This window comes from Euphorbia lathyris, chromosome 5, assembly GCF_963576675.1.
Source record: "Euphorbia lathyris chromosome 5, ddEupLath1.1, whole genome shotgun sequence".
NCBI lineage: Eukaryota > Viridiplantae > Streptophyta > Magnoliopsida > Malpighiales > Euphorbiaceae > Euphorbia > Euphorbia lathyris.
This window is the reverse complement of record NC_088914.1, coordinates 64,710,209-64,782,297: the sequence shown is the minus strand read 5'-3', so window position 1 is coordinate 64,782,297 and position 72,089 is coordinate 64,710,209. Positions and strand designations below refer to the sequence as shown.

Sequence of the window (72,089 nt, the reverse complement as noted above, 5' to 3'; positions counted from 1 at the left end):
AAATTGAATCTATACTACAACAATAATCAAAACAAGTATAGTTTGCTCTCTAGTGTGTAAATTGGTGTTAAATGAGGTTCAAGAGCTTTCTATTTATAAACATCAAGCAAGGGCAATGTTGTAACTTCTCAAAGCACAAGTATGGAGCAACATTATTTGGTGCAGAAATCCCATGATACGCCCCGCGTAAGGTGGTCTATGCCCCGCGTAAGTGCCCATTCCGTCAGAAATCTCTTGCATGTGGACCAATTCCATGTCTTGTTGTCTCAAGCACGCCCTGCGTAGCTAAAGTACGCCCCGCGTGTATGAGTCTCTGAGTTTTTATCATTGAGGAATTGCCTGGCACGCCCCGCGTGTATGGTGATACGCCTCGCGTACAAAGAGTTGACTCAAGGAGACAGTGCAGTCTGACTTTCAGGATTAGGCCAATTATTTCCGACATGTGTCATACGCCCCGCGTAGAGTGGCATACGTCCCGCGTATGCTGAGTCAATTCCACATGGCGTCTGCGGATAAGGCAATAATTGCTGACACCATGTTTCACGCCCCGCGTAAAGGCTGATACGCCCCGCGTATTTGAGTAGATTTTTGCTCCTTGCTCGTACCTGAAATACAAATCTTGTGAGCCGAGTTAGCTTGACGTTTTTATTTCCTAAATTAATCAAAAACACGGAAAATTAACTGAAAGTATGAAATTTATTTTTATTTCTTTATTTTATCAAAACGCTTTATTTTTGTAATTAAACTTATTTATTTTATCCAAAATCAACCCGTAAATCACGCTAAAAGATAGGGGTAAAATACCCCTATCAAACTTCCTCGGACTTTAAAGTTTTACTTGTCCTCAAGTAAAAGAAATCGAAAGACAAGGGATTGAGAAAATTAAGAAACAAACCGAAGGTTGGTTTTGCCAAGTGCGTGATTTCAAAGTTATGGTTTTATGCAAAGGTTTCGGTAAGTGCCTACGCAAACAATTGAGTACGAAACTTGTTTGAAACCTCCATGATCAAAATTAATAGGCAATATTAACGGGGGTTGATTATCTTTTGAGAACCCGATAGTACCTCACCAAGGGATTTCGCTCTTACGTCCAATTTTAGGTGGGTCGGTGTTTTAGCACTCTTCTTTGTACTTACTCGAGATCTTGTCGAATTTGTATTTTCATCCGGGTTTTTCCTCCTAAAATATGGTTAGGCAATATTAAAAATGAACCCGGAGGGGGGTTGTAATGTGGGTGGCTTCTTTAGTGGTTAGTTTAAAGAAACTCGAGTTCAAAAATACCGTTTTGTGTTTGCACCGTGTTTTTATTTATTTCGGCCTTGGCGATTTTTACAAAATATACTTCAAAATTGCTCGGGTGGAGCTTGAGAATGCCTTTTTATTTTTATCGTATCCTTTGTTTTGATAGAGGCACAAAAACAATATTTTGAAGGCTTATGGTGCTCGTTTGTTAAGGCCATGACTTTTTCCGAGTGATTTGGGTGCAAATTGATTTTGTCGGTATTCGAACAAGAGGAAAAAGGGTTAAATGTTAAAAGGGTATTAATAAAAAAAATGGTGGTTAATAGGCTCGAAGGGGTTTCCTAATGTTTGATGAAAACGAGAAAAATAAATTAAGAAAAATTAGCCTAAGTGGGTTCGGTTTATTATCTATTGCCTTTTTACCAAAAATAAGTGTACTTAACTCGGTATTGGATGCAAATTCTATGAGTCGAGTGAAGTCAAAGCTCTCGAAAAATTGTGAAGGAATTAGAGTTCTTGTATGAACTCTTTTAGGCTCAAAAATATCTCACAAAAGATTCGGGTTATATTGTGTACTATCGAGTCTTCGCTAAATTTTCAAACATCCCGTTTTTATTGCCTGATTAAGTTTCATTATGGAGATGACATGTGGGTTAGGACTCAATGCTCTTGTTTAGTATCACCTAGGCTTTGCATAAATTCTACCACTTCAAAATTAAGACTAAAATTTCTTACTAAAACCGATCCTTTGTGTCGACGTCTTTTTATTTTAACGACAAATAACGGAACTTTAGATAGTTTTCGAGGGAGGTAGTGTGTCGGAAAAATTTAAGAATTGATAAATTAGTTTAATTATTTTGTTGTTTATTTGATTTTTATTTTTGTTTTTGTTAGTGCAAAACAAACTGAAAGTGCGGGGTTGCACGACCCTCCGCGTTATTAAAATGACGTCTATTCCAAGGACGTCGCAAAAGAAAAGAAGACAAAAACAAAAATAGATTGAAATTAAATTTAGACCCTAGAAGGTTAGGTCTTACGCGAGGCGTGCCCAGGGGGCGCCCCGCGTAGGAGGTGCACTTTTAGCCATTTTTGGCCAGAGACTCAAATACGCGGGGCGCACGTAGAAGGACGCCCCGCGTGTTCTGAGCTCTGGGCCATTTTATATGGGACAAGGTGGGGCACGCGGGGCGTAAAAGGGATACTCCACGCGTGAACGTTATTAACTCACGCAAAAACAAAAATAATGAGCAGGGAAATGGAAAAGAAACGCAGCTGCGTGGGGCGTACTGGTGTGTACGCTCCGCGTGGTTTTTTTTGGATTAAAATGTGATTTGTTTTTCCGGTGATTTTTATTTAAAAGACACGGAATTGGAAAAGAAAATGCGGGAAATAAAAATTGGGGAAGAAAACTCCCTTATTCGAGCTTGGGTTGCCTCCCAAGAAGCGCTACGTTATAGTCGGTGAGCTCGACTTAGCATTTCCTCCTAGGTGTATGCTTCCATTCGCGTTAGAAATGCAAATTCTTGAATAAACAATCCGTACCTACAAAACGGATTGTTAGCTTCAAAAAAATTTAACAAAAACCAAAAACTATATTTACAGAAATTATTGAAGAGTTTAGTTTGCTCCCTCTTTGACTCCTTGGGTAGCTCAAAAAGAGTGAAATAACCCGAGGTAAAAGGAACCTCAAACTCTTCTAGTTGTGGATTTATTTCCATGGGCCCGCACACAACCGGCTCATCGATTAGGACTTCCGGTTCCTCACAGTTGAGACAACTTACATAGTTTAGGGACTCCTCTTGAGAGAACTCAATTAACTCGAGCTCTACATTTTGATCGACCGGATTGGCGTCTCTAATCGATTCGCCCGCGGTTGAATCGATATGAGACGTCAATCTAGCGATTTGATTTTCCAAATCCCTGCAATATGCCTCATTGTTAGATAATCTCACTTGAATATCTTTAAGCATAGAGATTACCGCATCGAATTGCGAGGTTGAATATTGGTACGAGCATCCGTCATCCTTGTGGTTGTTCCACAGATGACGAGTATATGGCATCATATCATGGAAAAAATCATTAGTAACGATGAAATAAATTATTCACAAAAATAGAAAATAATATTTACAAATGCTTAAACTAACAATAAAACGTTTTTGTCTAATATTGCAAGAAATTATAAATCCCCGGCAACGGCGCCAAAAACTTGATGCGTACCGTCTAGTGTAGTGGTTTTCTAAGGACGACTAAATGTGTATTGCGGTGAATGTGCTATGAATATGGATGTGATCTTTAAATGTTCTAACTCCACTAGACACTACGACTACTTAGGGGCAAGTGTACCCCGTCGTATCAAGTAATAATCCGGTTAAGACCGGGTATCGAATCCACGGGATTTATAATTACAAGTATTAGACGACTCGGTTTCGTATGTTATGTAAGCGGTGATTACTTTGGGGTAAAGTAAGACGCAACTACACACTATCCCTAACTATTGGCGACACAGATTTATGTAGCTAAAACCCTATGAAGTAGGATGAATAACGACAAGTTATAACCACGATAAATAACGACTCTAAATGTATACGGATAATAATTTACTCTTGTAAAGACGACTAAGTGTAGTAGGACCGACCCGTGAAGCACTTAGACTACGTGATTCCTAGTCAAGGCGTGTCTAATGTGGGGGAATTAGAAACTAGGGCCCGTAAGTTCCGTGGCTTGTCAATTCCTACGGTTTCCGGTTTGTCACTTCCGGTAAGGCAACACCTATATAACTCCCTAAGGATAGCCCGAATGGCGTCGGAAATCGCGTTCTCCTACACAATAATCAATTATCAATATCAAAACAAGTAGCAAACACTAACACGTAAAGGGAAATAGAGATTATAAATCATGAAATTATAAATATGGAATGTATATAAACGGAATACAACCAAGCCTAGTACATAGGAAGAGTACAAGCTAATTAGCACGTAAAAAGGGGAGAATCCGCCCTTGAAACTAGCTAACCGGACTCAAAGCCGTCTCCTAGGTCGTGGAGGTGGAACTCTCGAGCTTGGTGACGAATGGTGGAGCGAAACTTCGATGGAATGCTGGAGCAACCAAACAAGCTCTCGAGGTGGAGAGTTTAGCTACAAAAACTGAATCTATACTACAATAATAATCAAAACAAGTATAGTTTGCTCTCTAGTGTGTAAATTGGTGTTAAATGAGGTTCAAGAGCTTCCTATTTATAAACATCAAGCAAGGGCAATGTTGTAACTTCTCAAAGCACAAGTATGGAGCAACATTATTTGGCGCCCCGCGTAAGGTGGTCTACGCCCCGCGTAAGTGCCCATTCCGTCAGAAATCTCCTGCATGTGGGCCAATTCCATGTCTTGTTGTCTCAAACACGCCCTGCGTAGCTAAAGTACGCCCCGCGTGTTTGAGTCTCTGAGTTTTTATCATTGAGGAATTGCCTGGCACGCCCCGCGTGTATGGTGATACGCCTCGCGTACAAAGAGTTGACTCAAGGAGACAGTGCAGTCTGACTTTCAAGATTAGGCTAATTATTTCCGACATGTGTCATATGCCCCGCGTAGAGTGGCATACGCCCCGCGTATGCTGAGTCAATTCCACATGGCGTCTGCGGATAAGGCAATAATTGTTGACACCATGTTTCACGCCCCGCGTAAAGGCTGATATGCCCCGCGTATTTGAGTAGATTTTTGCTCCTTGCTCGTACCTGAAATACAAATCTTGCGAGCCGAGTTAGCTTGATGTTTTTATTTCCTAAATTAATCAAAAACACGGAAAATTAACTGAAAGTATGAAATTTATTTTTATTTCTTTATTTTATCAAAACGCTTTATTTTTGTAATTAAACTTATTTATTTTATCCAAAATCAACCCGTAAATCACGCTAAAAGATAGGGGTAAAATACCCCTATCAATTCCCATATTCCTAGCAATCCTAGGCATCTCAAAATCATTGAACAAGTCGCCATCACTATCACTATCGGCGTTTCGAATGATAACGGGGTTAGTGCGTCTTACCTTATAAACCCGTGGGTCCATTGGCTGCGGTGCATAGTTCCTTCTTAGTGGTGGTGTCGGGTGTCATTTGGGTTGGGGGTGAACTTGCTCCTCTTACCGTTGGTGAGGTTCTCCGGCTGTAAGACCTTGAGCATTTCGGTTTTCTAACTTGAGCCCTTCAATGGCGAGAAGGAGTTCTCAGGTGCTCGTTTGATGCCTTTCTTCCAACCCTCGTAAGGATTCTATTAGTTGCTTCAAGTTACCCTCTATCAACTCAAACCGTTGTTCATGGGATCCAGTGGCTTCGTTTGTGATACGTGGTTGAACCATTTCCGAGAAGAAGTCTCCTTGAAGGAAAACGACTCGGCTCTGATACCAACTGATATAGATTGAAGTCGGGTGAGAGTTTTAATCTTAAACTCACAAAGAATACTAATCTTCTCTAGCTAAACTAGAAGGTTGAATAAACCTAAGGATAGAAATCCCAAAGCTCCAATGGAGGCTATAGTGTTTCTTTCATCAAAGTTGTGGCTCAATACAAAAGAGGGAGTATTTATACCTTCCCTAAATTTAAACATAAAAGACTAAAAGACTAACCTAGGGTTTCTTAGGTAGTGTAACCACCAGGGGAATAATAGAGAACACATATTAAGGGTAATAATAATTTCAAAAAATGAGGACAAAATAGTCAATAGGAGAGAGATGGTCCCCCCTTCATCTAAATCATCAACTTGGGGAGGAAGCAACTTCTCGCCCAGACACACCCCGCGTGGGTTTTCTCACGCCCTGCATGAGTGAGCTTTTGATCCTGGGGACGTTGGCTGGTGAACTTCACGCTCTGTGTTTGGTAGGGGACGCCCCGCGTCTTCGACCTTCTAGAACTCGTTTGCCTCGAGAGCCCAATCCATGCTCCGTGCATAAGGCCACATGCTCCGCGTAGGTGACCCCCTGGACTCTTCTCCAGATTTTGACCCCTTCACACCCCGCGTACTGGAAAGCATGCTCCGCGTGTTCGGCTGGTCGTCATTGTTCTCTTTCTCTTTGGATGGCTCGCCACGATCCTCGTCTCTTGGCTTCGGCCTTATTGTGTCATGAGGGATGCCCTCATCAGAAAGGAATGACCTAACTCTCATAGCGATTACTAGCTTGCAACGAAGGACGACAACGACACTCTGAGCTGACAAGCACTTACCACGAACGGCGATCTAGGCTCTCCTTGCTAAGTATTGATTTTCTTCTCACTCAGGAAAGTTCGAAGTAGGCAAAAAAAAAATCCTAGTCAAATTCTTCCCCTTTTATAGGCATACAGGCGGGGAGATGAAGAGTCATGCTATTTATTACCATTACAGCAAACTCAACCCACATTCCCCTCTAAAAAGCAGTTATTATGCCCCTTAATGGCGTATGCCTTTTACATGCATGCCTCATTACCAGGTCACTAAGAACAATCACCTCAGAACAACACATGCACTCACACAAACCATTCCTAAATTGGAAAATCACTACAAACCCCCGCTACCGACATCATCCACTACATCTCACTCTCATTGTCTGAACCTCGCATCAAAGGGTTTGGTCACCATAAAAAGGGGGGAGGACTAATTGATGAAGAATATGGGCCCATGGGCCAAGTCCACCCAATCGGCCTCCTTTGCTATCTAGAGAGCAGGCCCAATAGGTAACATGTCCACTTGGCTAGAGCCTAAGGGCACTAGAGACATTAGACCAAATTCCAACATCTATACATAGGAAAACCTCATTTATGGTAAAGGGACCTTGAACTCTTTCTCTCTCTCCTATTCTCTCACTCCGGTACGAACTTGACCGTCAAAGTGAAAATAAGGGACCGATCCCAACATAGAAGGAGTCCGACTCCGTGCAGTGAGCAGAAATTTAATTCTCCATTATCGAGTAAATTGTCTATTACTCTTTCTACTTGTGCAAGATAAATGGTTGTCATTTATTCTTGATGTTGGCCGATAACACAGAGGAGAATTTCCCTTCATCTAAATGACATGATGTGCCTCAAAATACTCATGAGAAAAATAATTCTTCTATGTCTTATATCATGGAATCAAATTTCCTTAAGTAGGTAAGTGAGGCAGGCGAATGTTCTAGGAGGTTGTTTTTTTTTTGCCTCCTCTAAATGTGGATGTCCCTCTCTCGACCCTCTTGGCGAATACCATGTCGGTCGTTGAGGGGAGTATATATCCCTTATCACCAAAGAGGTCATATTTTAATGATTGTCTAAGCAATCACCTTAAAAAAACATATTTATAAGCCTATCCATAAAGATTTGACAAAAGGCTCTCCCAGCCTTATCCGAAAAGCATGGATGAACTAGGATCCAACTTGGGACTTTCTGACATTGAGAGAACTATTAATCGACAAAACAATAATAGTTTGGTTTAATGAAGAGACTGTAATGTACATTGAGAGCTTGGAAGCCCTGTAAATACTGGAGTTGAGAAAGTCATATCCCGAATAGGATTCAACATATGTTCCTACTGTTTAAGAAGGATATATAAGAGTTCAGAGAACTATTAATCGATAAAGCAGTAATAGTTTGGTTTAGTAAAGAGAATGTAATGTACCTCGAGGATTTTAGAGGTATATATGTATATAGGAGTTGACAGAATTTTATCGTTGAATAACATGTGTCTCCACTGTCTAGGAAGGATTCCTAGTCTAAATAGAAGACTACTTCTTTAGTGAAATAGTGATATAAAACTCCTAATTGCATCCAACTTGTCATCTTTTATATACATGAAAAAAATACAAAGAGGTTTGCTTCCTATAAATATGAGCTATATATATTTGCGCAACATTTCTAGTTAGAATATGAATCAAATATCATAATCAGAAGGAAGCGTAGTTCTATAACTTCATTCTAGATATCCAATTTACACGAAAATATCCCGTTGAGCATTTCTCAAACTGAATCTTAAAATTTCTAAGTTGTTATCAATATATAATTATTTGAGAAAAAAAACTTTAATTACAGAATATATATAATTTTGACCTTTTAGTCAAGTAAATGCTAAAATGTGTCAATTTGTAAACAAAATAATTTGACGGGATTTTTTTTTTAATAAAATAATTTGACGGGATCTTAATTTCCTAATACAGACGCAATTTTCTTTCTATTTAGCCTAACTCTAAAATGAGCAGCTTCTTCAATTTGAACAAAAATATACTAATTTTGCTCTAATACCAAATAAAATTCAAGTCAGCATTTTATTAAAATAAATTATAAAATTTAATCTTGCTGTCATTATTTTTTATTTTATCAAATAAATTACAATCTAATGTTAATACTTCTCTGTCATCATTTACTTTAATTTGTTGTACGTCTTCTTTTTCCCTACAAAAAAAATAACAAAATTTAATTTTTTTAATAGAGGAAAATTCCAGATATGGAATCTATTCGCACCCCCCTCTACTCCTTTTAGTCTTCCTTTTACATAATATAGTAAATTACTAAGATAAGGCATCAAAATAGGTCTATTTTGGAAAGTATCAATTTAAATTCAACATTTAAAATAGTATCAATATTGGCTTAACGTTTATAACACAATATCAATTTAGGTTTAACGTTTATAATATAACATTAATTTAGGCCTCACGTACAAAATATCACCAATATAGACTTAACGTTTATAAAATAATACAAATTTAAGCTTAACGTTTTACAAAATATATACAATTTAAGCTAAACGTCATAATTAAATTAATCATATTATATTCTTTCTCTATTAACTTTATATGTTATCTTTTATTTAGTTCTATATTCTTATTTATTATAGTACAATTAATTAGTATTTTTGCCCATTAAAATCTTATATTCGTTTTTCATAAATGATTTTATGACTACTAAATTTCATTGATTATGTAATATATACAAACTAAAAGTAATTGAATATCCACAATATTTCGAACACTGACATGTATCAATATTATTTTAACTAGTGTTCAAAATATTGTGGATATTCAATTACTTTTAGTTTGCATGTAATACATGAGCCGTGAAATTTAGGAGTCATAGAATGGTTGATGAAAAACAAATATAAGGTTTTAATGGGCAAGAAAACTAATTAATTGTATTATAATAAATAAGAAAATAGAACTAAACAAAAAGATAACATATAAAGTTAATAGGAAAAGAATATAATATGGTTAATTTAATTATGACGTTTAGCTTAAATTGGATATATTTTATAAACGTTAAGCTTAAATTCGTATTATTGTGTAAACGTTAAGTTTATATTGGTGTTATTTTGTACGTGAGGCCTAAATTGATGCTATATTATAAACGTTAAGCCTAAATTGATATTATGTTGTAATATATTGGTGCTATTTTAAACGTTGAATCTAAATTGGTACTTTCCTAAAAACCTTAGGCCTATTTTGGTACCTTATCCCTAAATTATATATATATATATATATAAAAAAAAAATCTAAGAAATTTTTATTAACTATCAATTAATATTGATATTTTTTTTGGATAAATTACACCCATGGCAACTAAACTTTACCCATTTTCATATTATGGCCAATGAACTTCATTTCTTCCTGGTATAGCCACTGAACTTTACACCTTTTAATATTGATGGCGACTCGACGCCTCAATACGACCGTTGACAGCTAAAAATAAAAAATCCAAAGCGTTAATAATATCCTAAGGAACTTTAATTCTTGAAAATTTTCGTTTTGAGGTCATTTAGGTGTTGTTTGGTTAGGAGAGAGAAAGTGAATTTTTAGAGAGAGAAAGCTTCAAAAAAATGTGATTTTTGAAAATAAAAAATGTGGTTTCATGGTAAATGTCGTTCTGAACAACTTTAATTCTTGAATATTTTCATTTTAAGGTCGTTAACGGTCATTTTCAGAAGTTAGTTAAAATTGAATGGCCACCGATATTAAAAAGTGTAAAGTTCAGTGGCCATACTGGTAAAAAATGAAGTTTAGTGGCCATAATTTGAAAATGGATAAAATTCAGTGGGTATGAGTGTAATTTACCCTATTTTTTTTAATGAATATTGATATATTTTTTCGCTTGTTCCGTTGTCAAGAACTATATATATTTTTGGGTTAATTACAAATAACTACCTTGTGGTTTGACCGATTTGCGATGTGGTACCTGTGGTATTTTTTTTGCAAACACAACCCTATGGTTGCAAATTTTACATGTTTTTTTTTATTTTGCCAAATTTGACCGATAGCGACTTTGAAATGAAAATTTTCAATAATTAAACTTGTTTGGTATTATATTTACTATGGAACCATATTTTTAATTTTTTTTAAAATCATCATTTTTGGAGTTTTCTCTCTCTAAAAATTATCTTTCTCTCATAAAAAACAACACCTAAATGACCTCAAACCTAAAAAGTTGAAGAATTAAAGTTGCTTAAAATATCATTTAGCTCTTGAAAATTTTCATTTCGAAGTCGTTATCGGCCAAATTTGGCAAAGTAACAAAAACATGTAAAATTTTACAACCATAGGGTTGTGTTTGCAAAAAAAAAAAAAAAAAAAACCATAGATACCACATCGCAAATCGGCCAAACCACAAGGTAGTTATTTATAATTAACCCTGTATTTTTTTCTCAATTCTAGACAAAACATAATAATAACAATAAAAAAAGTGTATTTTATAAAAATTGGAAACAATTCTTTTTAACTGAAAAATAAACTAATATCAAATAAATTAAACGAGTCTAATTAGTATTAAAAAAACAACTGCTTATAATATATACACGTGGAATAGAAATAATTAGATTAATGACTGCATAAAGTGTTTTGTTAACAAAATACTGTTGAAATGAATCTTTAATAATTAAATGATCATTCACCGAGAGATTTAGTTTTATAAAATCAATAACTTGGTACTAGCTATTATTATTTTGAAAATAAAATAAAATAATGGTTACTTTATAAAAAAACAAAGCAACTATAGTCTCTACCCAAAACTTAAGATATTTTGATAAAATAATTAAATTTATTTGGTTATTCAGGTTCTGAGATGAAAACTACATCGAAAATTGATTAAATTTTCAAAAATTAACGATAAAATTGGCACAACTTCTAAACGCTATTGATAAAATTACACAATTTTAAATGAAAAGGATAAAATTGCTTTTTAATACCAACTACAACAGCAGTGTTTTTTCCAATTTAAAAATTGGGATTATGTAAAGTCAGAAACTTATTCCAAATAATAAAAAAAAAAAGAGTAGAAATATTGAAAAATAAAAGTCTAGGATGAAAGAAAACCCACAAGGCAAGCAGAAAAAATGCTTGTTCGTAACACATCCGACTTGAACAGAACAGAAGAGAAGACATTGTTGTAACTTATAAAAAGGGCAGACAGGACAGACAAGAATCAATTTCGACTTACAAAAAGCCCTTTCTTCTCTTTTCTCCTTCCCCTCTTCTTTCTGCCAACAAAATCTGGTACAAACACAACCAGAATAGCAGAATAAAATATACCTTAACCTTTCAAATCCAGCTTTCTTCTGCCATACATTGGTAATAAGTAAGGTATGCCTTTTCTTTTCTGTTTACTAATTACTTTATTTTAATCTTTTAATCTATTTCTTTATTTTGTGTATTCTTTTCTCACAGAAAGGAAATCAAAAGATGCGTTTTTTAACAATCTCTTTCTTCTTCTTCTTCTTCGTCTTCATTGCCTCCTCGGCCCAGAGCCCACCTAGGTTCTTCCCTCATCCCTTTTCTCTACCATTATCATGTCTTTTTTGTGCCTTTTTTACAGCTTTTCAGGGAATTTAAAACTCACAATCTAACAGTTAAAAAAAAAAAGATTCACATGCTGGGTTACTGTTTCAGCTAATACATTCCTTAACACAGCTTTTCTTTTTACTTTTTAACTTTTATATTCTGGAGCCTCACATTTCCTGTGGTTACTGCTCTGGTCCCCTGTATTCTCACTTTTGTCTTTTCCTATTCTTGTTACGCTCTCTCTTTCTTATTAATTACTGTGGCATTTGCGATGTGGTTTAACCGATTTACGATGTGGTATTTGTGATTTGTCTTGATTTTGCTAACGATAACAACTAAATGGTTATGTTTGCAAAAAAAATACCACATCGCAAATCGATCAAACCACATGATAGTTATTTGTAATTAATCCTTATAGTACTATTCAAAAGAAGAAAATTCTTGTTTGAACATTTTGTGTTTCTTCTACTTTGAATTCTTTCTTGTTCTAAATATCATTATTTTTTCTGGAAAATTTGTGCAGTAATGTTTTGCGATCGACGACCAATAATAGTTCTAGTTCTGGTTTGGGGGTTCAACTTCAAGTATTGAACCGTCGACGAGTAAGTATGGTGCATCATAAATTATATTTGTTATTCAAATGTTGACTATGAAATGTGAACGTCGTCTAATCAACACATTAATTACTTTCTCTAAAAAATACCAAACATTAATTACGAAATCTGATTATTAAGGGTCACTAATTTATACTCCTATAACCCAATAATTTCATTATCTTAGATATATTGGACCACCAACTTTGTAAATTAATAAATTTTTACTATTAATTTTGTATTTCTATAAATAATACATATTTGTATACATGGAAATTTTACCATGTCACTTTTATTTCTATAAAAGAATTAGTCTTAAACATTCAATTTTATTTTTTATTTTTTTTTCTCTACGTATATATATTCAATGGAAAGTAATACTTAATTTTCTTTTTATTATGTTACTTTCTTAAATGTTTGTTAATATTTTGTATTAGGTTGTGATTGATAATGGACTTGTTGAAGTCACTTTTTCTAGTCCGGGTGGTGATGTCACTGGAATTAAGTACAACGAAATCAATAACGTACTTGAAATCGCCAATGAAGAAGATAATAGAGGGTATGTATTTAAACATTTTAATTTAGTACTATGTAAAAATAATTTATCAATAACTAATTAGCTAGATCACATTTTTTATGCCTTTCTTTGAAATATAATTCTAACTTCTCTTCACAATATTATTTTGAGCGCAGATATTGGGATGTGGTTTGGAATAGACCTGGACAGCCCATCATCTATGACAAGTAATACGGCCCATATGATTTATATTATTTTATCAATATTTTCATGAATTGTCGATGTGATAATTAAATTAATTATATGGTTTCCAAATTGATAAAATTGTAATTAAATTATTGTTTCTTAAGGTTACAAACCACTGATTTTAGAATCATAACGGAAGATGAAGAACAAGTAGAGATTTCATTTTCGAAAAAATGGGATTCAAATGATAAATCTTCGGTTCCTCTAAATGTAGACAAGAGGTAAGTTTTACTGAAATAATGTAGATTTTTTTATTAAGATTGTGATTAATGCATAAATTAATGATATTCGATTTTAATTAATTGATGCAGGTATATAGTGAGGCGTGGAAGTTCAGGGGTATATATGTATACAATATTGGAACGTTTACAAGGATGGCCTGATGTTGATATGGATCAAATTAGAGTTGTGTTTAAACTCCAAAAAGAAAAGTAATTAATAGCGGAAAACTAATTCAATTAACTAAATTAATTTGTAAATAATTAGAAATGCGTGCTTAATTATGAAAAAAAAAATTGAAATTGTGTACAGGTTTCACTTCATGGCGGTGTCGGACGATAGGCAAAGGATAATGCCAATGCCGGAAGACCGTATCACCGGCCAGCCACTTGCCTATCCGGAAGCTGTTCTTTTGACTAATCCAATCAATCCCGAACTTAAAGGAGAGGTAATATTATATTCTTCAAATAAAGAGTACATAAAAGAAATTCCAGAGATATGATATCATTCGATGAGGGTTCAAATCTAGAGATCGAAATCCAAATGGTACTAAAATATTTTAGTTTTTTTTTTATTTAACGAATATATATTGTGATAATATTACAGGTAGATGACAAATATCAATATTCATGTGAATACGAGGAAATCAAGGTACATGGGTGGGTTTCAGATGACCCACCAGTTGGCTTTTGGATGATTTCTCCCTCCAACGAATTTCATGCTGGTGGGCCCATCAAACAAGACCTTACCTCCCATGTTGGCCCCACTGTTCTCAATGTACGCAACTCTCGATATATTTATCTGCACGTCAAACTAATAATTTAACGTCACATACCAATATAATTTAAATTAAAATGCAGATGTTTACAAGCACCCATTATGCCGGGAAGGACTTTAATACAACATACCGAAATGGAGAAGAGTGGAAGAAAGTTATGGGTCCTGTTTTTCTATATCTTAATTCAATTCCCTCCTCTGAAGAGTCTCTAACACCTTGGCAAGATGCTAAAGCACAGGTATGTTAATTTTAATACATTATACATATCATTAGAAAAACATTATCTTACTTTTATTTTGTATATAGATGTTAAGAGAAGAGAGAATTTGGCCATACAATTTCATTCAGTCCGAAGATTTTCCTTCCTCCGATCAAAGAGGGAGTGTTTTCGGTCATCTAACAGTTCGAGATAAGTATGTGAGTGAGAGGTTAGTGTATGCCAATTCTGCTTATGTCGGATTGGCTGCACCTGGCGAAGGGGGTTCTTGGCAATACGAAGCTAAGGTACGTAATCCCTGTCAAAGGTTATAATAAAGGCTATTCTTCGATTTTAAATGTTTTTTCAACAAATCCAAATTACTTACCTTGCAATATTTTCTACTAATTGAACTTTAGTTCAGATTATTTATTAATAAACTTATAATTACAAAACAAACAGTTTTGTAATATCAAACACAAAATACAATGTTTTGTGTACGGGTAGTTGATAGGATTTGTAGTCTTTTGATTATTAGTTAAATTTTTCCTTTTCGCTGATTTTCGGTAACTTTCACTAACTTTCAGTTAGTTTCAAGCGTTTTCATTTAATTTTCACTGAATCTATTATTTATATAATTATTGGGTTTTGAATTATGTTTTCAGGGTTATCAATTTTGGACCCGAGCTAACAGGAAAGGCAATTTTTTTATTAAAAATGTTCGACCTGGAAACTACAGTTTATATGCTTGGGTTCCAGGTGTGATTGGAGACTACAAGTATAACTTTGATATCACCATTACACCAGGAAGTAGGCTACGATTGGGTTCCCTTGTATATGTTCCTCCAAGAAATGGTCCGACTTTGTGGAATATTGGATTTCCTGATCGTTCTGCTGCTGAATTCTACGTTCCTGACGCATATCCAACACTCATGAACAAATTATATACCAATCATACAACAGACAAGTTTAGACAGTACGGATTATGGCAAAAATATACTGATTTATATAAAATTGATCTTGTTTATAATGTTGGTATCAGTAATTACTCTCAAGATTGGTTCTTCGCCCATGTTACAAGGTAATTAATTAATTATTGTACCTCTACATATCTTTTAGTTAAACTCTATATTGTACCGACACTCATCTTTAGTTGTGTCTTCATTTTTATTTAAAAGGCTAGTTTATGAAAGTTATGTTTTATCTGTAGGGAAAAAGGAAATAATACATACGAGGCAACAACATGGAAGATCATATTTCCACTTGAAGAAGTCAAGCAAAGTGGGAATTATACTCTTCAATTGGCGTTGGCATCAGCTGCCCTGTCTGAAATTCAGGTTTATAACTAAATATTCTATTTCAATGCCGGTTAGGATTTTAAATTTTTTTATAACCATGAATGTAACGATTCGGTCCTAAGGATACCAATAGAAACATAACGTTTTTTTTATGTATTGAAGGTTCGGTTCAACAACCAGAATGCGGAAGAGCCTCTTTTTACGACGGGATTGATAGGGAAAGATAATGCATTAGCAAGACATGGAATTCACGGATTGTATTGGTTGTACACCATAGACGTACCTAGTAATCATCTTGTAGTAGGAAGTAATACTATTTTTCTAACTCAATCTAGAGATGACGGTCCCTTCCATGCTGTCATGTATGACTACATTCGTTTCGAAGCCCCTCCACAACTTTGATGATCTCTTGTATAGATCAGTTATTTATACACATATCATTTTATCAATTTGTTTATACACATTTTAATAAAATTAAAGAGAAATTATAGTATTAATCTTCTTTATTTGCCATATGTAATGCCATAACTTTTTCTTGTATGTATAGAAATACTTCCAAAATTAGAAATGCACCTAAATTAGATCATATTCTCAAGTTATGAGTGACAAATAACACATAATCTAAAGGAGTTTTCATAAATTACTGAAATGTTAGCGACTTCCTAGCTACACCAACAGTAAATACTATATAACCTCACAGACACTTGTGAATTTTGAAGTTCTTATTATAATTCACACAAGTAAATAAATAAATCTCTTTATGTTCATTGAATAATTAACTTTCTGAGATCACCGTGAATCTCAATTTTTCATCTATGCATCTCGCATTATACATATGCCTATGGCTGACTTTTTGTTTTTCAGTAACATCACATCGGTAAGATTTTATTTTACATTTTCTTAACTTTTGACAGTGAAAGAAAAGGTTGTTTAAAATAATTCCAGAAATATTCAATTGGTTCTATTTATTCTATATATATATTCTTTTTTATGATATTGTTGCAGGAAATTTCTGCAGCAAGAACCCATGCCTCGGGGAGTAAAACTAGAAGAACCAGATCCTAACCATGTAATTATGCATTTTTAACATCTTAATTTCTTTTTTATGCATTTGTGATAGTTGATATATAACATTATATAGTCAATAAATAATCATGTGTGAAATGTGATTTCCATTTGTGATAGAAACTTTGATTACAGATAAGAGTTATTAGATATATAAGAGGAAGAATATAAAAAGAGAGAATTGGTTGATAAAAGAGAACATAAAAACGAAACTGATGATGAAAAAATAATAAGCGCCGGACTCCATATATCCGAACAAATCAAATTCAATGGGCCATTAGGAACAAAATAAGATTTAGGAAAAAAAAGATGACATGTCTTACTAACACAACAATAATCATATAAACAAGAATCACATAAAGTAATGTTTTTATTACACATAAGGAAATTTTATTTACAGAGAGAGTTCTCTTAACAATATGCAAATTTCCATGTCCTAATGGAGCATGCCACTGGGAAGGAAACACTAAAAGCTTGAACTTGATGCCGTAACAATGACCGGAAAGACATAGTATAAATGTCATTCTTATTTGTTTTGCGATATATCTCGTTTTTTTTTGTCTCCAAATCCATATAAAAAATGATTAGCAAAAAATTCAAGAAAAATAGGATTGAAGCATGTTAGAGACAGATAATAGACTGTTTTAGATACATGGAGAATATTAGGAAATTGAGGTGAGGAATAAGAAAGATGAAATATAGAATGATCAACATGAGATATATGGATTGTGTTTCCATTGCCTACTATAACTTCTTTAGGACGGTTATATTCTGAATGAACAATGAGATTTTCCAAGTCCGCAATTAGATGGGTTTAACGTGGCAACCATATTGGAGGAGGGTGGTTTGAATGAATTTCTTTAATTTCGATTTAGCTTGGGCGATAGGCACTATTTCGCTATATGTCTAGCTCCTTTGCAACTGTGACATGTCAGCGAACTGACGTCGAGTGGAGCAGAGCAATGGTGACATTGGAACTGTTGGAATTCTGACCTTGGTAATTTCCACAACCACGCCCCCTTCCTCGGACGTTACTACGTGTAGAATAGTGCACGGATGAAAATAAATTCAAAGTTGTTAGACTTCTTTTAGCTCTGATATCATAAGAAAAAACTTCAATTTCAACGGAGTATTTGGATTGATTTGAGCTTGTAGAGAGTTTACATGTTATATGGTTACTATTTGTATTTGAATTATAGACAATTCTTAGAGTAATTCAAAATAATATTGATAAACTAGGTTTTTGAATAAATTACACCCATTGCCTCTTAAATTTTCGATTACTTTCATTATTGTTGTAAAGTCATTTAAATGTTGTTTGGTTAAGAAGAAAAAATAGTTGTTTAAATAGAGAAAACTTCCAAAATGGTGATTTAGAAAATATAAAATAGTGGTTCCAGCCAAAATGTGGTGACCTATTATTTTTACTTGGTCAATGGTAAAAAGATATAAGGGGCCGTTTGTTTTGGGGTTTCAGGAAAGGGCAAGGGAAAGAAGATGTTTCATTCCTTTTTGTTGATGTTTATTTTATCAATTCAATCATTCCTTTTACCTTCTTTTAGTTTTGAGTTTACCCATAACTCCTCTAATCTCATTCCCCCAATCTCCTAAGGTTTTTCATTCCCCTTCCACTCTCTCTCATCTACTCTCTTTATAAAATTTCATTTTAGTCTCGATTTTATTTTTAAATTTTATTTTGGTCCATATATTTATTTATTTATACTTTTTTAATCCTTGAATTAACTTCACTCCTTATATTTAAATATTATTTATTTATTTATTCTCAAAAAATATTTTTGACTAATTTTTACTTTTTGATTTTTATTTTGATCCTTATATTTTTTTATTTATATTTTTTATCCCTAGACTAATTTCACTTTTGATCTTTATACTTATTTGTTTTTACTTCTGAAAAATAAGTTTGACAAATATTTTTCATTTATCATATTATTCGGTTTTGGTATTTATTTTTAATTATTTAAAAATAATTATTTTCTTTTTAAAATACAATATTTATGCATTTTTATTTATTTATTTTATTTCAGTTTCTTTAGTTTCTTCAGTTTCATCGTCTTTTGATTTTAATGGTTGAATAAATTGATTTTTCATTCTACATGTGATTAATTTATTAATATACACACATGTATGTATAGAAATTATTGTTAGAAATACAACTCTAGTTTAATACCTCATTTGAACCAAACAGCCACAAAAGGAATCATGAGTATATCATTCCTTTTGTGGAACAGAAACAAACAGAGAAGGGAATTTAGGGTCATTCCATTCCTTTTTCCTTGTTTCTCTTTCTTGATTCCATACCATTACCCCGTGCGAACCAAACGCCCCCTAATTATGTTAGTAAATTGGAAAGTTGAGGGATCCATATAAAAGTAAAGGCAAAGTTGAGACTGTATGTGTAATTTACCCCTAGTTTTTTTTAATGTATGAGAAGGCCCAATAACACCAAACACTCGCATTAGAGTCCATGGTCATAGCATTTCCACCCTATTCCGATGTTGCTGTTGTCTAAATCTTAACGGCCCAAAGGAAAGATTGTTGGATTTTCTTACACCATTTGTAGTAGGAGTGGGTGTTTGGCTGATTGATAGTGTTGTCAAGAAACCATTTCAATAAATAAATAAGCTAATACTTAAGATTTAATTATATTTTCTTATAAGAAAATTTAATTATATTAATTTTTAACAATAATGAAGCAAAAATATCATCATTAGAGTGGCATAAATCTCTAACAGGTCTTGATTGATAATGGTATTCTTCAAGTTACTTTATCGAAACCAGAAGGTTTTATTGTCGGGATAGCATACAATGGAATTGATAATGTACTTGACGCTAGACGAAAAGAAGATGCACGAGGGTACGTTTTTTTTATTACTTCTAATTTTATTATTTTTCACTATTAGTATAGTTCGGATTAATCCATTATATATGTAGGTATTGGGACGTTGTATGGTCGAAGCCAGGAATTGGACGTAATAAGTTTGACAAGTAATTAAATTTCCTCCAACTCTTACTAACAATTAATTACTAATATGATATTAAATTAAAATTAATACATTTTTAACAAATTATTAATTTATAGGTTACCAACAACAGATTACAAAGTTATAGTATCAAATGAAGAACAAGTAGAAGTTTCTTTCAGTATGAAATGGAGCCCTGCCTTAGGGGACTCTGCTGTTCCTTTAAATATAGACAAAAGGTATTCATTTCTCTAATAATTATATGTTAATTATTTGATTAAGAGATATGATTTTGCGTTATGTGTTTTCGTAGGTATATAGTCCGCCGAGGAAAATCAGGAGTATATGCATATGCTATTATGGAACGGTTAAAAGGATGGCCAGATGTCAATATGGATCAAATTAGGATGGCTTTCAAACTCCATGTAGATATGTAAGAATTTCCATATTTTATGAAAATAATTTTATCCAACATTATTAAAGGATCAATATACATATTATATTATTGTAATTAAATGAGGGTTTACAATTAATATAAAAATATGTGACAAATAATATAGGTTTGACTACATGGTTGTATCCGACGATCTCCATAGGCACATGCCAACAGTGCATGAGCATGACAGTGGTCGGGTTTTAGCATACCCTGAAGCTACTGTCTTAAGCGACACTAGAAATCCTGAACACGAGGGAGAGGTATATTCATTTCCATTCCTTCTCGATAGTCAATAAGTATAAATTTATTAAACAAATAAGTTAAAAAATTCATTAAAAATATTGTTATTTGTACTAGGTGGATGATAAGTATGCATACGCAATGGAACTAAAAGATAGCAAGGTGCACGGATTTGTATCTTCACATAATCCACAGGTTGGATTTTGGTTGATCCGACCGAGCGATGAAGCATGTACAGGCGGCCCTATGAGACAAGAACTCACTTCACATGCTGGTCCCATTGTTCTTTCTGTAAGTACATTTGTTCACGGGCTAGATTGAACCGGATCTACATTAAATTACCATGTCCAAGCCCAACTCGGCCCGTACTACATTTATTTGATTTATTTTTGTGATGTACAGATGTTTACTAGCACACATTATTCTGGGATGGATATGGATACAGAGTATAGAAATGGAGAGCCATGGAAAAAAGTATTTGGGCCTAATTTTATTTATCTAAATTCAGTTCCAAGCAATGATGAATATATACCCTTTTGGCATGATGCTAAACAACAGGTAGTATTAATTAGTAATTGATTATCTCTAATTTCATTTAAATGTGAAGTTAATCAATGGGTTAATTTACAATTAGGCAGAGATAGAAGCCCTACATTGGCCTTATGATTTCGTTGAATCCCAAGATTTTCCTAATGCAAGCATGCGTGGCATTGTTTCTGGACAATTGGCCCTCCAAAATGAGTAATTAATTATTTTTACTCTTTTTTTAATCAACAATTTAATGAGTAATACTAATAACACTAATTAATTGATAAATTATAATTTATATTCAGAGGCAACTCAACATTGGGAAGAAATGCTTATGTGGGTTTGGGGAATCCAGGAGAATTAGGCTCATGGCAATTTGATTCCAAGGTTTTATTATCTTAATCTCTATTTAATTAGTCTAGATAATAATGAATTCAATTAATTAATTTGGTTAATTTATTTTCAGGGTTATCAATTTTGGACCCAAGCTGATTTTAATGGAAATTTTTTGATTCAAAATGTGAGAGAAGGAGAGTATAATTTGTATGCATGGGTTCCTGGTTTTATAGGTGACTACAAATTTGAAGGCATTATCTCCATCAAACCAGGTATATATCCTATCCTATCCTATACCGGTTTAATTATTGGCATAAATTCTCAATTTCGAAAAGAAAAAATATACCCTAAATGGTAAAATTGTGTCCTTAATTTTGCCAACTTGAAATAATTTTATGTTCGGATAACGATAGATGGAGCAAATTTTAGCATAGATAGCAGAACACATGAAATCGACACTTTTAAATTCTAAAGTGAAGATAGGGGCATAAGTAGATGTACACTCATGGCTGTAATATATCACCACTTATAGGGATGGTTTTCGCTCCTGGCCACAACTCCGTCTTCATATACCAGGTGTTAATTGCACTTCCAACAAATGAAAAGTTGAGCATTATCAAAATACGTTATTTTAGTTTGAATAGGGAAAAAAAGAATTAAACTTAGCCCATATAGATCGGGTTTATTTGTTGCAGGTTAAAATTGCATCATTCTTATATTAGGGTTATATTTGTGTTTTATAAAAAAATGTATGGAGAAATTTGTATCTCATTTCTTAATTAATTATGTAATAGATGAATTAATGACAACTAAAAAAATTGTAGGAAGCCAAATAAAATTGGGTGTGATTACGTATAGACCTCCTAGAAACGGACCTACGCTATGGGAAATAGGCATTCCTGATCGTTCTGCTGGTGAATTCTTTGTACCTCATCCTATTCCAGCCTACGAAAATAGTCTCTACGTCGATAAACCAATTGAGAGGTAATTAATTAGCTTAATTAATAACAATGTTAGAGATTTGTTCTCCTAATTATCTTAAGTTGATTTTTATTAATGGACAGGTTTAGGCAATATGGACTATGGGAAAGATACGTTGATTTATATCCTACACGGGATCTTGTTTATAATGTTGGCACTAGCAACTGGAGTCGAGATTGGTTCTTTGCTCATGTTACCAGGTACTTCAATTAATCTTAAATCATTCAGATGAAAACGTCACCAGCTCATCTCTGAAATGATCCGAGATTGGTTAATTCCGTACCACGTGAAATATAATGTCTTTATTGTTTTTATTTTTCAACTCTAACGTAGTTTAGTTAGAGTTGCTTGAAATTGTTTTAATATAGGTAGTTGAATTTATAATATTTATGGCATTGCAGGCAAACAAAGAATGGATACGAACCAACCACGTGGGAAATAGTATTTGAGATAGGGCAAGTGCAAACATATGGAAATTACACATTCCAGTTAGCTTTAGCAGGAGCAAGTTCGGCTAGTCTTGAGGTAAATTTCATAATTAGACCATAATACTCATTTTCAATGTGCCTTTCTAGATAAGTTTAAAATGATATTAAAGTCTAGTCCAATGTTAAAATACTAACTTTTGAGTTACCTGCAAATATTCAGTCCTACAAACATCATGCTCTAAATGTGCAATACTAGGCATGAGGGTAGTGTATTAAGTTTGCGCCCAGTCTGTGTGGATCATGGGCCCACTGATGTTGTGTAAGCCAATTCGCACGGGCCCGCCCTGCACTTTCTTCATGCCAATTCTTCCATTCTATATAACTTTCCCCACACTTCTCAATTACCATAGACTCCATATAACATATATAATCCTTCGATAAAGTATAGAGGCATTTGAGAACCTCTACCTTTGGGTAGGGAGTGTTGAATGGAACATATGAATGTCTTGTTCTTGTGCATCGAGAGTTGGTATAAGGTAATCCATTATGGTTAAAGAGGAAAGGCAATGGACAAACTTCTTTTCTAATAAAAGGCAAAAAGGGGGCATTTGGTTCCCCTCCAACACTATAGAGGAAGATAACTCCATACTAAATTCATGCCAAACCGGTATAGGACTGTTGCCCGACTAATTTAAGTGTCAGACAATCCTCCCCCTTCAAGATGCATTTTGAAGATGAATTAGACCCAAGTTCAAAATAAATTTTTAATGTGAATACATATAAGTGTGAGATGATTCTAAAGGTAAGTGAGGTGTGTTAAGTATCCTACATTAGTTAGCTATATAGGTAATGGGTCTTTAATAAATGTGAAACAATCCTCCCTTTCAAGGTATATCTTTTATGAGAGTTCAAGTTTTAAGATATAATTTTAATGTGCAATGCATATTAACTTTTCGTTTAAATATTTTGTTGACAATAAAATATTATTTATTTAGGGGAAAAACATAATTTGTGCATTTTCATATCATATTAATTGTAATTGTATATGTACAGGTGAGAGTGAATGATGACGATATAAGGAGGAAACTGGTGTTTAGGACAGAGAATATTGGAAAAGATAATGCAATAGCAAGACATGGAATTCATGGATTATACTGGCTATTCAGCATTGGTATTCCTAGTAATATGTTGGTACGAGGACACAATGTCATTTATTTAACTCAGGCTAAAGCTACTTCTCCATTTCAAGGTCTCATGTATGATTACCTTCGTCTTGAAGCCCCTCCTCTCCGATAATCCTTTTTTTCATTCACTATCATTATTATTATGTGTACAATGATGATTAGAGTTGCAGATTAGTTATAGCTTTTTGTTAATTAACGAATTGAGGCAATAGCATTCCTAAAAATGTTATAAAGTTTTGTTGATTAGTATTTTTCTTATACCATTCAAGGCTTCTTTATTTATGTCTTAGCTATTAGTGAATCATAATAGCATTTATTCACTTAGAATAACAATTTTTGTGATGGATAATCAATCAACTTATGGAACTTCCAGAGAAACATTAAAAAGATAACATCGGTCTATCACCAAAGATGATTATTTCACTATAACTCATTCTCATATTGTTGGTGATCAACAATTTATTCATCTAGTTCTGTCTTAATGGTTGAATTTCTGAAAATGCGCAATGAAATGAGTATTAATATTATGATGCAGAAATGAGTTGGGAAAAAGAATTTATATTGGTTTAACGAATACCAACAAAGAAATGAAGCAAGCTTCAAGTGAAAAATCATCAAATTATGGGTTACAGAACGTAAGAGGTCTTCCGTTTTAATTAAATGATGAAAAGTTAAAAAGGAAAGATAAGCGTAGATTAAGAATGTGAAAAAAATAAAGAAATATAAAGTAGAGGCGATAAAATGCAGAGGAAACAGTAGATACTTACATGTTTCGCGCCTTTCACCCTTAAAACCAATAATAACAATATGATAAACTGGGAAAAACGATGAAAATAACGTAGAATAACCATTTCTTCGATGGTCATGAGAAGACAGAAACCAAGGAACGAGCAGAAACAGGAAGATGAAGAACCATGACTTCGTTTTCTAGGATTAGGAAGATGAATAATCAAGAGATGAAAAGATGAAGAAGAGAAATACATGGTGATATGGAGAAATGGTACAAATTGCGCAAAATTTAAAGGAAGAGAGGAAGATCAAAAGTGTGGGAGTATAATATTAGCCGACTAAGAGTTCATTAATTAAATTTTTAGTCAAATTTTTGAATTATTAGACTTATAGGTTAATAAAAAATGATATAAATATTTAAAAATATTTATAGTTAATCGATATTTAGTTCTTTATGATGTCTAAATAATTTAACCATGACATGTATTTTGAATATTTTTGAACTTGTTTTTTTTTTGTGCGAATTTAGAATTTCAAGAAGTATATGTATTTGTTTGTGTTGTTTTTATTGAAGGGCGGTTAGCGAGAGATGTTAGAAATCTTAGATTTCATAATAATATTAGACAAACATAATTGCCTATATGTTTGAATAAGATGACTTTCACAAACACTTAATAACAGTCAGAAGAGCGTACCTTGATCCATGACGATTACAATCGAGTTCTTCTGGAATCACGAGAATTGTGTTTCTCTCACTTAACCCTTTAGACTTTACAGATTTTCTAGATGGAGAGAAAATGACTTTTAGATAAGTTAGAGAGAGGACCAATTCTAATTATGTTCTATAAATATACCTTCCATCAAGGTATTTCTTCATCCATAAGGTACTTTTTCATTAATGAACCAATAGGATTCAACGTACCCTTTCGTTAATCAAACATGATGATTGATCATACCCTTACATGAACTGACCAATAGGATTTATTGTTTTATTTTATCAAACGTTAAGTATATAATACACTAGGACCATATTTTAACTTGATGTAAATTATGGAAAATCCAACATTCTCCCACTTGGTCCGTGTGAAATTATATATACAGTTTAATAACAAACATAAGGCGCGCATTAAAATAAATCCATTACTATACTGGTCACAACATAAAGTCATTGTTAAGCAATAAGAATAATAAAGATCATAGCGGTTCTATGTCAGTTTATCGGCATAGTCCCTTCCATGTATCACAATATAAATCTTATACTTAAAATACACTATAATAAAGTTTTTCATGATGGTCCAACAATAATGTCTTTGTTAGAGACTATATCCTGTTTAATTCTCATAATGTATTCATGTATATATACTATTCATAAGAAACAGGATTCATAAAAAATTTATATCAGAAACAATATGTAAATGAGCTCAGAGTGTCAAATACATTATATCATAAAATATAATTATAACATCATCATTAATGATATTTGATAATCCCCATTCTTTCAACATGTTCACTAAACACCTTAGGGGATAATCCTTTTATCAATGGATCCGCAACCATCACATTTGTGCTAATGTGTTTTATTGACACTCTTTGTTTCTGAACTTCTTCTTTAAGGTATTTAATTTCCATATGTTTAACACCTTGCGAATACTTGTCGTTTTTAGTAAAGAAGACTGCTGCAGAATTATCACAGTAAATTTTCAGCGGCTTGGCAATACTATCGACAATTCCAAATCCTGAAATAAAGTTCTGCAACCATAATACATGAATCGTGGCCTCAAATCATGCCACGAATTCAACCTCCATGGTGGATGTAGCAATTATTGATGCCTTTTAATATATGCTTTCTGAGACAATTCCAATAATCCTTGTGATTTGTCACGAAATATTTCTATTCCAATCACATAGGATGCCTCAACCATATCTTTCATTTCAAAGCTTTTAGAGAGAAATTCTTTGATTTGACGTAATAAACCAAGATTGTTAGTTGCAATCAAGATATTGTCAACATACAGAACTAGAATTATAAACTTACTCCCACTGATCTTCAGATATATACATTGATCCACAATGTTTTTCCTTAAATCCAAAAGATGTGATGGTGTCATTGAACTTAAGATACCATTGTCGGAAAGCTCGTTTTAGTCCATATATTGACTTTTTAAGTTTACACATCATATTTTCCTTTCCTTCAACCACAAATCCTTCTGGTTGAACCATATAAACATCCCCATCTAAATTCCCATTTAGAAAAGCGGGTTTTACATCCTTTTGGTAGAGCTCCAAATCATAATGAGCTACCAATGCTATGAAAATGAGACTAAATCATTATCGATTCCTTCATAGAATTCTGTCTTAGTAAAATTTAATTTTAATAATAAAGATTCAGAATATCAAGCAATAATTATTTGTACATTGAAATTCTCCTTTGGGTAAAATATAAATGTTCAACAATGAAACAAAACATAATTATTCTTAATTTAATTACACATAATTTGTAATTAATATAGTCCAATTAGACATATTTGCTATCTTTGGATATACTAAACATATCTAATCAAATATATATATATTAATTAACCATGAAATGTTCATAAATTATAAAATAACTAATCAACCTTTGGGCGATTCATAATATTTTATAACAATGAACGTCAATATACTCATGATAAAATATTTTGATATATCATAATATCATCTCAGTTATAAGCATCACATACACTTGAGTAATTGAAAATATTTTGTTATGATACCTAAGAAATCTTTTTAATTTGGCCACTTTGGTGACTAACAAATTACACATAATATAGATATCAAATTATATATAATATTATACAATTAATTAAATATGCATAACACCTCAATATTTAATCATCACTTAGTGACTAAAACCATTACTATACAAACTGCCTTTTGTCAGTAACCTTGAAAAATAATTAAACTCACAATTGGCCATTTAACATACAATAATAATAATAATAATAATAAAACTCTAGATAATTTATATTCAACAAAAACGATTTTACCCAGAACCTTGAGAAATGCTTCTGTTCATAAATTGGCCCTTGATTCATACTTCAATCAAGTGTCATCATGATTGATTTTTACTAATAATTATATGTCTAGAAAACAAACAGAGTCAAAGAAATCTGATTAATGGTTTCACATCATTCTTTCAATAACAATTAATCAAAACCTCATACAACATCATAAACCTTCATTATCAATATTTATGATTGAACAAATTAAACCAATTACAGGAAACCAATTTTGGTTAAAGCATATGGCACAATTATTCAAATCAAAATTTGTTTCTGTAATAAGAAACAATGATTAAAACATAACATCTCATTCTTATAAAATGGAAAAATTTGTTAATCAGATTATTTATAGAACAAAGTTCATAAGGAAACATTAACTATTAAAGCAGCGGATAAACATGTTAAACATAATTGGAAAATCATTTATTCAAAACCAGGTTCTGATACCACATGTTAGAAATCTTAGATTTCATAATAATATTAGACAAACATAATTGCCCATATGTTTGAATAAGATGACTTTCACAAACACTTAATAACAGTCAGAAGAGCGTACCTTGATCCATGACGATTACAATCGAGTTCTTCTGGAATCACGAGAATTGTGTTTCTCTCACTTAACCCTTTAGACTTTACAGATTTTCTAGATGGAGAGAAAATGACTTTTAGATAAGTTAGAAAGAGGACCAATTCTAATTATGTTCTATAAATATACCTTCCATCAAGGTATTTCTTCATCCATAAGGTACCTTTTCATTAATGAACCAATAGGATTCAACGTACCCTTTCGTTAATCAAACATGATGATTGATCATACCCTTACATGAACTGACCAATAGGATTTATTGTTTTATTTTATCAAACGTTAAGTATATAATACACTAGGACCATATTTTAACTTGATGTAAATTATGGAAAATCCAACAAGAGATTGCAAAAAACAGACATTCCAGCTATGCTGGCACCTCTGAAAATCACAACAAAACCGTGTGTTGTTTGTGTTATTAGTACTTATAATGACTTGTTTTGCTCTTTGTAGTCATTTTATTACATATATGGATTTTATATTTGGTATAACCTTATCTAAGGTTTTATTCCTTATTTTTTTTTGTACTTGCAATTTTCTTATCAATGAAATGAAATGATGTACTCATTTTCATAAAAAAAAAAACTATTTGAACTTGTTTAAAGTGTTCAATTGACTCTTTGAAATTATCTATTAGTCACCGAACTTTCTTAAAATAATCTATTGACTCCCTCAACTTGCTTAAAGTGTACAAATGTAAATTCTTCTCACATTTCTTCTCATTTCGCCACCTAGATTTTAAAAGTTAATAAGTCATTTAAGTAATAAACTAAACAATTTAAGTTTAAAAACGGGGGATAATTTGATATTTTGTGGTGAAGCTCTTAGCCTAGTGGTTGAGAGCTTACCTATACCTTGGGAGGTCATAGGTTCGAATCATATCCGGGTCTGGTTTGGATTTTTCTTTCTTCTTTAATGTAAGCGCATTGCGCAAATTCTTTTTTAAAAAAGTTTAAAAACGGGGGGAGTTGAATTTTTTTTTTCTACACATCAATTGACATGAAATTCCACCCAAAGAATTTAATTGTTGTCGGTTTGTTTCGATAGTATGAAATTGAAAACTCAAAGTGAAGTCGTCGATTATTTTATTTGGAAAGAGAAGATCAATATCATCATCAACTTTTCTTCTTAGCTTCCAAAGAGTGAACGCAAAAGGATACTATAAAATCTCAATTACATTTTGAGGGGAAAAAAAGAGTCAACAAAACACCAACATTCCAAAAAAGCTGTATTTAGACGTGGTAATGATATCTGTCACTAAATTTAATTATTTCTATCTTTTTATTACATTTCATAACCAAAATTCTTTTGTATATTCCTTAGTCCCTTCCTATGTTCAAACCTATAATGAAAATAATAAATAATCTTTACTTTTTTTACTATACTAAGACCAATTTAAATAATTTAATAAGTTGATTTTCTTTTATTAATTTTAAACAATTATAAAATAAAAGATATTAAACTAAATCGTTTTTATTTCTTAAGACAAAAAAGGTGAATTTATATTTAAGCACATAGGGTTAAGAAAAGTAAAAAGTATTGTGAGGGTTCTGATATTTTATTTTTTCATTCTTTGAGTTTTTTTAGCTTTTATTTCAAAATCATTTATTTTTAAGTTCCATTAAGTTTTTCTGCTACCAAACTAGTTAGTTGTCAACATCTAATTCAATTAAAAAAATGGTATTCATTTCATGTATGTTTTGAATTATATGTTTACAATGTGAATTAATGTTTTTACAATTTCTCTATAGATACATTCCACATACCAAAAATTGTTTTACACTGTCAAAAATATAAATTTCGAATGCATTTGAAATAAATATAACACTATATTAACTGAGTTTTATATTCAAAATTGATTTTTTTTTATCATCAATGGCTCAATTTGACTAAAAAAAATATGACTTAATGTATCTAAATAACAAAACAATAGTTTAATAGATGATACAGTACTAAGTCATTTAAGATGTCTTCGGAGATGTATTTGGAAACACGTGGACCAATGAGCACGCTGGATTTCAAATACACGCTCCTCGTTTTCAAAAGTACAATAGCATGGAAAGATAGGGTCCAAAGATCAATCATATATTGCCACATGTCCATGTACACTTTTTTTTTATCTATAAATGATAGAGACATTCCATAATCTCATGTATCTTACTTCAACTAATCATTCCTTCAGTTTTGTAATTTACCTTAACCATATATTATCTCTAATATCTCCTGACTTTAGCATCGAAGAGGGTTCGCCAGAACTCCGGCCTATTTTCTGACGTCTTTTGTGATCTCACTCGGAAGATCAATATAGAAGCATTTATCAAGAAGTGTGATAACATTTAGTGCAGTGATCGTGGAACTTACTTCGTAAAAGCATGGATCAACTTCATAGTTCAGTCATTACCCCAACAAATCAGTCGTTAGAGCAATCTGCAGTTCAACCTGCGATTCAATCCAATCAGTTGGTTGTTGATATTCCTGGTACTTCAACCGCTCCTCATCGTGGCCTGATGGATTCACGAAACATTCCAATTTCGCCTCTACTAGTTACACCATCATTAGATCATCGAATTAAAGCATGTTTAGGGTCTCATGAGCCTGAGTAACACTCTTTTATGGATGGTTTAATGAGACAATTAATTTACAATATGGGATCTGTTCAGGAACCAATGAACATCCTTCGTGCGGGGCATGCCACACAAATGGAAGTAATGCACCAAGAGCTGAAGGGAGCTAGAGATGTTGGCATTTATAATGGGAGAAAGCACTCTATCGCTTATTCTACGGGACATCATGTGGTTCAAACATGTACCAGGAAAAAAGGAGTTTCAGAAGAGTCCCAACTTGAAGTCAGGAGGGGGAGATCAAGGGAAAAGCCTAAGAGTACTTCTAAACGCAGGTGTAATCTTTCACCTTCACTTAGAAGGTATGTTTGGAAGGAAGATGGATCCAGGTCTCCAAAGCGATGAAAATGCGCTCGCCATGATTCCACTGAGTCCTTGATTCGCCCCTATGAAGCTCACAAAGACAAAATTATTGTTGTTGATTCACCCGAATGCATTAACAGAAGACAGTTGAAGGCAAAAGAAAGGGAATCTTCATTAAAGGATGATGTTTACGATCTCATCAAAAGTGAACTTCGGCATGTCATGAAGGACTGAGGCCTAGAATCAAGAATGTCATAGGCAATCGATGTGGATACACCTCTAAGTGCTGAGATCATGAGTCATCCAATAACGTGGGGATTTAAGTATTCATTGCTCAAGGATCATAACGACATGATGGATCCAACCTTGCATGTGAATAACTTTCTGAAAGCTCTACAAATCACCATGGAAATTAATGCCCTGATGTGTCGTTTATTCTCTATTACATTAAGAGATTCAGCTGCCTACTAGTATGATCAATTGTTGCTAGGGTCAATTTGGTCTTTCAAACAAATGTCAAAAGAGTTTGCCGATCATTTCATCACTTCAATCCCCGAAAGCAAAACGATGCAGGACCTCAACTATCTGGTCCAAGAGCCAAGTGAATCCCTCAAAGAGTGGGTGGAGAGATTTCAAAGAGTCACAATACAAATAAAACACCTTAATATTGATGGGGCAGTGGAGGCCATGGCAAGCAATTACCGAAGCAAAGATTTATCAAATGAGCATACAACTAGAAGACCAAAATGTTGAAACACCTTTCCAACATGATTTTGATTTGACAAAATTATTTAAGTTAATCCATGATTAAGATAATTAAATTTAAGTGCTTTGATTTAATTGTACTAATGCGTTTGTTCAATGATGAGTATAAGAATAGTTATAAGACAGAAGATAGTCAGCATTACAACATATCGCGGGCTGAGTAAAGAATAACTCAGTACGAAAGAAGGAAAGTCTTCTTCAGAACTGAAGCTTACAAATGAAGCTGATCTCAGAAGCTGAGTGAAAAGCAACTCAGCATAAAAGAAGAGAAGTCTTCTTCGAAACTATATCTTGCAGAACGAAGCTGACCATGGAAGCTGAGTGAAAGGCAACTCAGTATCGGAATTGGCAACAATCAAAGACAACGACTATCAAAGTCATGCTGAATGATTTTAAAGACAGCACCAATGAGCCGTTTGCTAAAAGACAAGATCCGACAGTGATCTGCACCAATTCAGAAGCGTTAGAATTATGCATGGATACAGTTTCGAGACGCATGGGTCAAATGTCCGCTGGCTAAATAACGGAACCTGCACTAGAAGACAAACCTGCGAGAAGAAGACAAGCCTGGCACCTGCGGAATTCAGACGACAGGATTGGCCTGCAAATCTGAAGCTGACCAGAACATGTCGCAAGAAAAAGCCGTTTGAATCCAACGGACAATTCCAAATTCAAATCATTTCTGCTTCAGATTTCATCTATAAAAGGACAAGTACACTTCTTGGATCCTTTGCCGAAATACAAGAGAAAAAGAGCATACATACAAAGCACATCAAAACAAGAAAAAGATCTTACACCAAATTTCTATCTCTGTGTAAAAGCTAGATTGATTTTGTAATCATCTAAAGTATTCTTTGTCTGAAAAAGAACAAGTTTGTATCAATTGTAAAATTGAGAGAGTTGTGCTGAGTACTCAGTTTTAAGTACTCAGCGGTAGAGAAATCTAGGTGTTCGGTTATAGTACTTAGTAGGAGTTGAGTAGACGAATAGAGGATGGTATTCTTGCATATTCAACTGCCTTGTAAACGGTTTGTGATCTACCTTTAAAGAGCTCAGTATTGGATTGAAAAAGCCCGGAGGGATTCTGGGGACTGGACGTAGGCGGAGAGGCCGAACCAGGATAAGTCGTGCTGAGTAATTTCTAACTCTATCTTAATATATATTTGTATGTGTTGCTTGCTATATTTACTCAGTATATAAATTGTTTAAACTGACACTGAGTAAATCAGAGTGCTGAGTTAGAAGCTGACCACAAAAGTGTCATTTCCCAACTCGCAAGTAAAACTGCTCTAGTCAGTATCTGACTAAAGCCGTCTTACGCCTCACTCGGCCGTGCTGACCAAAACTGAGTTGTAAAACTCAAAGAATTATATTAAGTCAGCATAATTAAAAAAAAAGTTATATTAGTTCCTAACCCCCCCTTGGAACTAATCACACGGGACCAACACAAAAAACTTTCCTGATTTAATGAGAAGAGCACGTGACTTCGTCATATGGGATAGTCACAAGCTCAATCTGTTGCTAAAGGATAGGTTAAGCTCAGTTCATCAACCGAAGGAGTCAAGAAACAACACGAGTAGGGAAGAAAACAAATGATCAAATGAGAATGTTGATCGAAATTATACCCCTTTAAATGCTCCTCGAAAAGAAGTTCTGTATTGGGTTGAGACAAACAAACAACATATCCAGTATCCTCCGAAGATGAAAGATTCTAGCCGAAGGCACAACGGTCAGTATTGTGAGTTCCACAATAGTGAAAGACATTATACGGAGGATTGTAGGCAGTTTGCAGCAGAATTAAACAAGATCACAGAAGTAGGAAAGTTGGACAAGTTCTTAAAAACGATGTGAAATCAAAAGAATCAAAGGGAAATCAGCACGAAGAAAAATCCCATCGATGAGTAAAGAATTACTGAATCAAAATCAGAATTTTCTTTCGGAAGTTTTGTTCGACAGTCACACAACGATGCCTCGGTTATTGAAGTTATGCTGGAAGAATTCAAAGTAAGAAAAGTTTTTGTTGATACGGGAAGTTCGGTAAATATCATAACACACAAGGCCTATGAAGCTTTGGGGCTTGATCATGACATGTTAATTCCAACATTATCACCCTTAGTAGGAATTTTGGAACACTTCTCCAAAAACCACAAGAGTATTTTGGTACCTTATCCCTAAAAAATGATTTACTTTGATTACTATTGGTTTACCTTTTTGATGAGTCTCTCTTTTATCACTATTAGTCAACAGTATTTATAATTAAAATAAATTATATATAAAGTAATTATTTGTGGAGTCATTGTTGTAACTTTTACTTACTATTGGAGCATTTTTTAACAAAAGATGCAAGATTGATATGGATAATTCAATTAATAAAATATTATATTTTAGTATAATAGGTTAAGTTTTGACAATGTTTAAAGTAACCTTTATTATAAGTAATAAAAATATATCAATTAAATTGAAATTATTATAATAGAATAGTTTTTGAAATTAGTAAAGTTGACTGATTTAACAAAAAGCTATCATATCAATAATTAAAAAGGAAAATAATAAAATATGAAACATTTGCTAAGTTGTTTTTATTGTTACAAAAATTATAGCAATTGTTTTTAACCAGAATTGCCATTTTATTAGATAGTAGGACTAGTTTCCTCACGAATTAGGACTAGTTTCCTCACGAATAACATCTGCTAGCTATATAGGCAATACACTGAAAAGACTATCGTTAGCATTGGAATAAGCCCGCCTAGCCATAATATGAGCATCCCTATTCGCTAAACGATGAATAAAACACAATTTAAAACCAGAATGCGAGTTGATGATATCCGTGCAGTTTTGAACAATCAAACCGAATTTCGAATTATCTTGTCTGTTAGAATTAACCGCATCAACAACTGATTTGGCGTCTGATTCAAAGACAACATTTATGAAATATTAGCTAGCAAGCCAACTCAAACTCGTACAAACTGCAAGTGCTTCAATGATCTTTGGTTCATTTACAGCTTTAATTAAGCAACTGCTTCCAAATAGAAAACGGCCCGTCTCGTCCCTAACAACCGCTCCCAATCCACAGCTTCTGACTCCCGCAAAGCTCGTCCCATCTGTGTTGCATTTTACTGAACCAATCAGTGGCAGACTTCAAGTCGAAGGCGTGACGATCACGTTCTGCAAGCGATGCGTAGTGGCCGTTGTAGGCCTCACAGCTCCCTCACGATCAGACAGTGCAGTACTAATAAGCCTCTCACGATCCGCCCCATATCTCAATTCGTCCGACGCCGCAGCAGTAGTAGAACGCCTCATGGTTGCTCTTCTAGCGTCAGTTCCTCCCAAATTCCCTGAATCAGCTCCTAGAGCTGTAGAAACCGCAGAAGCAGCTCCAGGTGGTCCAATGCGCTTACACATAGACGAGAATGCTTTTCAATTCTTAGTGTCGTCAAGTAAAGTACGCCAGCTAATATCCGTTGGCCACCATTCTTCTCGCTAAAGCACTATATTCCAGTGTTCCCATATCGCTTTTAAACCACAACATATGCTAACTAATCTTTCCGATGGTGCAGCATCTAGCTCCTGCAATAACCATTGTGAGAACGACAAACTTTCAACATGAGGGACCATTAAACCAGCAACGCGCCATAGATCACCTGCAAAAGAAGAAAGTGTAAATAAATGTCGGTCAGACTCGTCATCCTCCACACAAACCGGACACTCAAGTGATACCGGGACTCTTCGTTTGACTAGCCTAGTCCGAGTGGGCAAACAATTAGAACATACCATCTAGATAAACATTTTTAATTGGGTAATTAATTTATTAGTCCCTATATTTTGACAAAACACACTGTTTAGTCCCTGTATTTTCAAAAACACATGGTAAGGTCTCTAACCTTTTTCTCAGTGAACTGTTTAGTCCTTCCGTCTGTTTGTTACATTTTTTACCGTTTATGACTTCGGAAATGACTAAATTACCCTTTACTATTTACCTTCAAACTTCAGAAGAGTAATCCAATTTAGAAGAAGAAGCTATTTGCATGGAGAACAATAAAAAGAACAGACTGGACGCTTACGAATTTGAACGATTAAGAAGAAAATTAAGAACAAGAACACTCAAAGTTGATTTCAGATGCATTAGAGTTTAAAGGAAAGCAAAATAAAGGAAAAGAAGAACACAAATCCAAATTGACTAACAGAATCTTCATGAGAGTCTAACGGCAGGGACTAAACAGTTCACCAAGAAAAACATTAGGGACTAAACAGTTCACCGAGAAAAACGTTAGGGACTTTAGTGTGTGTTTTTGAAAATACAGGGACTAAACAGTGTGTTTTGTCAAAATATAGGGACTAATAAATTAATTACCCTTTTTAATTTTAGCAGGATTTCCAGATTCCACAATTTCTTCCATCCCTCATGACACACTTTATTATTCGCCATAAAATTATGGCAAGTTCATTAAGCTTTGTTTTTTTAATCAAAAAAACTGAACTACATTAAATACTACTGATACAGATTAATTCAGGACGAGTTAGTTTTAATTATAAACGAATAAAGATGTTTCTTCTCAAGCTGAACTTGAAGGAGTTAATCCCGGTTTTATGGACTAAATCCATAGGAATAGTGAAATCCCCATTGTTGAAGGTGAAAACCTTAACAAAGTTTCAATGGAGAAGATATAATTTTGTATTGATAAAAAGTTGACTCTTACAAAGAGAAAGAGATGAATTTATATCACCTCAAACCTAAATGACAAATTACATAAAAGGCTAGCTTAACATAATTAATTAAAGAGTAAGGTTAGAGGTAAAATGGGGGTAATAATAAGGGGGTGACATAGGTGTAAATATAGGAGTGGTAGAGTTGTAATTAAGGAGTGATAAATGTGTAAATAAGTGGGAAGCTGGAGTAAGGGGCAAGTTCATTAAAATGAATCCACGCGGAGCGTGCCTAATTCCAAGCGGAGCGTGGATTGGCTTCTGGACTTTTTTCTGGATCATTCCTTCATTCACGTAAAGCGTGCCCAATTCCAAACGGACTGTGAATTGGCTGCTGGACTTTTCTCCGAATCAAACCTTCCTTCACGCGGAGCGTGCCTGAGCTGCTGACCTGCCATGTGGCACTGTTTTGGCCTCTTTAATTGCTCATTCGTTCGTGCTTGGTTCTTTCCCCCGACTTTCTTTGTCCGGACTCGATCCTCAAGGAGATGCTCCACATCAACTACTTAACTGAATTTTACTGAAACTCAAATAATAATATAATCCTTTAAAAATAACAATAATTAAAGGCATTATACCCATTTGGATCTCTAAACTAAACCTTCAAAGTCAATTAGGATCTTTAACTATCAAAATCATCAATCAGGTCCCTCAACTAAGCAAAAAGCATCAATTGAGTCCCTATCTTATCCTAAAATCGGAAACTGTGACTATTTGATATAGACTGTAATAATCTTCGTGTTGGTTTTAAATGGGTTTGGAGAAGAAAGTCTGAAACTGTTCAACCGAATAATTTTTAATGAGGCCTCAATTGAAGATTTTTGTTTAAAATGTGGACTCAATTGATGATTTTTAGCTAGTTCAGGGATCTAATTGATGATTTTGATAGTTTAAGGTCCTAATTGATTTTGAAGCATTAGTTTAGGGAGCCAAATAAATGTTATGCCATAATTAAAATAAAAAAATTTATAAAAATAATAATTGTTCTAGTTATAATAAAATAGTAAAAAATCCTACCAAAAAAAAAAAAAAAAGTAAAAAACAACAACATCCTAGTGAGTCAATTGAAAGAAAGATATTGACCCACAAAACTTATTCTTTTCTCTTAACAGCCACGCAAATATTCATACACCACATAAAATGCCGATGCTGGAAACTTCAAGATGAGAAAAACAAAATAGAAATTTAAGGTTGAATTTTTTATTTTTCTTTGTGGTTTTTTTTGAAGAGCAATTAAGTTAAAGCTTTGTTTTGTCAGCCAATACGTCAGAGCTGTAGCGGAACTCTTGTATATAAATAAATGAGCAGCTACCTCTCTTTTCTATCATTAAATTAAAGATTTTATTATTACGCTCTCTAGTCTCTACTCTCTCTACTCAACTTCAAGAAGAAAGATGGCAGCAAACAAATCGCATGAGCAAGAGCATCCCCGACCGGCCTTCGGATGGGCAGCCAGAGATCAATCCGGTGTCCTCTCTCCTTTCAATTTCTCCAGGAGGTTTGCTTTTCTCAGATCTATCGATTCATTCAGATCTCTTTTTTTTTTTTTTTGCATTTTCAAAATTGAACTGATGTAAATGTGGGTACTGCAGAGCAACTGGAGAGAAGGACGTGTCTTTCAAAGTTATGTATTGTGGCATATGCCATTCTGATCTTCATATGCTCAATAATGAATGGGGCGCTACCACTTATCCTCTTGTCCCTGGGTATGTTTTTCTTTTAATTTTTTACTCCTTTTCATCAAAAGATTCGTTTTGTTTTCCTTTTAGCATCTATTTTAGTTTTTATCGGTTTGGACAGTTTCGATTAAATTATTATTATTTTATCCTAGGATTTAATATTAATATTTTATTCGAATATAATAAGATTGATGACCAAAAACAGTAATTTTAAACATAAAATTCGGTTAACGGATTGTTATTCATTGTAAATGTATTCGAAAATTATATTTTTTTAATAATTTTAAATACATACGAAATTAATAATATATTTTCAATAGAATTACATATTCACAATTTATAATTTAATTGTAAGGGTTTAGTTGAGACCGAAAATAAAAGATAAACCTAATAATCACTTAATTATAGGGTAAAAAAAAATGTTACTACCTCCGTTTCATATTACATGTCTTTTTAGAGATTTATTTTTGTTTCATATTATATGTCATTTTATATGATCAGTACACGTTAAGTCATCTTTTTTTCTGCTATAAAACGCGGGTTTATAAAAATTAATTAGAATAATAAACTTATTATAGAATAAATAAATATTGGAATCAATAAATAAAAGACAATAATGTCTTTTTTTTAATATCCTTAATTTCTATACAACTTCTTAAAAAGACACCTGTAATATGAAACGGAAAGAGCAATAAAACTGGTTGAAAAGGAAAGTGTACACATAAAGACTGATATAAAAAAATAAATAAAGGCAGCTGGGTCCACGGTTGAAGTAGATTTTTCTCATTTATGAGGCGCCATATGCACTATCCGTGGACACCATCCCCTTGGGGTTTTTTTTAATACTTTTTTCGGTGATTAATGCAATTATATTACTAACGTACCAAATAAAGTAACAAGGGCTACTTTTTTTTTTTTTTGAAAATGCAGTTTATGAAATTATTAAATTTTATTTCTATCATTTTTAATAAAAATCAATTTTATTGCTATCGTATCATAACACATGATTTGTATAAACTCATTTGTCTTAATTTAATCCGTTATTTAATTAATATATTGGATTTATAATTTATTTATGTCTGAAATATTTATTTTGTTAATAATAAAGTTACAAATGACCTGATATAATACCAATAATTAAATTGGATACATAGACTAATTATAAAAAACTGTTTAAAATATTTACTATGTTATTAAACAAGTTATAAATAATCTATCAAAATACATAAAAATTATTTGAAAGTTTGATGTAGCACTCAAATAAAACAGTTCGTTCAATTTTTCTTCTTAAAAAAGCTAAAATTCTTCTTTAACTATGGTTTGAAGAGTAAAATGAACCTCTTTTTGAAGATATATTCAATCAACGTAGTCTTAATAGCTTAATCATTAGATTAAATATATGTTTAATTAATCAATTATTTCAATTTTTCTGTAATCAGACATGAGGTTGTGGGAGTGGTGACAGAGGTAGGAAGCAAGGTAGAAAAATTCAAAGTTGGAGACAAAGTAGGCGTGGGCTGCATGGTTGGATCATGCCGCTCCTGCGAAAACTGCAGCAGCAATCTTGAGAATTACTGCCCACAAATGATTCTCACATACGGCTCAAAGAACACTGATGGAACTATTACTTATGGAGGATATTCAGACATCATGGTTGCAGATGAGCACTTCATAGTCAGTATACCAGATAACATGTCTCTTGATGCTACTGCCCCTCTTCTATGCGCTGGAATCACAGTGTATAGCCCCTTGAAATACTATGGCCTCGACAAGCCAGGTATGCATGTGGGCGTGGTAGGCCTAGGCGGGCTTGGTCACATGGCTGTCAAATTCGCCAAAGCTATGGGTTTGAAAGTGACAGTGATTAGTACATCTCCTAACAAGAAAGAGGAGGCTATTCAGAATCTTGGTGCTGATTCATTTTTGGTCAGCCGTGATCCTGATCAAATGAAGGCAGCAATGGGCACAATGGATGGCATAATTGACACAGTATCAGCAATGCATCCTCTGATGCCGTTGATTGATCTATTGAAACCTCATGGAAAGTTGGTTTTGGTTGGTGCTCCTGAAAAGCCACTTGAAGTTCATGCCTTTTCATTGCTCTCAAGTAAGCTCCTTTTTTTCATTGTTAAATTTCAATTTACATAAACTCAACTTGGCTAATTGTGTATATATATGATGAAACAGAGAGAAAGACGGTTGCTGGAAGTTGTATTGGGGGAATGGAGGAGACACAAGAGATGATTAATTTCGCAGCAAAGCATGGAATCAAAGCAGAGATTGAAGTTGTGCCAGTTGATTATGTGAACACTGCTATGGAAAGAATGCTGAAATCTGATGTTAGATATCGTTTTGTGCTTGACATTGCCAATACTCTCAAGTCTGGAGTGTGAATTGATTTCTCACCAAACTTTGCGGAAGGGTTGGTCCCCAACTATGAGGAAAATATGAATTTTGATTCCAACAATATTTTAGAATATCTTGTGGTTGATGTGGTCCTCATATTGCAATAATAATTTTGGATGTCAATTTATTAGGAGTGTCATTCAATAGTTGAAAATTGATGGAGCTATATGATCTTTTTATTCAATTTACCAATTTGCCCTTTTATCTTCCGTATAATAGTATTAAAACTATCTCCAATAAAATTTGAAAATAAAAGTACATCCTTGTCTGAATTGGACAATTTGAATAAAGACAAAACAACCATAGACATTAAAATTCCGACAATTAAGACCACCAACCTGTCTGGAGGCACATTACCGCTCCCATGGCCAATTCATATACTCCTCTCTCCTGTTTTTTATTCCCCCACCAAAAGCAGTTATTTTTTTTTTTTTTCTCAGTTCCTCAACTGTAGAAACACACCCATTTTTTAGCCTGACCTGCGGCCGGAATGAGTGTAGCCTTGTCTGCTTTAGAGAGAGGTTTGCTTCTCTATTTTTGAATCTTTTACCGCAACCTATCCTTAAAATGTGAGAATATGGCATTTTACTTCCATTCCACCAGGGAGGGTAATCCAAGATATCTCCCAGTGTTAATTGGATTTGATACTTCCAAGATAGACGAGATAGAATCCACTAGTTCCATGACCAGATTAGTGCTACACATGAATCTAGATTTAGTAAAATTAATTTTCTGTCCCGAGACTTCCTCATATTCCAGTAATAAGGCCTGCATTCAGCTATATCTACCTGAAAGAATAAAAAAGATTCATGAGCAAATAGGTGTGAGATAGGAGGCACCTCGACCAATGCAACAACTATGTATAAGGCCATGTTGTTATGCATTCTGTATCAAAGTTGAGAGACCTTCAACACATATGAAGAATAAGTACTGGGCTAACATGTCCCCTTATCAAAGTCCTCTATAGGGGGAGATAGGACCCACCAACTGATTATTAACTCTCATCGTATATAACACTGCATATACACATCATAGAGTTATTGAACAATATCTTGCACAACAATAATGTTCATTGGATTGTTCATAGATGGAGGAGTTTGCACTTAAGAACATCCTATTTGAATTGTAGGTTGCCCTTCATTTCCTCTATTCCTTATCATGCCCCACGAGTCTATCTCATCATCTCTCACATAGTGGTTAGGGAAGTTCGCATAGTAGTGTGACCCTGCAAAAGAACATTAGAAACAATTTGAGGATTAGGCATGCTCCTAGTTAGATTTCAGCGTTAAAACTTTTTGTGAGATTCTGCTCCCTGTGTGGGGGAATAAGGTACTTTTCTACATGGTTGCTTTTGATTTCTTCAAGAGAAGCATCATCATCTTTCTTTTTGGGGTTGAACCAGCAACACTAGAATCCACATGATCCTTCTTGTGAATGAGGTCCCTCATTTTTTGGGTTAGAGGTTAGAAACCTGGTCCATCGATCCTTAAAGAAGTATGACGTGCTCCTTCAATTTTATGAACAAGGTTAGCAACTTGTCTTGTATTACCAGGCACAACATCTGCATCATCGAATGCAGCAACACCATTATGATCTTTAGAACTTTTCTTTAGCGACATGTTGGGGTCCCACTGAGTGTGCTAAATTGTTTCTTGCATTTTTTTATAAAGACGGAATTGAGTGTGCCAGAAGGTTTGTGGAGAACTTATAAAACAAATTGCGCGAAATTAAATGGCTTCTAATTAGTTAATATGAAAGCTGAAAGGACGAAAAAGCTAGGTTTATAATTAACGGTAGGGAATAGAAATCTAATTGAAACAATTTGTCAAAGTAAATGGAAATTGGTAGAATTGAAATGCATTTTGCTAGAAAAAAAAGCATTGCTGGAAATTCTAATTATAAAGGAAACTTTGAAAATAAAATGGAAATGCAAAACAATTTTGAAATTGTAAAGTTGTTTATTGACTCTGTTTGGGAAAGTTTGGTTTGGTATGATTTTGTTTGTTTGATTAGTTGGTTCATCATATAAAGTCTGTTCATTCTTCATTTTATACATGTTATCCCACTTTGACATAACTGCTTCCACGTACTGCTACTTGATTCAAGAACTACCTTCTACCACTTCCACGTAATGCTACTTGATTCAATAACTACCTTCTACCACTTCGAAAAGTCAAATCACGTTGATGACCTTCCAACTAACCGCCTCTAATCTACTTTTCTTCAAATTCTCAATTAATAAATTTTAATTTTAATAAATTTATGATTAATTAATTAATTAATCATAAATCTATTTTTATATAGTTTATCTGATTTTTTGGTTCAAGAATTGTCAGGCATCCCAATTAAATATGTATGGATATGCTAGTACTCGAACTCGAGATCTAGCTTAAACGACTTGAAGCCATTAACCATTCAAAGCAATTTTTAATTGGTTAATCATAAACCTATTAAAAATTTAAAATTAATAAAAAAATGTCACATCATATTTGATAACTCTAATTATTTATTTATAATTATAAATTTGACCCTAAATAAATGTGAGTGTAATAGTATTAGTATACATCATACCGAAAATAAGGTTAAACGAAACCAATAGACTAATGTAAGGTTTTTAATTTAAAAATAGTGGTTAATGGTTACAGTTGTGGTTTCAGTATTCTAAAAACTGTGGGGTTAATCGAAACTGATTGAATGTCAATTAAATATTAAAAAATATAAAAATGTATTTATTTATATTTATATATATATATATAATTATATATTATCTCACTTAGAATAAATATAGGGTCAATAACAAAAATTTAATAAGAAACACTAATTATTTCTGGTGATTGAGACTCAACGATGGAATATTTCGCTCCAAATGTCATCGTACTATCAAATTTGTCGACAAATTAGACAATTACTGAAATTAATATACTTGAATAGCGTTTAGTTGGTAAAGCACGGATGATAAGAATTCTAGTAAAAAAAACATAGTAATTTGATATTGTAAAGAGCTGTTGTAAGGGGAAATTCAGTGTTCAATCCATAGTCCATAGCCACAACACAATTCACGCACATCTCCCTCTCCGTCGTTAATCTCTTCAAATCGCCATTGACCCATCGTCATACTCATAATAAAAATTAGAAATCGTTTATTATTATTATTATTATTATTTTTACTAATGGTTAGAAACCGAAATAAAAGGCTAACCGATCGAAATAATTAGTTAACCGATTAGTGTTAACCGAATTTAATAAACTAGTGTATGATTATTTTTGTTGGTACAATGGAATAAAATCACAACAACAGCCCAAAGAAAAAGCAGCAACAAACAAAGCAGAAAAAACTACCCTAGCACCTAAACACAACAGCAGCAGAAACTAAGAACAGAAAAACTAAAAAGCTAATAAAAAAACGCAGGAACAACAACTAAAACTAAACAGCAAACTAAATAATTGCAGGCTACATTAAGTAGCAGGTCTTCTGGGATCATAGGACCCCTGATTATCTTGAAACATCAGCTCTTCACTTCCTGGAAAAATACACGCATGAAGGAAGACACCAATTGGGACCTCGTGAGCCTTGCGAGCCAAGAGGTCTGCACATCTGTTCGATTCTCGATGGATATGTGCCACTTGTGCTATTTCAAAATCCTGAATCAGCAGCTGGATGCTTCTGATCAGCAGCCGAGCGGGATGGTGCATCGGACATTTCTTGTTAATTAAATTGACGGCTTCTAGTGAGTCTGATTCTACTAGGATACGGGTCAGCTGTTTCTCCAAAGCCACGCGGAGACCGGTACAGATTCCCCACAATTCAGCTTCAAGCGCACTGCCACGTCCCACATTTTGAGTAAAGCCTACAACCCACTTGCCATTACTGTCTCTAATCAGTCCTCCTGCTGAAATGCAGCCAGACGTGTCTAGTCTTGAACCATCTGTGTTCAGTTTTAGCATATTCAGGGGGGGTTTTGACCAGCCATTTCTATCCTCTTTTTTAGCAGGTCTGTGATTGAATTTAGCAAGGGATTCCCAGCTAATGGCATTCTCCTGCACTTTGGTTCTAATTATCTCTGTTCTGGCCTCAGGGATTAGTGTATGATTGAATCAACAGGTGTATGATTAGTGTTTATACAAACCGATGGAATTAACCTTAATTCACTGGTTAATTGAACACATGCACCTCAAAGTATTACTATGAAAAAAAATAAAAATAAATTAATAGTATTGTTTAATAATTGTCTACCTTCATTGTTCCAATTTTTATTGAATCTATTACAAAACTTATTGTTCCTCATACTAATGAACAACATATATATGATCTTAGAGAAACTAATACTTTAGGCCTTTATGTATGCAATTAAACTCTGAAATTTTAGTAAGTTTTTAAGCGGAAGACTTTAGAGTATTAGCAACGTCGATTACAAAACGATATCTAACATCGGCCTTCAACAAGCGATCCATAGCAGTATTCACATAATCCATCGGTATAACTTCAACTTTAGCAGTTATCCCATGTTTGGCTGCAAAATTAATCATCTCTTGTGTCTCCTCCATTCCCCCAATACCACTTCCTCCAACCATCTTCCTCTCTGTTTCATCATATATAAACAAAGTAATTATTGATATGGTCAAAAGGCTAAGTTCATATAATGTAAAGAGAAATTTAATGAAGAAAAGGAGCCTACTTGAGAGCAATGAAAAGGCAGGTAGCTCAAGTGGCTTGTCAGGAGCACCAACCAAAACCAACTTTCCATGATTCTTCAATAGATCCAGCAGCGGTATCAGAGGATGCATTGCTGATACTGTGTCAATTATGCCATCCATTGTACCCATTGCTGCCTTCATCTGATCAGGATCACGGCTGACCAAAAATGAATCAGCACCAAGATTCTGAATAGCCTCCTCTTTCTTGTTAGGAGATGTACTAATTACTGTAACCTTCAAACCCATAGCCTTTCCGAATTTGACAGCCATATGACCAAGCCCGCCTAGGCCTACCACGCCCACATTCATACCTGGCTTGTCGAGTCCATAATATTTCATGGGGCTATACACTGTGATCCCAGCGCATAGAAGAGGAGCAGTAGCATCAAGAGGGAGATTATCTGGTATAGTAACTATGAAGTGCTCATCGGCAACCATGGTATCTGAATATCCTCCATAAGTAATGGTTCCATCATGGTACTTTTGGCCGTATGTGAGAATCATTTTTGGGCAGTAGTTCTCAAGATTTTTGGTGCAGTCATCGCAGGAGCTGCATGATCCAACCATGCATCCCACACCTACTTTGTCCCCAACCTTACATTTTTGTACCTTGCTTCCCACCTCTGTCACCACTCCCACAATTTCGTGGCTGCATATTCAGAATCAGAATCAGAATGAGGCCAATATATATAATAATGTATTAATTTAGACGTGCGTACCCAGGGACCATAGGATAAATGGAAAAGGCCCATTCGTTCTTGATCATGTGAAGGTCGGAGTGACACATGCCGCAATACATGACTTTGAAAGACACATCTTTCTCTCCTGTTGATCTGCATTCATAAATTCATAAACCATTCGTATAGATATATATATATATATATCCAAATGGGAGTAATTACATATATGATCTAAGAAAGGCAACCTTCTGGAGAATTTGAAAGGAGAGAGTACTCCAGATGCGTCTCTAGCTGCCCATCCAATGGCCTCCTTCGGGTGCTCTTTCTCCGGTGATATGGCAGCCATTAATTTCTTGTTTGTTGACGAAGATGATGGCAATGGAGGAGTGAGGGGTTTGTAATGTGTATTTCATTTCAGGTGTATTTATATAAATGGATAGTGGATGAAAGTGACGCTTCTTTTGTTTTGGTAATTACGTGTCATGTGATCTATTACATTGATCTTCTCATATCATATTTGTTGTGTGGTCACCTATTTAAACGGCAGCCGACCAAGTCATACTCTTCCTCTAAAATAAATAAATAAACAATAATAATAAAATTGTAACAATTTTTTTTAATCTACATCAACTATTTAGTGTATTATCACTATTAGTATAAAATTGTGTTCAATCATAAATAAATATGATTTTTTTTTGGTAGAGTATGAAAAAAATGTATATGTTTTGTGTAATTTACAAATAGAGATATAGTTTAAAAGTTTACAAACAGAGGTATGTGGTATATTTTTTACAAAACAAAGTATTTGAAATTGAATTGTTAGATTTTGATAACAATAAAAAAACATTTTTATTTTTAATTCAAATTAATTTACATATTGACAAAACACAGATTCCAAAATCTAATGTTGTGTAAAATGAACTTAAAATATCAATTTAGTTCATAAAACTGTCAAATTAGTAAAAAATATAAAATTTTCATCTTATGATTTATGGTTTCGATTTAAAGAGTTGTGTTTTGGAGGGACTATGTTTTATCGATAGGTAAAAATAATACTTTTTAAGATAAAAATGTCATTGATTGTAATCAAAACTTAACGGTGTAATTTATAATATTTTGTTTTATAAATAAAACATAATACAAACCTCTATTTGCAAACTTTTAAACCATATACATCTATTTATAAATTGCAAACCACAGATATTTTTTTTTTGGTACTTTCAACTTATTTCTTTGGGAAAATTACACAGAAATTCATATTTTAAAAACTATTTACAACTATATCAAGTCATCATTTTGGATTATATCAAACTAGTAAAATCAATACTTTTAATATATTTTAAGAATTAGAATTTACAAATTACAAGTCTAAAATATATATTATAGGGTTTATGATTTATGAATTGGAGTCTAGAATTTTTAAATGATAGTGTAAACTCATAATATATAGAGAATTATGACATATTAAAAATTAAATTTGGTGATATGATTTAGTTATAATTTTGTACTTAATTATGATATTCATGTATTTGACCCTATTTCTTTTATATTTGCGTATATTTAGATTAGTCCGTTTGAAGGTTTTTTAAAGATGTCAACCTAATTTTAGAATGTTCATGACCCTTCAACTTCTGTACTTAATAATAAAAAAATTATAATATTTATCCGCTTAAATTTTTATTCACTCTTTATTATTCAATATTTGTTTTAAATTAGCAACCAATATTAATATTTGTATTTAAATTAGCAACCAATATTATTATTTGATAATTTGTTTTAAATGTAATTTACGTCCCCTCTTAACTATAAGGTTTACTAGAGTTACAAAGTTTTAAGAAATTTATATACTACAATTTTTATATGATTCTATTTATAATGTTATACTTTTTACAATTATTTCATTTATATACTACGTCAGAAAATTAATGTAACAAGTACTACATATTTTAAAAAATTAAAATTTCATAAATATTTAAAAATAATAGAAAGATCTATGAGAAAATTAATGCGCTAAAGAAAGCTATGCAAGAAACCGTTTCTTTTTATTAAAACAACTTGGATGAAATCAGATCCTACCAGGAAACCTTAGATTTCTATTTTTATTTTTTTCGTTACCTATTTGTCGAGCCATTGAATGTAATAAAATAAGAATCTTTCGAGATTTTTCCACTTTATTTACTCATAAAGTATAGGTTTTCCCACTATGAAAGACTTCTTCCTAAGAGCATAATTGTTTGGTACTATGTTCCATGATCTTCTAAGGAGATGTCCTACTTCTTCTCCTTATCCTTTAGGATATGATTGTTGTTGGTCCTTGTTTCGCTAAACTAATACTAGTGAGATTTATTGATTAGAGAGAAAGAGGGAAAGAGGAAGAACAAGAGAGAAGAGAGATTTTGTATTTTCATTCATAATCCAGAAAAGCCATAAATTGCAAGAATTTATAACTGTTGCATCTAGGGAAGGGAGCTAAAAAATTTACAAGGATGAATTACACGTGTTTCACTCTCTTAACTACTTTAATTAGAGATAGAAAATGTAAAATGCAACTACTAAAGCTTAAAACAACTTAAAATTATTTCTAATTATTTCTTCGTATATCAATCTATCCCCTTTGGAACCTTATCCTTAAGGTTCACTTAGGAAACCACTTCATGATATCAAAATAAAATTATTAGGTTGCTTCTTCGTGACATTTGTCGGACCACTGGATAAGGACCTTATTCAAAATTTGATTTCCCATTTCCTTCCTAAAATTTCCACTATAATGGGATCCTGAACTTCAAATTTAGGTGACTGGGTGGAAACCATTGCTTGAGTGGAAACCTTCTTCAACTTAGACACATGGAATACAAGATGTGAAAGCATAACTGAAAGTAGGCACAACACATTTTTCATATTCTTTCTTTTCTTACTTTTCTTTTCTTTTGAGTTACTTTTTTCCTTTTTTTATTTTATTATTGCTTTTATTATTATTAACATTATTATTGTTATGATTAATATTATTAACTAACAAGGTCCACATATGAGAATAATTAGAATTTCTCCCATGAAAATGCATATTTAAGAAAATTAAGTAGTAAAAGTAATTAAGCTTCTTATTTTTTTTAAATGGCGATACCGACAACAGAAACTGAGAGAGGCATTTCATGTCCATTGCCAGAGTTCCCTCCATCTGTATGGGGTTATAGTTTTGCTTCACTACCTTCAAACGATAAGGTAAGAAAAATTACTATACTATTTTGTATGTTACGTTTGCTTTATTTCAAATGGAATCCATTAAAATCTTTATTTGATCATAGGAATTTCAAGCATATACAAAAGAGGTGGAGGAACTCAAGGAAGAAGTGATGCATATGCTAATGCACTCTACCACAAATCTAATTACGAATATTGAGTTCATAAACTTGCTAAGTCGCCTTGGAGTATCATATCATTTTGAGACTGAAATCAATGACCAAATCAATCATATTTTTAATGCATTCAAAATTTCATATGAAACAAACGATTATGACCTCTATACTCTCACACTTCTCTTTCGAGTTTTAAGACAGCATGGCTACAAAATTCCTTGTGGTAAGAGTTTGTTAATTTTTATTAAAATGCATAATCCATTATTTAAGAACTCATGTTTCATGATGAAGTTTTTTTATTAAAAAAATATTACATAACAAGAATATTGAGGATGAGAATAGTAATATTTTTAATGCAATTATTTTGACTTAATCAATTTGAAAATGTTCTTAATTAAAAAGTTTTTCTTAACTATATAATGAAAATATGAATTTCAGATATTTTTAAGAAATTCAAGAACGATGATGGAGAGTTCAACAAGCACATTGCTAATGATGTAAAAGGGCTTCTCAACTTATATGAAGCAAGTTTTGTGTGTGTTCATGATGAAGATATATTAGATGAAGCGCTTCACTTTACAAAGAAACATCTTAAGAACTTTGAGAAATCAAACCCAGACCTTGTAAAATATATACGTAAATCTCTCTCAAGTCCATTTCATCATGGAGTAGAAAGAATAGAAGCTCTACAATATATACAATTTTATGAAGAACAAGAGCCCCATAATGAAATGCTCCTCAAATTTGCAAAGTTGGATTATAATCGATTACAACTATTGTACAGAGAGGAGTTAGCCCTGCTTTCAAGGTAAGTTAATAATTGTTTGTGTATATATACATATTACTGACGACGAATATTTTTCACCATTGCTTAGTTAATAGAAATTACTTTCAAATGAAATATTTTATAAAAAACTTTATAGTTTTTAAGAAAACATTTGAAAAGTCATATCCCTAATTTATTAACCATAGATATAACTTAATTCATTTTTAGACCTTAAAAAAATCCAATATTATGTTCAATGTTCTAAATACGGTGTAATTTAGGCCCACCATTAGAAAACAAGAAATTATCTGTCTGTTAGTGAAAGAACATGTTACTTTAATGGGGTTTTTCTTATATTTTGTTAATGAGTCCCAAAATTGTACCATATATGTAATATTGCGCTTTACATCGTACTATTTTTCAAGTTAGGGTTATATTTGATCTCTATAACTATATGTTTTTCCTTTTTCCCTAATTGTTATTTCAGGTGGTGGAAAGACTTAAATTTTGTTGAAAAGCTTCCTTACGACAAGAGATAGAATTGTGGAGTGCTACATGTGGATATATTCATCTTTTTATGAGCCTCAATATTCTTTTGCTCGGATTTTGGGTACCAAATATACAAAAATGGTTTCAATAATGGATGATACTTATGATACAATTGGCACACTAGATGAACTCGAAAAATTTACAGATGCTTTTGAGAGGTTTGTTTTCCTTTCTTTTTATTCAATCCCTATTGTTATTAATTTTATTTGGATTTTAATCATTTTTTAAGTACTTAAACTCAAATTTTAAAACTTATAACCAATAAAAGAATCTTAAATCTATGAAATAAATAAACATTGATTTTGAAGAGTTTCACATTTCTAAAAGTTGATATATGAGGCGCTCTAGTTTCATGTTGAAGTTCTCTATGGGAGAAAGTTTAGAATAATTTTGGAGTACATACTCATTTAGTTATAAAAGAGATGTATATTTCTTATTATACCCTAAAAAACACTAGTAGTAACCTTTTTACCCGTGCATTTTTAAGGAGTGCCATACTTCATGAGTATTTAATTTTTTGCCTATATCGGGAAATGATATTTAATAGCTATATACATGTAACCATAATAATTCATGAATTATTGATAATTACGTCTTCAATGAAACTTCTTCATTTAACAAATATGTAGTATTCATCTTTATAATTTTAATATTTAATATACGAGACCTTCCACCACACTCTTAGATCAATTAATATGTCCAACCAATTAAAAAAGAGATGCATACTACCTTATTAAAAAATGATTGGTGTTAAGAATAAAATTTTACAAAATGCACCAATTGATTGGTAGGGTGTACCTCTATAAGAGTAGACTAGAATTTCTCTCAAGGTAAAATAAATGGTTTTACCTCGAATTGGAATAGGTGTGGAAACACTCTCCACACATTCTAGATAATTTAGGATGGATTAGTTTTAGGGTTAATTCTTAAAAATTTATAGTTTGGACGACTTGAATGAAGAATGCATATTGCACCATTAGCAAATCGAGAAATTTTGTCCAACACCATTAATAATATTGACATATTAAATATTCAGATAAGTGAAACCATGGTGCGACTAGATACTATACTAAAACATCACTAGTTTATTGTTATTGTGGGAACAATAATGATCTAAAGACTAGCATGTGCATTGGTTGTGATGGTGTTTTACCGACCAGCAAACATGGGATATCAGACCAAAGGCGTAGGGGCTTATGAAACACTAAGCACTGGATCAATCTGCTTATGAGAACACCACATGGTGATATGTCATATGTGTATCTCATGTAACTCTTATAGTGGATTCTTTATAACCGAAGAGCTAGATGAGACACAACATACTTTTAACATCGCCTGACGAGCCTATAACTGGGTGCCAAGTTAGAAATTGCTTTGGACAAGTTTTTTGTTTGGCTCAAATAGAATTAGTTTTATTTAATTAAATCCTCCAATTTCTTAATATCGCCTATTAAAATAAGTGAAATCTCAACCAATGTGGATAGTAAATCAATAGTTCATTAAATTTTTATAGACCAAGTTTCTATTAGGTAGGTTGAAGTTTTAACGGAGTTGTTACAAATTTTGATAGGTCACGGGAAAAATAGGTGAGGGGAAAAACCAACATTTTTTATACGTCGGGGAGAAAATATTACTAAATAATAGGCTAGGGGGAAAAGCTAAACACTTTAAGGGGCAATGACAAACATTTTGCATATGTCAACATGCCAATAATGCTTTAAGCCTTTATATTAACTAGAATTTTGGCACAAAAATGCATTGTGAGCGTGAATAATTTCACTTCTAAATTGAATGATTATTGACAATTAGAATAAAAGTAACTTGTAGATTTCTAAAAAAACTCTACCAATAATACTCACTTTATATATATATGTTTCTTAATCTTTCAGGTGCACAATTAATGCTATTGATGAATTGCCAAATTATATGAAAGTTATTTACAAGACTATCTTGGATCTTTTCGGTGAAACAGAAAATCATGAAGATGAAGGAATCCGCTTCAGAACCTCTTATGCTAAGGAGATGGTAATATTATAGAATTAAAAATGACATTTACTCATTTAAAACTAACTCGATGTAATTGACGAGACACAAACACGACATTAATCGAACAATTACAACTACTAGAACTTATATACAAAATAAATTTGTCTATGCATAAAATTTGATAAAATACATTAAGAGTCCTTATATGCATAATTTTCAAGGGCATTTACATAGAAATTTTTGAGTATCTTGATCTCATAAAAAAAAAGAAGAAACATTTTCGAGTTGATAACTTGTATTTTTTTTTTGTTAGTTCAAAAAACTTGCGAGAAGCTACTTGATTGAGGCAAAGTGGATATATGACGATAAATATGTTCCCCCATTTGATGAGTACTTGAAAAATGCATTAATTACAGGCGCTGTTGATGTAATTTGTTCTGGAACCATGATTAGAATGGAAGAGATACATATGAAGGATTATGAATGGATGAAAACTAGCCCAACCATAATTGAAGCTACTAAACTTCTTGGCCGTTTGATGAATGACATCAAACCCCATGTGGTATGATATCTTGCACATATTTTTTATTTACCTTTTTTATTTTGAAGTGGGCATGACTTGTAGTAAAATATTTTATTCTATATATATAGGTAGAGTACAAGGTGAGAGATTGTCCAATAGGTTTGAAAAGTTACATGAACGAGTATGGCGTATCAGAAGAAGAAGCAATGGAAAGGATGGAAAAACTATGTGTCAATGCATGGAAAGACATAAATGAAGCTTGCATGAAGCCAAGTAATGTATCAAGGATAATGCTCAAGCAGCTTCTCAATCTTGCTCGAGTAACAGACTTTTGTTACAAGTCGCATGATTATTATACATATTCATCATATATGAAGGATGTAGTTCAATCTTTGTTCATCGACCAACTTTCGATGTAAATACCAGGATAAGGCTTTGGTGGGATGTGTGATCGGTGAGTAAAAATCTATAATGGTCTCATATTACATGTAAGTTTGAGAATTTAGTGTTATTTCTCCTATAATTGTTGTTTTGTTGTCTTAAAAGCTCATGTATAATAATGAAATGTTTAAGTTATTATTCTCAAACAGTTGAGACTCATTTTCTTATCTCAATATGGAGAAATTATATCATGCTATGGTACTTATTGTTAGATTTGATTAATTTAAAAAATAAAAATGGATACAAAAATATTAATATCTAATAATAGTAAAACTAATATAAATTAAGTCAAAGAATGTGAAAGTATATGAAATACTTATAAACTGTTTGGAAGAATATGAGTAGAGAAATCTGATGCATGTATTCATGAGAGCCGGCATGGGAGCTTAAGCTAGTAACTTGAATTGTTTAATTACTTTAATTAGCTTTTTGATGATATGTGATTTGTCTTTTTTGTTCGCTTATCAATGGAAGAAGAAAAAGCAGACGATGAGACAAAGGTCTAAGGAGTTGATTTTGTTGCTTCTTAAATATTGAATAATGTTGCTTTAATTTGTTTGTTTTCTCTAAATACCACTTCAAGTAATGGTTTTGTCTTTCATTTATATTTAAACATTAAGTACAATTTATTAGACTATTTTCATTGTTAATGGAAACTGGATTGTTTGTATTTTATTTGGAAATTTCTGAACTAGTTGGAGCTATTTACTCAGGTAAATTTCATCAATGGTGTACAACATTTGCTCCATTTCACACTTTGGTTAACCATCTAATCCTTAAAAATTCTGCTACTTTATTCTCAGTCGTCTCGATTTCAGTTCTGCTCAAATCTCCAGATTCTTCAAAAGCTTCAATCTGGTCTTCTATATTCTCCATTATCTATTAATAAAAAATAAAGACTCATATTAGGAGAAATGAGGGTTGTTGAAACACATTTCCACAATGATTTTGATTTGACAAATCTATTTAAATTAGAATTAAATCTCTAAAATAAAAATTCCAACACATTAAATTTAAGTGCTTTGATTTATTTGATACTAATGTGTTTGTTGAGTACTATTTGGAGTATTTAAATATACAAGTTAAAAGACATTAAGATAAAGTCCAAAGCCTAATAAGCAAGGTCAAGGCCCAAGCTAAGTCAAACAGATCAAAAGCTTGTAAATCAACTCAGCCCAATAAGAAGAATGATCCAGAAGACTGGCTATCTCCTTCACAACGAAGCCGTTGAGTTCAACGGATAAGAAGACAAAGCAGAAGTTGACTTGATAAACTTGGGGACAAAGTTAATCCAAATGAGGAAAGGTTCAGACACAATAGAAAAGCTGTCTAGGAATCTTTGCCGAAAATGGAGAGACAACCTGACGCTTACTAACCAAAAGCAATTGAAGCACTGATCAAGACAGAAAAGACTACGTTCTTATTCGCCGCGACACTGAGCACTGAGGAACAAAGGGACAACAGAGTCGTTTCCCTCCAACGGTTATTTCAAAATTTGAAATGACCAATGGCATAAGTGTCACTAGAAATAGGCCTCTCATTTGCTTCAATCGATGCAGTTCTTCAACAAGTCGAAACATTGACCAAATTCTTCCTTGAAGTTTTGTGCAAAAGTAAAGCAAAGCAAAGCAATCATACACCAACTCTCATTTTTGTGTAAAAGATTAGTTTTTAGATCATTCAAAGTGTTCTTTGTTATTAGAACAAAAACCTTATCAATTATCAAATTGTTAGGAGACTCTGAGTTGCTCGGTATTTAGCACTCAGAGGTAGATAATGTTGAGTATAGGATATAGAGGACGATACTCTGTATACTCAAGACTATTGTAAGGGGTTTGTGCTCTACCCAAAAGAGCTCAGTAGTGGATTAAAGCTCGGAAGGATTTTGGGGACTGGATGTAGGCAGGAGGCCGAACCAAGATAAACTATTGAGTAACCTTTTCTAACCCTTAACTCCTTTATCTGCTTGCTTTTTATTTCGTCTAGTAAACGCTTAACTGAACGAATACTGAGTTGTATAATTTGGTGTTGAGTTCAGGAATAGACTCCTAAGTGCTACTTCTTGACTCAACGTTGGAAACAACCTTAGTTGTTGATCAACTAAAGCTGCCTCTGACCTTACCCAATATCATTGTGCTAAGAACAAAGTGAAAAACTTTTAACTCATAACTCAAACAAGTCAGCCTAAGAAAGAAAAATTTTAAATAGTTCCTTAACCCCCCCCCCCCCCCCCCCCCCGTAGGAACTTATTCTTAACTCACAAGGGACCAACAAGTGTTATTAAAAAAAATAAGAGTTATCAAAATGGGTTATCGTTCGTAAATGTGTTGTTGGGTTGGAATTGACATTATTTCAAAATGATTGCATTGACAGATAAGGGAAGGATCAAACCCTGTCACTAGCTTCATCAAGATCTTTGAGTACATCTTCTCTAATTTTATCAAACTCAACAGTGGCTTCTTCGGCAAATTGAGTTAGAAAATCTGATCTTTCGTCTATATAATCGGTAAGACGGACTTTTTGAGTTTGAAGCATAGCTATTCTGGCGAGTAGGTCTTGTTTCTGAGTATCACCTTTAGTTTCATTTTATAATTGTATTTTTCAATATTAGTAATTTTTTTCTTTTGTATCTTAATTTTAATCCAATCTTTAGTAATTGTGATTGAATGAAGAGATTAAATGAAGAGAAATAAGGTAGAGATAGAGGAGTTAGAGAGAAAAAAGGGAAAGGGAAAAGGGAATTAGGGGAAGGAGGAAGGAGAGGGTATAGAAGTAATTTTATTTTAGGTTGTCAAATTTTGACTTTTGGTCAGTCAAACTGATGACGTGGTACGTTGACTTCACATTGACCATTCATTTTTACCTGCTGTACACCAAAGTGGGAGGTCACCTATAAATTTGTACATATTATTGAGACAAATTGAAGTTTTTACACTAGTGTGAAATAGCGTAAAATTTGTACACCATTCATGAAATTTACCCTTATTTACTCAAAACTCATGAGAGAATATTTTTCTCCATAGTACTTTATTTGGTTAGTAATTGCACAATGAAGTGTGAGGTAGCTGCATGTCTATCCATAATGAAGTATGACTTATTATCATATTTTGATTTCTCTTTACAAACTTGAATGCAATAAATTAAACTTGTTTGAATTGTTGTATTTCTTTTGCACCAATAACATCAAATATATATAAATACTTAATAAATTGTATTTATTAACAATTTTTTTTTAAAAAAAAGAAGAAGTGGATTTCCGAAATAGCTTTCCTTTTTTGGAACTATTGATATCAATTGTACTATACATCACATATGGAACTATTAATGAAAAATATTTAATCGTTGAAAGAAACTAATTGGTTGAAAGCATTATTAGGCTGACACACTAATTTACATGGCATGATAGTTCTAAGCTATCATTTATATATTATAATTTTATAACACAAGTAATTTGGTTGAAAGCACTATTGGGTGTTAAAGGAAGAGAGTAGCCTTGGATTCTCATCATCTTTGAGAAATGGATTGATTCACAAGTCCTTCTTGTTATATGAAGAACAGAGCCTTAGATTCTTCTCATCACTCATAATTGTATCAAACTCCCACAACTTTTCTGACTTCAAATGTTTTTATTTTGATACCTGACTATAATTGATAAACATCCAATGTTTTGCAGTTTTGTTGTTTCCTATGAACAAATGTCTCAGGTATGAAATAAGCGCAATATGTAATTGAAGACAAAACAATTGTCCATGAGGAGGAAGAATTGATCAAGTAGTTGGTCTTTAGCTGACAATCTCTTAGAAGCATGTGCTAACAAATTTCCAATCAATCATTATGCATCTTAATCTCAAATCTAATTAAATGATGCATCTAGTTTTCATTCCGATTAAATTTAAGTTGAAGGTTGCTTATATATACTGAAATTAATTATCTGTAAATCAGAAAGTGAGTGGATTAAAGAAGTCATTTTTTCTTATAAATTTATGCTGGATTAACACATTCACTGTAAGGATATTCACTGTAAGGATATTCACAAGCAAGCATTTTACAACACACATGCAAAATAAGTAAACATCAACAAGCTCATTGTATTCTTTTTCATATAATTTTGGTTCCATAAACTCTAAAGTCCCTGAACCAAACAAGCATTACAAATTACATTTTGAAACCTGAACTAGCTAGCTTTTACTTCAATTATATAAGGTATAACGCTATATGTTGATTGGGAAACTCTCAAGTGAGTGAGTGAGTGTTTCAAGATGGCAACAGAAAGCTCATATGTTCAACCAACTGTTCCCAAATTTGATGGTCACTATGAGCACTAGGCAATGCTCATCGAAAATTTTCTACGATCCAAATAATATTGGATTATGGTTGAGAATGGGGTACCTGTATCAGCAATAGGAGTAGCAACAGAGACGGAGAATAAATATGTTACTGAAAAAAACTGAAAGATTTGAAGGCAAAGAACTATCTATTCCATCCCAGGCATTAGATCGTTCGATTTTGGAGACAATCCTTACTAAGGATACATCCAAGAGCATATAGGATTCTATGAAACCGAAATTTCAAGGAGCAACAAGGGTGAACGTGCACATGTACAGGCTTTACAAAAGGAGTATGGGATTCTCAAAATGAAGGTCGGTTGTAGACACCAAGTTGGAGGACCTGTGACGAAAACCCACGATAAACGGCCAAGTCGGTTGATTCCATTAATTAGAAAATTTAAAAATAAACAGAAAAGCCCGGAGAGCCGGCACTTGAAAGCCCCGCTAACAAATTCGGCGTCTCCTGAGTGAGGACAGGCACGTTCACTGTTACGACAGTAAGTGATAAGGCCCCGGAGGCCGAGTGTCGGCCGGTGAGTGACGAATGACGCTCCCAGCAGCGATCGTCGCTCCGTGAACCACGGTGCGCGGCACGTCGGGTGCCCGTCCGGCGTGCCGAGCGTCGGACGTCGCCCGTCGGAGAGGAGGCGTCACCCGTCGAGCGTTGGGCGCGGCCCGACGCACGATCGACATCGCTCGACGGTTGTTCGGCGATCGCCCGGCCGTGTCGGGCATCGCCTGGCGGTCGTCGGGCGGATGCCCAACGCTCGTCGGGCAGACGCCCAACGGTCGGTGGGCGAACGCCCAACTCAAGTTGGGCGTTCGCCCCAAACTAAGGTTGGGCGTCGCCCAACTCTCGTCGGGCGACGTCCAAAACTTTTTTGGGATCCGTGCCTATAAAAGGCAAGGATCCCCATGCATTAGAGAGGAAGAGGGATTTTTGGAGAGCTTCTCACTCTAAACATTTTTAGAGAGAGAAAGTTAATTTTTTTGGAGAAAACATTTTTTTTCCTAAAAAAATCCAAATTTCCTAAAAGTTAAATATTTTACCAAAACACCAAAAACACCGAAAAATCACGATTCGTGGAATCAACCGACTTCAGCTGTCAATACCGATCTTGAGGTATTATCCGAGGACTAGACTCGTTTTATTTATTTCCTTTATTTATTTATTTTATTTACTTATTTTATTTATTTAGGTGATAGTTTTATTTATTTAGTTAGTTATTTATTTATCACGTTTTATTTAACATTCCGTATTTATTTAATTTTCGTCTCGTATTAAATAAACGTTTGGATTTGTTTTTGAAATAAAAACCTCGTTTAAACATCCCAATACGAACCGTGATCCGATTCAAAGGTAGTTCGGGATTAAAAACGTTGTAATTATAAGTTTTGAAAATATTTCTAAATAACGTTTTAAAATAAAACATCGTTTTAGAAGTCTCCGTTATAGACTATGATCCAATTTGGGTAGTTCGGAGGTCCAAAACGATAGAATAGATCTAATCTATAGGGTTTTAACAAATCTGGAAAGTATAGGGACTGATGTTGATATTCTGCCAATTCTGTCACTAACAGCAGATTAGCGACGGATTTTTCCGTCGGTATTCTGCTGGAATCCGAAAATTGCACTTTTTTACTCTCTTTTCTTATTTCTTTTTGATATTTAAGCTTATATATATATATATATATATATATATATATATATATTTATAGTAAATTGACTAAACTTATTTGGAGGATACGTAGCTATTAATTAAGTGTTATATATTTATTCATCTCACATTTAAACTTAGTGTATATTAACTTAGTTTTGGAAAAGTAGGATATGTGTATATAAGTATATATTTTGGTCTATTTAAGTGGTTTTAGCTATTATTTAGGGTGGGATATTCTCTATATATTCATTAAACTATTTTGAGATTAGAATTATTTTCTTTTTCTTACAAATTTGTATAGTGTTCATTATTTTCACATAGTTGTAATTAGGATAAAAATATATTATATTTATTACTTCTCATTTTCATTATTATATATATATACTTAAAAATGTAATATAGTATCTTTTATCCATTTTTCTTTAAATCTACAAGTATATCCTTATTTTAGCTAAAAATGTATATATATATATATATGTATATATTCTTTTTTGTTCTTACTCTTTTGACATTTAGGTGTTTATGTTTTAAATTGGTTTCATTTGGTGGATTTTGGTTCATTATTGAGATTATGCTTAAGTGAGGAATAAATTAAGTAAAAAGGGGGAATAATCCATAAAAATGAGTTTTCAACTTGATTATTTAAACTAACGATTTTTAGAGGTTCCAAATATAAATAAAAGGTTTTTGATTCTTTACCACTTTCAATAGATTTCCAAAATATCACGTTTTAAAACCTTAATTCGTTCCAATGGCGGATTAAGCGAACCTTGTAATTAAAACCGTCTTTTGATTGTAAATAATAGAGTTTTGAATCGCTTTTCTATCCAAAATGATTTTCTACAAAAATAAATAGACTTGTATGCTTAATCACGTTTTCTTGTTAAAACTTCTTATTCCACGTTTTCAAACGCTCGAGTCGTTCCAACGGTGATTCGAGTCGATGTCATGTAAATGCATGGGGTTTTGAAACGTACCTAAATCGTTCCAACGGCGATTAAGGTACGAACCATGTAAATAAACTCGTTTTTTTTTTGAGTGAGATTAGCGTAGATGTAATATATGGTATAAAGCATAAATTACACTGTGAATAAATCAATTCTTTCTTCTCCCCCTCTCTCTCCTATATACTTTAAATTTATGCAAAATAGGTGATTCTTTAATAAAATGGCTTTCGATAATATGCTCAAAACGGTTTTCGAAGCGAGAAAGAAAAGGTTTCAAATGAATTTTCAACTTAAAGAAATATACCATTAGTCCGTTATCGCCTAACACGCTAAGTAGGAGGCCGGTGGTTCATAACCGGGCGATGTCGGGGTGCCTAGTAGCCTTTCTCCGGAAAGGATCTAGCCTTTTCGGCTCGTACCTAAGTTTCCCAAACCCTCACCGGTCTCCCGCAAGGGATCGGTGTTCATTTTCCCATTCATGGGTGGCGACTCTTCCATACTCCAAGCTCCGGTCCTGCCGAGCAGCTTGATTCCGCGATTGGTTGCTTTCGGCGCCAATCACAGCATCTGTCGTCAACGGTGTCCACCCCCCGATCCGCCCGGGCGAGGCCGCAGCACCTACATCGGTGAATCTGTCAATGACTATATTGCTCGAACTCTCACAATAGTCAACAAGATGAAAGCAAATGGTGAGAACAAGACAGATGTTGATGTGGTCTCCAAAATATTGAGATCATTGACCTCTGATAAGTCCTCAATTTACGTATTTATGCATGCATGAAAGGTTCAGATGCAACAGAGAAGTTGTCTAGGAATCTTTGCCGAAAATGGAGAGACAACCTGATGCTTACTGAACAAAAGCAACTGAAGCACTAATCAAGACAGAAAAGACTACGTTCTTATTGGCCACGACACTGAGCACTGAGGAACGAAAGGAACAGCAGAGCCATTTCCCTCCAACAGTTATTTTGAAATTTGAAATGACCAATGGCTCAAGTGTCACTATAAATAGGCCTCTCATTTGCTTCAATCGGTGTAGTTCTTCAACAAGTCGAAACGCTGACCAAATTATTCCTTGAAGTTCTGTGCAAAAGCAAAGCAAAGAAATCTTACACCAACTCTCATTTTGTGTGTAAAAGATTAGTTTTTAGATTATTCAAAGTGTTCTTTGTTATTAGAACAAAAACCTTATCAATTATCAAATTGTTAGGAGACTCTAAGTTGCTCGGTATTTACACTCAGAGGTAGATAGTGTTGAGTATAAGATATAGAGGACGGTACTCTGTATACTCGCTAACTATTGTAAGGGGTTTGTGCTCTACCCAAAAGAGCTCAATAGTGGATTAAAGCTCGGAAGGATTCCGGGGACTAGATGTAGGCAGGAGGCCGAACCAGGATAAAACTGCTGAGTAACCTCTTCTAACCCTTAACTCCTTTATCTGCTTGTTTTTTATTTCGTCTAGTAAACGCTTAACTGAACGAATACTGAGTTGTATAATTTGGTGCTGAGTTCAGGAATAGACTCCCAAGTGCTACTTCCTGACTCAACGTTGGAAACAACCTTAGTTGTTGATCAACTAAAGCTACCTCTAACCTTACCCAATATCATTGTGCTAAGAACAAAGTGAAAAACCTTTAACTCATAACTCAAACAAGTCAGCCTAAAAAAGAAAAATTTTAAATAGTTCCTTAACCCCCCCCCCCCCCCCTTAGGAACTTATTCTTAACTCACAAGGGCCTAACAAGTGGTATCAGAGCCTAATAGCTCAACTCATAAGATAACACTATCTTGAGCTGATCCCTAATATGGATGTCAATAGCACTCGTTTCCTCCTAGGAAATGAAACAACTCAGATCTTACCTGAGGGCTTGTCCATCACTAGGCCACCTCTGTTCTTCGGGTCTAACTATACCTTTTGGAAGAACATAATGAAAAATTTCATTCAGGCAACGAACATGAGTGCATGGCTAGCAATAGTTCAAGGCCCATTCATTCCCTATGAAACTGTTGATGATGTAAAACTCATCAAAGATGAGGCTAAGTGGACTGAGGATGACCTCAAGAAATTATAAAATAACGCCTCGACTATCAATATGCTTCACTGTGTGTTAGATGCTGCAGAGTACAATAAGATTTCAGGATGCAAGTCAGCACAGGAAATCTGGAAGAAGCTCGAGGTCATCTATGAAGGAACCAGCAAGGTAAAAGAGTCAAAGGTGAACCAGCACATGAGACTTTACGAGCTGTTTGAGATGAATGATGGTGAAGGCATCTCTGAGATGAATGCAAGATTCACCAACATCATAAATGAGCTCAAGAGGCTTGGGAAGAACTTCTCAGAAGAGGATAAAGTCAAGAAGATGAGCTCAGTCATTGTGCATCTTAATCTCAAATCTAATTAAATGATGCAGCTAGTTTTCATTCCGATTAAATTTAAGTTGAAGGTTGCTTATATATACTGCAATTAATTATCTGTAAATCAGAAAGTGAGTGGATTAAAGAAGTCATTTTTTCTTACAAATTTATGCTGGATTAACACATTCACTATAAGGATATTCATAAGCAAGCATCTTTACAAGACACATGCCAAATAAGTAAACATCAACAAGCTCATTGTATTCTTTTTCATATAATTTTGGTTCCATAAACTCTAAAGTCCCTAAACCAAACAAGCATTACAAATTACATTTTGAAACCTGAACTAGCTAGCTTTTACTTTAATTATATAAGGTATAACACTATGTGTTGATTGGGAAACTCTCAAGTGAGTGAGTGAGTGTTTCAAGATGGCAACAGAAAGCTCATATGTTCAACCAACTGTTCCCAAATTTGATGGTCACTATGAGCACTAGGCAATGCTCATCGAAAATTTTCTACGATCCAAAGAATATTGAATTATGGTTGAGAATGGGGTACCTGTAGTAGCAGTAGGAGCAGCAACAGAGACAGAGAATAAATATGTTACTGAACAAAAACTGAAAGATTTGAAGGCAAAGAACTATCTATTCCAGGCATTAGATCGTTCGATTTGGGAGACAATCCTTACTAAGGATACATCCAATAGCATATGGGATTCTATGAAACAAAAATTTCAAGGAGAAACAAAGGTGAACGTGCACATCTAGAGGCTTTACAAAAGGAGTATGAGATTCTCAAAATGAAGGCCGATGAATCTATCAATGACTATATTGCTCGAACTCTCACAATAGTCAACAAGATAAAAGCAAATGGTGAGAACAAGACAGATGCTGATGTGGTCTCCAAAATATTGAGATCATTGACCTTTGATAAGTCCTCAATTTACGTATTTATGCATGCATATTCATATTTATATTAATGCATTTAGCTTAGTTTAGGATAGGATAGGTTTTGGATAGATTTCACTTGTTTATTCATGATTTTTACAGAGATAGTTTTGAAATACATAAAAGCTCAATATGAAGGAATATCAGTAAGGAACAGACCAAAGACAGAAGAAAAGAGCCAAATTAGTGCAAAAACATTTGCCATGATTGTGACACCCTTGTCCCATTCGTGACATGCCTGAAATCAGCTATTGACAGAAGATCATCTATCGTGATCGTGACCTATGTCGCGATCGTGACTGAAAATTTCACCAACTTTGCATGGCAAAGCAGAGACACGAACGTGACACCCTTGTGTCGTTCATGACCGACTTCTTCACTGCAAAAGGCATGATTCGTCAGTATAATTGCATCTCTTTTATCCTGAATCATCATTCTTCTTCAACACAGGCTATGACTCTCCATAACAACACTTGAAGAGTTATCATCTTGAAGAGACATGATCCTTCATCCACTATAAGAAGGACACTCCTCTTTCTATTCAACATACAAAAAAAGAGGAGAATAATACAGACAATAGTTATAGAAAGTATATTGTACAAGACAAGAAGCAAGAAGATTCTACAGTTGCTAAGCTTCTATCTCCAGCATTGAAGGAAGCAAGATCGAGAGATACACTTCCTCGAGATACAAGGTACGAGATACAAAAGAAGAAGACGTCCAAAGGCCTGACAAACCTTACAGAGACACTAAAAGGATTCACAACCCCTATACTCTCATCTGTTATAGTCTTTATTCTTTGTATTCTTTACTTTTGACAAATCATTAACTCTGTCAAACACTTGTTTATCAAAATCACAATTCAATCTAATACAAATTATTCTTTGTTCATCATCAGATTCTACCACTACTTTAATGAATATTCTAAGGAAATCCATTTAAGCAAGATATAAGAATAGTTATCATTTTATAAAGTTAGAAGAGATTCAATTCATAAAAAGATAATTGTATCACATAATCCACTTGCTTCATTTTTAATTCTTAAATTCTAATTCACTACGATAGGTCGAGGAATTAGGATTATCTATCTAAAAATATCCAAGTTATTTTATCCTGGATCGAGAGATTAGATTAAATACTCTTATCTGATACAACTGCAGTAAGTTTGGAAAGTGTTTTCAGGTTCAAACTTATAAAAATCTGTATGTATCCCGGGCTATGCACGGAATAGAAACTTAGGAAATATAATTTAAGTATTATTTTCACTCTTTTAAACAAAACTATTTTCAAATCAAATTATTTATTCTCTATAACCAAGAGAAAATGAATTTATAAATTAAACCCGTTATAGTAGTTAATCACCATTCTCTGTGGGAACGATATCTTATTATTACTACAAGCGGAACCGTGCACTTGCAGAATTCGCCTAACAACCTCCAAGTTCAACTATGTTGTGTGTTCCATTGAGGAATCTTACTACACAAGCATCTTAACTATTGATGAATTACATAGCAACTTATTGGTACATGAACAACACATGAATATGCACTGTTTAGTTGAATAAACGCTGGCATTGCAGATTTCCTTTGGAGAACAATTCAGCATAAGAGGTCGGGGATGAGGTGGTTACATAGGAAGAGGAAGGGGGAGAGGCAGATAGAGTTTTTCAAATCCATTGTAGAATGTTACGAATGTTGGCTAGGACATTTTCAATGGGAAAGTTCTAGCAAAGAAGCAATCTATGCAGAAACCCATGAAGAAATGTTGTTGATGGCAGTTTTAGATGCGGAAGACATTAATAAAGAAGATATATGGTTTCTTGATTTAGGATGTAGCAATCACATGTGTGGAAAAAAAGAATATTTCATCGATTTTGATGAAAATTTTAAGGATATGGTGAAGCTAGGAAACAACACAAGCTTGGCTGTGATTGGGAAGGGCAATATAAGATTGCACGTAAATGGTTTGGTGCAAATCATCACATGAGTATTTTACGTGCCGGACTTGAGGAATAATTTGTTGAGTATAAGGCAGTTACAAGAGAAGGGGTTGGCTATTTTGTTTCAATATGATAGATGCAAGGTGTATCATTTTGAGAAAGGTTTGATCATGGATACAAAGATGGTTGTGAATCGAATGTTCAAGCTTTATGCTGTAACTGCAACACCTTCATGTTTCAGCACTCTCACAGAAGAAAAACTCAGCTTTGGCATTGCAGATATGGGGACTTGAGTTATAAAGGTTTAAAGACACTTCAACAAAGGAATATGGTGAATGGCTTACCCGAACTCAGGTCTTCATAAGAGATTTGCAAGGACTGTATGGTGGGCAAGCAACAAAGAGCGCCATTTCCAAACAACATCACTTGGAGAGCCCCACAAATTCTTCATTTAATCCACGCTGATATTTTTGGACCAATTAAACTTGCTTCAAACCGTGGAAAAAGGTATTTGATTACTTTCATCGATGACTTCAGTCGAAAAACTTGGGTTTATTTTTTAACAGAAAAATCAGAAGCCTTTGTTGTTTTTCAAAATTTTAAAGTTCACGTTGAGAAAGAATCAGATTCGTTTATTAAATGTTTGCGAACTGATCGAGGAGGAGAATTTACATCACATGAATTCACAAAATTTTCTAATGACAATGGCATTCAACGACAACTGGCAACTGCATATACACCACAACAAAACGGTGTCGCAGAACGCAAGAATAGAACCATTATGAATATGGTACGCAACATGCTCTCCGCAAAGAAAATTCCTAAAACCTTCTGGCCTAAAGCTGTCAATTGGACAATATATGTTCTGAATGGAAGTCCAACTCTTGCTGTTAAATATCAAACTCCAAAAGAAGCATGGAGTGGATCCAAACCCTCAGTTGAGTATTTTCTTGTATTTGGTTGCATTTCTCATGTTCATGTGGCTAATAAAAAAAAGAATTAAATTAGATGACAAGAGCATTGTTTATGTTTTACTGGGAGTTAGTGATGAGTCAAAGGCTTATAGACTTTATAATCCCATTTCCAAAAAAGTAATCATCAGTAGGGATGTTAGGCTTAAAGAAAACAAGATTTGCGATTGGGATCCAAAGTTTGATAGCTCTGTTGTATGTGACTTAGAATGGGGAGATAAAGAAAATGAAACAGCTGGAACTGATGATTATGCAGAAGAAGATGAAGCTGAACTCAATACAAATGTTGAACTTGATGCAGACGTAAAAAATCCTTCCTCGGATTACTCGAGTGGAGATTATTCTTCAAGTACAGATGAAATGAGAAATAGAGCAAGAGCACCACCTTCCTGGATGAGAGATTATACGACTAGAGAAGGGTTGCCAAAAGAAGATAATGAAGCTTACATGGTGATGTCCACAACTCAAGATCCTGTTCAGTTTGAAAAAGCTGTTAAAAGTGAGAAATGGAGGAAAGCGATGGATGCAGAAATTAAAGCCATACAAAAGAATGACACATGAGAATTAACAGAATTACCAAAGGGAGAAAAGAAGGTAGGAGTCAAATGGGTGTATAAGACCAAATTTAATGAGAATGGAGAGGTGGATAAATACAAGGCTAGGCTTGTGGTGAAAGGGTATTTGCAACAGCATGGAGTAGATTATACGGAGGTATTCGCACATATTGCATACATGGAGACCATTAGGCTGGTTGTGGCATTTGCAGCTCAAAGAGGATGGACTATCTATCAACTAGATGTGAAATCAGTTTTTTTTGCACGGTGAATTAACTGAGAATGTTTTTGTGGAGCAGCCAAGTGGTTATATTCAACATGGAAAAGAGAGGAAGGTGTATAAATTGAAAAAGGCACTTTATGGGCTTAAGCAAGCTCCACGTGCTTGGTATAGTCGCATAGAAGCATATTTCATGAGGGAAGGCCTTGAGAAATGCGAATATGAACATACCTTGTTCATAAAGGGACAAGGCAATAAAATGGTAATTGTTAGTTTATATGTTGATGATCTTATTGCCTCTCGTAATGATGAGTTGATGATATTTGAGTTCAAAAGTTCTATGAAGAATGAATTTGACATGACAGATCTTGAGAGGATGAGATACTTCTTTGGCCTTGAAATTTCTCAAAAATCCGATGGCATTTTTATTAGTCGGCATAAATATGCATCAGAGGTGTTGAAACATTTTGGAATGGACAAGAGTAATTCTGTTTGTAATCCAATAGTTCCTGGATTTAATGTTACTAAGGATGAAGATGGAGTCAAGGTGGATAAAACGCATTATAAGCAAGTTGTTGGGAGTCTCATGTACCTTACTGTAGCAAGACCAGACATGATGTTTGTGGTAAGTCTTGCCAATAGATATATGGAAAATCCTACTGAGTTGCATCTACAGGTGGTGAAACGAGTTTTGAGATACTTGAGGGCACCGCTGATTTCGAAATTTTCTATAAGAATGGAGGAACATATGAATTTATTGCTTTCACTGATAGTGATTATGCTGGAGGTATACAAGATAGAAAGAGTACGTCAGGTTATGTGTTTTTATTGACCTCAGGAGCTGTTTCATGGTGTTCTAAAAAGCAACCAGTGGTCAGTTTTCCCACCACATAGGTCGAATTTATTGCTGCAGCATCAGGGGCATGTCAAGCAGTATGGTTGAAAATAGTGTTGGCAAAATTGGACCAGAATCATGAGAAATGAATCACTATTTTCTGTGATAGCAGCTCAGCAATCAAGCTTTCAAAAAATCCTGTGATGCACGGTCGCATCAAGCATATTGATGTTCGTTTTCATTTTCTTTGAGAACTGACGAAGGCAGACAGTGTTGGACTTGTGCACTGTAATTCACAAGATGAATTAGCAGATGTGATGACAAAATCTCTCAACATGGATCAATTCTTAAAGTTGCGAAGACTGTTGGGTGTTTGTTCAGAGGTTGATATAAACTGAATGCTTAGAGCATTTCAGTTTAAGGGAGAAAATGTTAGGTCGTTTCATAAATCTATGATATGTAGGGATATTTAGTTGTTTGAATTGTTTAAACTTGTGGAGTACTGGATTCCTTTCTTTTCTCTTTTATATTGTAGTGTATGGCTATATAAAACCACTTTCCCTTTTTCAATAACGCAGTTTTTCATCTATCTCGGATCTCTTTTCTTTATTTTAACAAGGAATTCATGTCAACAATGAGTAGTGCCTTCACACAACTACCAAAATAAATATATAATATTTTTTTAATTTATTATAATATATTATAAAAATAAAAGTAAAATTATATGTTGATTGAATTTTTGTTTTATAAAATTTTGATTAAAATTAAAATTTAATCTTAAACATTAGGGTTAAATTTATAAAATTTCATACGTTAGGACTAAATTTGCAATTCCCTTGAAACGTTAAGGTTAAATATTTAGTATATAACTGACAAATAAAATATTTAGTGTGTTAATAACACAATAAAATATTTTAGACAGTTTCAAACGAAATGCAGATTGAACCCTAATATATAAAATTATGTAAATTTAACCCTAACGTTTCTAAGAATGAATAATTTTAACCATGCGCTACCTAAATTTGAAAAAACTTGTTTGACTGTTATTTAGCCACATCGAACCTTCTAAACCAGTTTGTCGATAACTTGAAACAGTTTTATACTCTTTTTTTGTAACTATATATATATATATATATATATATATATATATATATTCAAAGTTGTGCGCAATGCACTTATATTAAATAAAGAAAAATTACATTAAAAATAAAGGAAAACCCTCAACCCACCCCACCCCATGTGGTTCGAACTCATGACATCTAGGGTCATAGGTAAGCTCTCAACATATATTAATAACACATTAAATATTTTAGATAATTTCAAAAAACTAAACATGCTACATATAAATTAATCACAGTTTTTTTTTTGAAATTGTCTAAAATATTTTACAGCGTTATTAATGCACTAAATATTTAACCTTAACGTTTCAAGCGAAGTGCAGATTTAACCCTGGCGTATGAAATTGTGTAAATTTAACCCTAACGTTTCCAAGCAAGATCAATTTTAACCATATGCTACCGGAAATTTGAAAAGACTTATTTGATTGTTATATAGCCATATCGGACCTTCTAAACCAGCTTGTCAATAAATTGAAGCAATTTCATATATTTTTTTATAAAATATTTTACTGTGTTATTTATATAGTTATAAAAAAATGTATGAAACTGCTTCAATTTATCGACAAACTGGTTTAGAAGGTCTGATGTGGCTAAATAACAATCATAAAAGTCTTTTCAAATTTTCAAAAGCGTATGGTTAAAATTGATCTTGCTTGATAACGTTAGACTGAAATTTACACAATCTCACACGTTATGGTTACATCTGCACTTCGCTTGAAACTGTCTAAAATATTTAACTGTGTTATTAACGCACTAAATATTTTTTTGTCAGTAATACAATAAATAGTTAACCTTAACGTTTCAAGTGAAGTGTAAATTTAGCCCTAACGTATGAAATTGTGCAAATTTAACCCTAACGTTTAAGATTAAATTTAAATTTTAATCAATTATAAAACAAAAATTCAACCAACATATAATTTATAGATAATTTTATAATATAATATAATAAATTAAAAAAATATTATATATTTAGTTGTGTAGTGGCGTGAAGCTACTATCCATTGTTGACAGAATCTCTTTAAAGGGATTCCTGTCAACATGCTCATTACGGCGCCATAATAAGTAATTGAATTTTTGATATTATTTTTTAATTTTATTAGGACCTTTTAGGGAAATATTTCCCAATCGGATCTAATGGGGTAATTTAAAAAAAAAAAAAAAAAAATTTCTCCAAACAAAGGATTAATCCCTTGTTATTAAAATGAGTGAAATCTAATAAAGTAAATTAACAGTTCTATTAAAATCCCTACCAAAAAAAAAAAACAGTTCTATTAAAATGTAAATTGACATGATTTTTGACGGCATTGAATAGTAAATATGACAATACATTAAAAACCCTTAATTTACCTAATAAAAATATCAACCCATAAAGTTTAACGAAATTATTCAATTTTAAAGAAATGTCAATTTAGCATTGAAATTTCACCAATTTAATGAATTAAGAGCCAATTTTGATCTCATTTGCAAATTTAACCCCAATATATAAAAAATTCCAAGTGAAAAAGGAATGAGGTAAAGTCTGGAACTTTACTGAATATTTTTAATTCTTAACTGTTGAACAAAACTTACATATTAATATACTAGAGAAAATAGGATTGCTGCTCAAGAAAATAAAAGGACAATAGGTGGCAATAAAGGACATTGGCAGTTGGCTAAGGTGGCTCCTCTACATTCATTGATTGAAGAGCTGTGGAATTAATGGTACCGATTCACATGGGGAAAAAATTAGCTTGTGATGTTGTACACCTGGCTGTGATGGAATTCATTCTAGAATGTTGTATTGGCACAAAGACCAAAAGGTCCCTGAAAGACTAAAGAACTCTTTGCCGTATCATTCAATAAGACTTAAAGTCTTAGTTGTGCAGAGATAAGACTAAAAGCTTATCTTCTTCTTCCAAAGGCTAAAGCCTTGCATCTTCTTTTCTTTGTTGTATTTCCTTCATTGTTAGGAGCAGCAACCTTCAGCAACCTCCTTTGTTCTTCATTACCTGTGACATATTTATCACCCCCCCTCAAACTTGACTTGATACAAGTTTATCAAGCCGAGTTTGTCCAGGAGAAAACGAAGTTGTGGAGCATGCTGTGCTTTGGTAAATAGATCCGCTAACTGCAGAGCGGAGGAAATTGGCATCAACTTGATTTTCCCAGTTTGAACACGTTCCCTAATCACATGACAGTCAATGTCTATGTGTTTGGTGCGTTCGTGCAAGACGGGGTTCTGTGCGATATGCATTGCTGAGGTGTTATCGCAGAAGAGTAAGGACGGTGATGTAGATGTAATTCCGAGATCCAACAGTAGGCTCGTAAGCCAATGGAGCTCACATGAGGTGGACGCCATGGCCCTGTATTCAGCCTCCGACGAC

General features: G+C 33.4%; 4 protein-coding genes and 1 pseudogene across 4 annotated transcripts; 4 read left to right on the top strand and 1 right to left on the bottom strand.

The window, feature by feature from the left end:
• The first annotated feature begins 11,548 nt into the window (after positions 1–11,548).
• LOC136229959 (uncharacterized) lies at positions 11,549–16,348 on the top strand. Its single transcript, XM_066018840.1, has 14 exons — positions 11,549–11,796; positions 11,881–11,969; positions 12,518–12,596; positions 13,025–13,146; positions 13,281–13,331; positions 13,455–13,571; positions 13,662–13,781; positions 13,882–14,017; positions 14,176–14,346; positions 14,430–14,585; positions 14,654–14,851; positions 15,209–15,624; positions 15,754–15,880; positions 16,004–16,348. Exons 2-14 carry the CDS (start codon positions 11,896–11,898, stop codon positions 16,241–16,243), a joined length of 2,007 nt encoding a protein of 668 aa, XP_065874912.1. The 5' UTR covers positions 11,549–11,796; positions 11,881–11,895; the 3' UTR covers positions 16,244–16,348.
• A 1,460-nt stretch (positions 16,349–17,808) lies between these two features.
• LOC136229848 (probable rhamnogalacturonate lyase B) lies at positions 17,809–24,132 on the top strand. Its single transcript, XM_066018728.1, has 15 exons — positions 17,809–17,871; positions 19,660–19,781; positions 19,859–19,912; positions 20,007–20,126; positions 20,201–20,320; positions 20,448–20,583; positions 20,681–20,854; positions 20,966–21,121; positions 21,198–21,304; positions 21,397–21,478; positions 21,558–21,699; positions 22,252–22,411; positions 22,492–22,608; positions 22,810–22,933; positions 23,890–24,132. The coding sequence occupies exons 1-15, from the start codon at positions 17,809–17,811 to the stop codon at positions 24,130–24,132; spliced, it is 1,920 nt and encodes a 639-aa protein (XP_065874800.1).
• A 13,805-nt stretch (positions 24,133–37,937) lies between these two features.
• Positions 37,938–41,042, top strand: LOC136229403 (probable mannitol dehydrogenase). Its single transcript, XM_066018163.1, has 4 exons — positions 37,938–38,267; positions 38,362–38,475; positions 39,888–40,555; positions 40,636–41,042. The coding sequence occupies exons 1-4, from the start codon at positions 38,164–38,166 to the stop codon at positions 40,839–40,841; spliced, it is 1,092 nt and encodes a 363-aa protein (XP_065874235.1). The 5' UTR covers positions 37,938–38,163; the 3' UTR covers positions 40,842–41,042.
• Positions 41,043–45,069: 4,027 nt separating this feature from the next.
• LOC136230918 (probable mannitol dehydrogenase) lies at positions 45,070–46,639 on the bottom strand. Its single transcript, XM_066020127.1, has 4 exons — positions 46,475–46,639; positions 46,269–46,382; positions 45,531–46,198; positions 45,070–45,434 (listed from the first exon to the last, which is right to left on the bottom strand). Exons 1-4 carry the CDS (start codon positions 46,573–46,575, stop codon positions 45,229–45,231), a joined length of 1,089 nt encoding a protein of 362 aa, XP_065876199.1. The 5' UTR covers positions 46,576–46,639; the 3' UTR covers positions 45,070–45,228.
• Positions 46,640–49,312: 2,673 nt separating this feature from the next.
• LOC136228848 (probable terpene synthase 6) lies at positions 49,313–54,038 on the top strand (annotated as a pseudogene).
• The last annotated feature ends 18,051 nt before the right edge of the window (positions 54,039–72,089 follow it).

What these genes read in the sequence shown, in the direction of transcription:
- LOC136230918 (XM_066020127.1), bottom strand. Translation starts at nt 46,575, where the DNA reads ATGGCTGCCATATCACCGGAGAAAGAGCACCCGAAGGAGGCCATTGGA. An exon ending in ATTTATCCTATGGTCCCTGG is followed by an intron (nt 46,199 to 46,268) that starts GTACGCACGTCT and finishes CTGAATATGCAG; the next exon opens with CCACGAAATTGTGGGAGTGG. An exon ending in TGCCTTTTCATTGCTCTCAA is followed by an intron (nt 45,435 to 45,530) that starts GTAGGCTCCTTT and finishes ATGATGAAACAG; the next exon opens with AGAGGAAGATGGTTGGAGGA.
- LOC136229403 (XM_066018163.1), top strand. Translation starts at nt 38,164, where the DNA reads ATGGCAGCAAACAAATCGCATGAGCAAGAGCATCCCCGACCGGCCTTC. An exon ending in ACTTATCCTCTTGTCCCTGG is followed by an intron (nt 38,476 to 39,887) that starts GTATGTTTTTCT and finishes TTCTGTAATCAG; the next exon opens with ACATGAGGTTGTGGGAGTGG. An exon ending in TGCCTTTTCATTGCTCTCAA is followed by an intron (nt 40,556 to 40,635) that starts GTAAGCTCCTTT and finishes ATGATGAAACAG; the next exon opens with AGAGAAAGACGGTTGCTGGA.
- LOC136229848 (XM_066018728.1), top strand. Translation starts at nt 17,809, where the DNA reads ATGTCTAGCTCCTTTGCAACTGTGACATGTCAGCGAACTGACGTCGAG. An exon ending in GGACGTAATAAGTTTGACAA is followed by an intron (nt 19,913 to 20,006) that starts GTAATTAAATTT and finishes ATTAATTTATAG; the next exon opens with GTTACCAACAACAGATTACA. An exon ending in GGCATGATGCTAAACAACAG is followed by an intron (nt 21,122 to 21,197) that starts GTAGTATTAATT and finishes ATTTACAATTAG; the next exon opens with GCAGAGATAGAAGCCCTACA.
- LOC136229959 (XM_066018840.1), top strand. Translation starts at nt 11,896, where the DNA reads ATGCGTTTTTTAACAATCTCTTTCTTCTTCTTCTTCTTCGTCTTCATT. An exon ending in TTTAAACTCCAAAAAGAAAA is followed by an intron (nt 13,782 to 13,881) that starts GTAATTAATAGC and finishes AATTGTGTACAG; the next exon opens with GTTTCACTTCATGGCGGTGT. An exon ending in CTTGGCAATACGAAGCTAAG is followed by an intron (nt 14,852 to 15,208) that starts GTACGTAATCCC and finishes TTATGTTTTCAG; the next exon opens with GGTTATCAATTTTGGACCCG.